Source organism: Mixophyes fleayi, chromosome 1 (genome assembly GCF_038048845.1).
Source record: "Mixophyes fleayi isolate aMixFle1 chromosome 1, aMixFle1.hap1, whole genome shotgun sequence".
NCBI classification, from domain to species: Eukaryota; Metazoa; Chordata; class Amphibia; order Anura; family Limnodynastidae; genus Mixophyes; species Mixophyes fleayi.
In genome coordinates, this window is record NC_134402.1 from 49,625,119 (window position 1) to 49,697,207 (window position 72,089).

A 72,089-nucleotide genomic window follows, 5' to 3' on the forward strand; every position below is an offset into this window, starting at 1 on the left:
AATAATAACACAGTAGTCAGTCCAAGCAAATCAATAATAAGGTTACTTATCCCCACTGGTCTCCAGTATCTGTATCCAAGATTGCTCCTTGCTGTTTAGGTGTACAGTAAGCTGTATCACTGGGAAGCCTTTTCCACTCTCCCCTTGCATCTCTCCCTCTCAGGAGTCTCACTTTCACTCAGACCTCTTTTCAGCTCTCCAGATGTCTTGCTGCAGAGGTCTCCCTCAGGATGTCTGTCCCTCTGAGTCCCTTTCAGAATTCCAACTGCCATTTTTAACTGTTCCTTTACAAGCTCCTCCTCCCAACTGCACACTGGGAGATGCACCCCTCCGCCCCCAGGAGAGGCATCCAAAGCACATGTGCGGCCCTCTCGAGTAGCCGGCGCCACATTCCTTTTCACTCTTTTCAACTCCTGCTCCAATTCTAATGCATCCAACCAACAGGAATCAGTATCCACCTCATATCTATTGGAAGTGACTGCTGCTCCTACACTTGCTCCTTTTTTTCCCCTTCGGGCTTAGGAGAGGATTTATACCCTTACTCTTTCCTGAAACAGACACTGGTGTAGAAGAGGACGGTTCAGCTGGCCATTGCTCAACCTGAAGAACATTTTCTATTGGCTGATGGACACTTTCTGACTGTTTTCTGACAGAAAAATATATCCCCGCAGTGATCCTACACACTGGCACTTTAACTGCCACTCACTAGCCAGGATGGTTCAGCATCTTTGTCCTTCTATAAGTCATTCTTTGCTATGACTATTCCCTCAACTTAAGCCTTTTAGTATAATCTGTGATCGGGACTGGATTAACCCAAGGTCTAACTGGGCTAGAGCCCAGGGGCCTCGGGCATCTGGGGGGCCCTCGGCATTCATCCGGCTCTGACTGTCAGCTGGTCAAGGAGAATGGCAGGCAGCTCACAGTAAATGTTATGCTGTTAGCTGCCTGCTGTCACTGTAGTGCTTCCGCGACTATGAGTCATAGTCTCACTATCTTAGCCTGGGTGCCTCCATTCCCTTAATCCAGCCCTGTCTGTGATATGATTGTTCATATGGGCTAGACACATATATGATACATACAGTGACCATGCACTGCTTACTTTACTACTTTCAGCACTGTAGGAAGCCCAGCAAGGGGTCACCAACACATGTCTATTTGTTGGGAGAGTGGAGATTTGAGATATAAAATACATTTTAGATTTTTTTATTCTTTAACTGTAAGGATTTCAGTTATCTCAGTAATATAATTTACTGTAGTTGTGCTGTATTTATTAAAGGTTTGAGTGGTTTTTCCAATTTCCATACAATTTTTCCTATGATAAAGCCCTTAATCCATTGTTCTAATGTTTAAAAAAAAAAACAAATCACAATTTACGTTGCAGACATTGACTATGTTTATTGTGGCTTTTAGTATTTGCTGAAAAAACACTGCATGTCCTTTATAGTGATATAGCCTAATTTCCCCAATTTTATTGATTTATAAAGCAGTGATAAGTCTATTACACAACTTTTTCTACCAGTCTTTTCATGGGAAAATTTTGCTTGCTCAGACCAGGTGGTGTCCATTATTTTCTAAGGGGAAGTGGCTAATATTGAAGGATTAGGGGAAACCAGTAATATATGTCAACATGGTAACTTTTAAGATAGGAGGGGAAACATTATTTTTAATTTATTAATTTACTATTTTGTTGTTTTTACTCTTGTAAAGGCAATATTTGCTTTTAACACATTGCCGTTTGAAATTTAGCTGTCAAAGTCGCCGAATATCAGCGATTTGCAAAAATTGTTCCTTAATACATTTACCCCCAAATGTGCCAGGTGATAAATATTTAAAAAAAAACAATCCAATTGATTGATACTGATAATTATTTATAACAAGTGAACCAAATTGCTTTTCCCCTGTGCACAGCGATTACTTCTGCTAAACTCACCATACTATGGTGCCTCTATCATTATGTATTTAATACTATTTGACACATACAGATGGAGTAGACTTTAAATGGGCATTTAACACATCACAAGCCATTGAAATGAATTGCAAGTTTGCTTCATCTGTCAAAAGTACCCTTGTGTGTTATGTACTCATCATCATCATTTATTTATTTATATAGCGCCACTAATTTCGCAGCGCTGTATAGAGAACTCACTCACATCAGTCGCTGCCCCATTGGAGCTTACAGTCTAAATTCCCTAACATAAACTAGAGTCAATTTGATAGCAGCCAATTAACCTACCAGTATGTTTTTGGAGTGTGTGAGGTAACCGGAGCACCCGAAGGAAACCCACACAAACATGGGGAGAACATACAAACTCCACACAGATAAGGCCATGGTTGAGAATTGAATTTATAATCCAAGTGCTGTGAAGCAGAAGTGCTAACCACTAAGCCACTGTCCTGCCTCATTGGAATATTGCCTTGAAGCCAATGTTGGTTTAGCAACAATATGTGAGGGGCAGGGTTTATATTGTCAGGTACTAAATTCTTCACTATCTGTCACGATACAATGTAATACAAAGCCAAAATCTCCTGGTCAGAACTTCCTATGCACAGCAGAGTAATATTAAAATAGAACGTTTTCTCTTTGTGCTTGCCAATTCTGTTTACCACAGTTTATGCATTTTTAATGCTATACTATGTCATAAACTCAAGGGAGGTGAACTATGAAAACATCATTTGACTATTATTCCTCATCATTCAATAGTTTTCCAACCCCTTCAAAATTACATTGAAAAATCTATATAATGTACGCTCAGATTAATGAACTGTTTGAATCTGGATCAATAAGCACTCAAAGACTTGAACTGTTGACACTTGCTGGAATCAGTTACACGGCTTCTTTATTCACTTTAGAAATGATGAGTAGTTTGTAACTACAGGGGGACCACTTAATAAACACGCAATCTAATATATGGCTCCAGCAGATTGTTCCTGCTATCCCGCGGAATGAGCAGATAATCCGGACCTGAATTCCCCATCATTGCACATGTAATTACATTATCACTTCCCAATTAACACATTGATTTAAACATCCAGGGATCTGTCTGCTTGACAATATAAAAGTCTAACTGACCATGTTTTACTAGGCAGTAGGGTTAGTGCATGAGGGGGACGACGACAAACAATGCAAAAATAATTAAGGTAAAAGTAAAAATGGGGTTAATGTTGAAGAGTGGCAGCTCACGAAACAAGCATTCAAATTATTATTTTCGCTGCAGAGGATAAGTGGAAAAAAGGTTGATTTAAACTCCATCCCATCTGTATTCGACTGTGTTGTACTGAGTGGCATTTTAAGTTGAGTACTTATTCACTTGTGTGTGTATGTGTTTATGAAGCATTATACCCTGAAGAAATACATTCAAATGTCTCTCGTTTTCAAATCTGTCGATACATTAGCGTGGTATCACCATGTTATACATTCAGGAGACGCACTCTGTATTTTTAATAAAACCACTAGCAGGCAGACGTATGTTACGAGCTTAATCGCAATGAAGCTTACTAGGTCTCTTGTTTTCTCTTCTACATTTTGGCCCAGTCCACTCAAACTATAGCAGAGTTCAATATTTTACAGCAAACTGAAGTATTGGCAGGTAGTACAATAATCTGGTAATGCACATATGTCAGTGGTTGTGCTAAGCTGTGCCTCTAGACCCGCCGTTTGGCGCAGGAGTGCCATTCTGAGCACCTGATTGGTCATGATGAATTTTTCTCAGGTTGCCATATAATAAGCTTTATATAATGCTGAAAGCATAATAGTGACCCATATACAATACAAGGAGCCATGTAATAAGCTTTATATAATGCTGAGAGCATAATAGTGACACACACACACGGACATACACTGAAATCTAAGATGCATACATTCATACACAGATATGAAAGGCACATATAACACATTGATAAAACAGTTACAGTAGACAATGCACTGTTTATATGACCAATATCCTTAACATATAAATTAATTTGCATGAAAGATCTAAAAAATATTCACTAATATGTAATATGTAAAAGTTTTCTGAACTTATCAGAACTAAAGATAAAGTTATGATCACGGGGCAGATTTATTTCCTATGCATAGCAGACTGTCTGTTTTCAAATCTATTGAAGGGAACAGAAAATTTATATCTATGTTTACAGGGGATTATAACAGAGAAAAATAGCTTGTTGACAGCTGAACAGCAAAGTACAAGTAATGCCATCTTAAAACACTGGCCAAATTTAGTTCTATCGCAAGTGTGGCATTATAAAGAGGATGACTTAGTGAAATGAATTCATTTTTTTTAACATTCATTTTTTTTATTTAAAAATGTATTTCAAATGCAATTGTACATTAAATAGATAGGCGTAGAATACAATTACAAGAACAACAAAGAAAATGACAACAATAAACATACAAACATAAGAATTTGTAAGTTTAGTGGACAAGCACAAGTTTAGTGGGGGGGGTTTGAGGGATTTTATCCATCAGTTGTGGGTAATCTAATGTGAGAGATATATCAGGTCAAGTCAAAGTGCCAGCAGGACAAAAAGGGACAGCCAGAGTATTATGTTAAGGGAAGTTATGTTTGTAGGTAGGAATCTATAATATTTGTCATTCAAGTAGTAAGTCATTTTTTCCATGCAGCTATAAACCAAATATTGGATTTCAAGGAAGAAACACAGAGACAATCACTCTGCTTCCAAGTCTTAGCAATTAAGCATCTAGCTGCCACTAGAATATGGGAGGAAGGGGTTAGCAAATGCGGGAGGATCATAGGACCTTGTGAACAAGAGCAAGGAGAGGAAAACACCAACCCTATCCCAAAAAGAGGAAATCTTTAGGCCAGACCACCAAATGTGTAAGAACTTTGTAAACCTCTGTAACCTTGTAAACTGGTTGTTTACAATAACGCCAACAGTCAAATGTAGTAGAGGGATACATTTTAGGGAGTTTGTTGGGGGTGAGATACCATCTGTAATAGACCTTATATGCATTCCCGTTCATTAGTGTAGACATTGAACTGGTGGGGCAACTTTCCTCTAAAAGTATCCTAGTAATCCTCATTGGGGGGCCCTCTACCACTCCCTCTCGTGTCTGCCTCCAGGTACTAGGATAGAATCAGAACAATGCCATAAAAGGAAGAAATCATGCCTATTTGTAAAGGCATGGACAATTTCTCAAATGGGGTCTAGGTTAGGGAGGCTTTGTCCTACATGAGTTGCAGCTAGTTAAAACATTTTGGATTCAGATCGAGATAGTTGCGTAGATTTCCAAAAGATAGGAATGTGCCCCTGTCCAAGAGGTCTCCGAAATACCGCACTCCCGAGTTAATTCCGAAATAATTCAAGTTTTGGAGAAAGTATGGGAAAGACCTGGAGGGAAATCATGGTTGTCCGAGAGTGATGGGGGAGGTAGGGATTATGGTGGTATAGATAAGTGGGATTTGCAAGTTTTCTTAGCTGAGAAGTTCAGAGTGGGGGAGAGTTTTATAAGGGCCGTTCTGTCTTGTTTGGGTAGTCCCCAAATGAAAGAGAGAGATGTCACGTTAAAATATTTATATTCTATGTCTAGCCAAGAGAAGCAGGATGGGCAAAGAAGGCAGCAATTTGGCTGAAGATAGTGGCACAATATTATATTTTTAAATCCGGGATACCTCTCCCCCTGAAATGAATACATTTTCATGCACTTCTGTTCAGAGAATATCATAGCTGCCAATATTTGAAAAGTGTTTGCAGGGACACATCGAAAATACATCTATGCAAGTTCTGAGCAATACTGACAGATCTTAAAGTACTGCAATACCCATCATGCAAAACTTACAGGATTTCATGACAACATTTTTTCTTACTTTGAAATGCTTCTGTTCAAAATGTTAACTAATAAAGCCCATGGTATAAGAATATCTGTTAAGATTTTCAAATAGAACTGATGAAACTCATTCAGATTACTATACAAACCCAGATGCTCTCGAACATATGCTATGGAGCACAAGGTGGATGATATTTGTAGTTATCAAGAGACTGTGGAGCAAGTTCTTGCTGACATTCGTTAGGAATTGGAAGTCATGAAAGATCATTTGGAGAACGTGGAAAATTGTTTCCGCCGCAACAACGTCCGCTTCAAAAATATTCCAATACCTGGAAGGTCTTCCTAACTCACCAATCACAGATCTTCAGCTAGACCATGTACATCATGAGCTGTGCTCTAACACACCGGCAGAACTACCCCCAAATGACGTAGTGGTCACATTTCCACTACTATAAAACTAAAGATCTGTTCATATCTTCAAAAGGAAATTCCCCATGCTATCCCTTATTCAGGTCATAACATGCAGAAATTCCAAGATGTGCCACCTTCCACAATGGGGAAAAAAGGAGAAACTTTATCAAAATCACTAAGGCCCTTCGGAACCACAAGGTTTGTTAAAGATGGGGTTATCCATTTCATCTCCTAGTAGTCCAAAAACCGGTGTATCTCATTAACCGCTCCTGCAACAACAAGCCCTCATCCTCCCCCTTCTCAAGGGGCCCCATCCCCTGCCTGGACCAAAACCGGATTCTTTGAGAACACCTAATGCCTGTTTGATTTGGTGGCTCTGTTGTATTATTGCTACTTAGTTTAAGTTTTACTCCTAGACTTATCTAGCAGGTTCCGCAGAGTTTCCATATGATGCACACGGTCTTCAAGTCTTAATCCCTCATGTCTTCAGATGTCTCCTCATCAAACTGTAAGGCTTATCCTGTTAATTTTACCCAATGCAGTTTGCCGTCACATGACTGAAAGCCAACAATAGCTTTCCCATAACCTGTTAAACTAGTATCACTTTTGCTCTACTTTCTCCACGTTTATTAGACTTATTTTCCCATGCGCCTTGGCATAGGCCCTACTCTCCTGACACCTCTGTTCTTATATTAGTCTCACGTTTTGTATGTGTTCCAAATTTATCTGGTTTTATTTCTTTATCTTCAAGTTGTTTGACATTGTATGCGTTGCTGTTGTTTTAAGAGGCGCACGGTCCTCTGAGGGGCTCCTTATGGCTCTTGTCTAGACTAAGTGTCACATTTGTTTATTCTCACCCTCCCAGCTGTGGTCAGGCCTTTATGCACTGGACTGGAGATCTGTCAGACTCTCGTCTCCCCTCCATACTGACATCCCTGTACTAACATGTCCCCCCACTCTTCTTTTCATCTACATTTACACGAGTTCCCTTAGCGTTTGATACCAGCTCCTACCTCCTCCACCAGCCATGACTCTAATGATCTATCCCTGAATGTGAACAGGCTTAATATTCTGCATAACCACATTTTAAATGCCAGAAAGCACATAACATTTTACTCCAAGAAACACACTTTACCTGTTTACATATGGGACTAACAAATGGGTTCCTCACATGTGCATACTATTTGACTTCTGATCGTAAGACCAGAGGCACTGCCATTTTAATCCATTGCTCTATCCCCTTCACCTTAGATTTCACATTACTGGATGATCAGAATAGACATACTATCATCACTGGGACGCTTTCATTTACACCCCCAACATGGAACGAAATGCATTTTTTGACAAATTTTTCACGCTTCTACAGACTTCTAAAAGATATATCATAATAGAGAGGGATTTAAACATTATACTCAAGGTGAGGTTAGATCACCCTCTTCCCCTGCACTCCTGAGACCCGCTAAGGAGTCCCGCAAGCTACTCATTCTACTCAAACTGTGATTTATGATTCCTGAAGAGTCTTAAACTCATCTTCAAAGATTTTCACAAACTTTTCTGCCCCCGATAATACCCACTCGCATATAGATATGGTACAAATTGATAGGTCCACTACCCCCCTACTGCGCCCCTCTGACATTACCCCCATGTCCTGGACTGACCATTCTGCAGTTATCTTGACCTCTGTGCAATGGCCCCCCTCGTCTTCACTGGTGCCTCAATGATAGACAATTATGGAGTTCATGGAATTTAACTCCATCCCAGATATCCCCCATACAATCATATGGGAAGCCCACAAAGCAACTATCCATGTATGACCTCCAACGCGAAAAGTACCCAACTGTAATGTATCCTTGAGCTAGAAACATCTCTATCTGCGCTCACAGTAAAACACCAGTGTTTCCATAAACGAAAGTCTTATCTTAAATTACTTGTGCTTAAGGCTCAAGTACAACAGATCCTCTTTAATTAGACATCTATTACCTTGCTTGGAGGTATTATTAGAGGAGTGACAAGGCAGACACTATCTTGGCACCTTCGATCTAAAACAACCCATTATTGAATACTATCCATTAAGGACTTCGACAATAACAGGATCTATGAAATTATATGATCTGCAAACTGACAGCCTTCCTATAATGACCTCACTAATAGAAGTTCAGCTGAAGAGCTTAGGCAAACTGTTAAGACACTCAAAAACGCTTCCGCTCCAGGCACTGATGGCTTTACAGCAATCTACTATAAAAAAATGTTACCAGCTTTTACTCCCCTAATATTAGATCTATTTAATTCCATTCTCTTTGGTAGGAAATTTGACTTAGCTACCACCAGAGCGAACATTGTAATAATCCATAAAGAGGACAAGGATCCAAATTTATGTGCAAGTTACAGACCCATTTCTCTTGTAAACATCTTAATTTATTTGCCAGACTTTTAGCTAATAGGATTGTTCTGGTCATACCTTCACTAGTCCACCTGGATCAACTGGGTTTTACCCCTGGTCGCCAGGCAGCAGATAATAGAAGGGAAGTTATCAGCTTAATCCATGCTGCTAACCAGAAAGTAATTCGCACTCAGGCAGTGGCCCTCGATGCATAAAAATCTTTTGATCGAGTTTCTTGGTCCTTTATGCAGCAAATATTTTCCACAGCCAGTATCAGAGGCTATGTTTGTCCCTTTGGACAGGGTTGTACCTTGTTACCCCTCCTCTTTGGCTTGATGAGGGAGCCACTTACAGACAGAATTTGTAATAACACAAATATTTTGGGTTGGTCCTTGAGAGCATAAACTTGATCTTTATACAGACCACGTTCTCCTAACAATTGTGAACCCACGTGTATCTATCCCAGTACTATTGAATGAGATCAGGGAATATAGCTACCTATGGAACGTTAACATCAACTCAGATAAGACTGAGGCTCTGACCCTCAACATCCCTCTTGATGCTCAGCAACAATTGAAATACACCTCAAATTCAACTGGCAATCTCAGAAAATTAAGTATTTGGGAATTTATCCCATCAAACATTACAACAAATTATTTGCTACTAATTGACCCTTCCTCCCCCCCTTCCCAATTATAACTTAACAAAAGACCTTGATACATGAAATTCTCACTTCATTTCCTGGATAGACAGTGTAGCAGCCAAGAAAAGAACCTGCTACCCGTGACAGTCTACTTGTGCCAGACGCTCCCAGTCTGAGTTGTTTCAGGCACTCTCAGGTACTCTCAGATATATTCAAATTCATATTTCCCATTTTATATGTTCGGGTAGGTACCCGAGAGTCCAAAAGAAGACTTTCTTTAGATACAACAAGAACGGAGGCCTTGGTATCCTTTGCCTCCGCTAATACTATTTGGCTGCCCACCTCACAAAGGCTGTTCTCTCACATGCCAGTGTCACAAAATCAGAATCAGGATACCGCACACCTAAGATAAGGCTTGTTGGGAAACTTGGAATGGAATTTTCTAACCAAAGAAGGAGCATGAACATCAGTGGAATCCATCCAGAAGCACTCTACAGGGCCAAAACACTTCCAATCAACCAAGTATTTGATTTTACCCCGTAGGGTCTTTAAGTCCAGGATTTAGGAGATTTCAAATTCATCCAACTGCTGGGCAACAGGAGGAGGAGGAGTAGTTTTGCTGGAAGAGTATTGATTGACCACTAAAGGTTTTAGGAGAGAAACATGAAAAGCGTTGGAAATGCGGAGAGAGGTCGGGAGCTTGATCTTGAAGGAGACTGGGTTATTGACTCAAAGAATTTTATAAAGGCCAATAAATCAAGGTGCAAACTACTTGGATGGAACTCGAAGGTGAATATTCTTAGTAGACAGCCACACCTTGTCCCCCACTTTTAAAGGAGGAACTGCCTGACGTTTCCTATTGGCAAAGCGTTTGTAATGAGGAAGCCTTCCTGAGGCATCTGTGTCTCAGTCCAAATGGAAATAAAATCCAGATGAAGGTCATCAACAGCCGGAACCTGGAGTAAGCCTGGGTAGATTGGGATGAAGGCAATAGACAATGGAAAATGAAGTAGCACCAGTTGACTCGTGGTAGAGATTATTATGGGTCAATTCAGACCAAGGCAGTAGATGCCCAATTATCTTGGGAAGTGGAAGAATATAGACGAATGAAAGTCTCCAGATCCTGGTTCACTCTTTCGGTTTGACCGTTGGATTGTGGATGGTAAGAGGAGGAAAAGATAAGCTGGATGTCAAGAACTTTACACATGGATCTCCAGAATTTAGAAGTAAACTGCACTCCACAGTCAGAGACGATCTCGACTGAACTTCAGTGGAGGTGGAACATTTATTTAATAAATAAACATGCTGTCACGACTGAGTATAGCGTACCTGCTATCGTTGGCACTACTCAGAGGAAGGTGCGGAGTCTAACATGCCCCTGATGTTCACCAGGGACCCCCACAAGGAGGTATGGAAATCAGCTGCAGGGAACACGCAGGTCGCGGTCCTTCCACGAGTCAGATAGCGAAGCACAAGAGAAATGTCAGACAGACCGGTTCGGCAACGGTGCGGGCAATGCAGGTACACTAGGAGAATCCGAAGGGGTGATGAGTCAAGCCGGGTCGGTAACGTTCTGACAGCGAGGTACAAAAGGGAGATCCAAAAGAGTAGTCAAGGCAATCCGGGTCACAAGGGTCACAGGCAAACAGCAATAATCAGGAGGCAGGCAAAGGTCAGGAGATGGGTAATCACAGGAATACACTAGAAACGCTGGAGGACAGGAGGACCTGAAACTCTGGCACAGGAGGTGGGATCCAAAGAGACTTAAATAGTGCTGCTAGCCAATAGCCTCAGCACCTGTAGTGCTGTCATAGTCCCAGCGCCGTAGCGCTTGTCATACTTTAGCACCGTAGCGCTACCTTCATGCAGCGTCCCATTGCCTGGCAACGGGAACGCTTCCAGATCTGTAGCCGGGCGGCCGAGCGGAAGTGGAAGTGACGCATCTGGTTGCTAGGCAGAAGGAAAGGCCGAGCGGCGCCTGACACATGCCAAGAGAGAGGCAAAATAAAGACCAGTAAGGGGAATAAAATGTGCCATTTTTGAGAACTGGTCTACCACAACCCAAATGGAGTTGAATTTTTTGCTAGTAGGGAGATCAGTAACGAAATCCATGGAGATACGCGACAATGGCCTGGTTGGCAGAGGGAGTGGTAACAGAGGTATAAAAGAAGCTTGACGGGAGGTCTTGTGTTGTGCACAAGTTTTGCAAGCTGCTTCAAATTGTTTGAAATCAGAGTTTAGGGTAGGCCACCAATAATTCCGAAAAATAAGTTTGATGACCTTGAGGGATCCTGCATGCCCAGAAAATCGGGTGGTACCAGCGCAAAAAACTCTTACATAGGTTAGGAGGAACAAAGCTTTACCCCGGTGGTGGTGAAGGAATATGAGACACAGAAGTAGCATGCAAAAATTTTGGATCCAGGATAGGACGGTTAGTGGAATCTGCCTACTCTGAGTCACTGGAGAATGCCTGTGTTAGGGCATCGGCCCTCTAGTTCTTCGACCCGGGTCGAAAGGTGACATGCAAATTAATGCGGGAGAAAAAGATTGACCAAAGAGATTGTCGTGGATTCAAACACTGGGCCGACTGAGGATATAACAAATTTTTGTGATCAGTAAAAATAGTGACCGGGAAACGTGCCCCCTCCAGGAGGTATCGCCATTCTGCAAGCGCCAATTTCATAGCCAGGAGTTCCTTATCACCGATGGAATAGTTTTTCTCTGCCAGCAGAAACTTGCGTGAAAAGAAGTCGCACGGATGGAATTGTTTCTCTGGGGATGTCTTCTGGAATAGAACAGGGCCAACTCCTACTGATGAGGCGTCAACCTCAACAAAAAATGAGAGGTGTTGGGTTTTCTTAGCACAGGAGTCGTAGAAAATGCATGTTTAAGAGTGCTAAAAGCGGATATAGCATCTGGAGACCAAGTCTTGGTGTCTGCTCCTTCCCGGGTCAGATCAACAATGGGAGCCATAATAGAAGAGTAGTCTCAAATAAATTGTCTATAATAGTTGGCGAACTGTCAACTATTGAATGGCCTTTAGTCCTTAAGGAATAGGCCAATCAATGATGGCCCTAATTTTTTCGGGATCCATTTGTTTCCGGAGACAATATAACCCAGGAAAGATATCTGAGCAATCTCGAGTACACACTTTTCAAACTTACAGAACAGTTGGAAACTACTTCCGCCACATGATGACGGTGGGAAGACAAGTCTTGAGAGAAGATTAAAATATTGTCCAGGTAAACCACTATTGAGTGGTAGAGAAGATATCTGAAAATTTCATTGACAAAACTCTGAAATTCTCTGAAATACAGCTGGAGCATTACTCCAAAGGGCATAACCAGGTATTCATAGTGATCATCTCTGGTGTTAAAGGCGATCTTCCAATCATCCCCTTCTAAGGTCAAGTTTAGTGAAAATTTGGGCTCCCTTAATGCGATCGAAGAGTTCCGTCACCAACAGGACAGGATACCGATTTTTGAGGGTGATGGCATTAAGATCCCTATAGTCGATACAAGGATGTAAGGTACAGTCTTTTTTTTTTTTTTACAAAGGTAAACTCAGCACGGCTGGTGAGGTGGAAGGCCGGATAACACCCACTGGAGATTTTCACTGACATACTCTGTCATTAGACTGGAACAGACAGAGGGTGAACTCAACCCCGTGGTGGTGTCTTGCCGGGAAGGAGGTCAATAGGACAGTGCCGAGGGCGATGTGGAGGCAAATCTTCAGACCTGCTCTTGTCGAAAACGTCCATGAATGGAGAATACTGAGGTGGGAGCAAAGCTTTGAAGGCCTTAGAACAGGTAGAGGAGGCAAGTAGTGGTTTCACCTGTACTAGACAACAAGAGTGGCTGGCGGGCCCCAAGGCTAGTATTTGAGAATAGTTCCAATCGATCTGAGGAGAATGCTATTGGAGCCAAGGTAGGTCCAGAATAACTGAACTGGTAGTTTGAGCCAGGATAAAATATGAAATCCTTTCAGAATGCAAAGCTCCTAATTGGAGGGACAAAGGTTCAGTCTGCCATAGAATAGTACTACTGGTGATCCGACTCCATCAATTGGCATGAGAACCACAGGGTTGGGTAAAGAGGTGGTGGGTAGAGACAGAGATTCCACTACAGATGAATGAAATTTCCAGCTGTTCCGGAATCTATGAGGGCTGAAAGTTTTCGCGTTCCAAAGGGTCCATGAATGATAACGGGAATGGCACAGATGGAAGAGTTACTGAGTTTAGGAGAGGATTTAATTGTCCCTAACCTGACCTCCCAAGAATAGGTTAGGGCTTGAAGTTTCCCTGGTGTTTAGGACAGGAGGCCAGCAGGTGTCCCGGTTCGGCACAATAAATACAAAGATTATTAGAGATCCTTCTCTGTCTTTCTACCAGAGAAAGTCGGGAGCGCCCAAGATGCATAGGCTAATCAAGAGTAGTGGGAGCCTGGAAACGGGCTGCTAGCTTCAAGGAGGAGCACCCAGGTGATACTTTCTCAGAGGCCCTTTCCTGATAATGAATGTCTACCAGATGACAGAGGAAGATTAGTGCATCAAGAGTCGTAGGTTAGCAAGACCTTGCCAGAAGGCAGCGACAAGGGCTTCATTAATCCACTGTAATTCTGAGGAAAGAGTATGGAACTGATTCACGTACTGGATGACGGTACGTGAACATTGGCAGAGTCTGCGTATACTGGAAGCGGCTGAGGAAACTCGGCTCATCGAAAAGTTTCCAGAAGGCTGAGATAAAGGCCGCACAATTTCGAAGGATAGGGTCATCTCTATCCCATAGTCGGGTGGCTCACACTAAAGCCTGTTCGGGAAGGAGTAAAACAATATAGGCAACTTTGGAGTGATCCGTGGGGAAATTTTGTCGGAGGAGCTCGAATTGAATCAAACATTGATTCAAAAATCCCTGACAGGAGCGAGGATCACCATCAAACTTTTAGGGCGATGATAATCGTATAGAAGTAGATGTAGCTGCCGGAGTGGGAGCAGGTGGTTATGGGGCAGGGGAAGGCTGGGAAGCCAGCAGGGCAGCTTGTAGAGAATGCAAGCGAGCAGCTAGGGCTTGCAGCCACTGGAGAAACTGAAGTTGAGTGGCACCCTGCTGTACCACTAACATATCCTTAGCGGAGGGTTCACATTCGGGGTAAGATCTGGCCATTTTGGCCAGATCTTACTGTCATGAAATCAGAGTCGGGATGGGCCTCAAAGTCTGCTCAGGTGTATACTACCCCCTGAGAGGTGCGGAGTCTAATGGAAAGAGAGGTTTTCATCAGGGATCTCCACAAGGGAATATGGGCTTAGCAGCTCTCTAACTGCAGTTTGTGGTCCTCTAGGGGGCAATGAGCAAGACTAGATGGAGGATCAAGAGATATTGGTTGCAGTAAGGATATGTCAGATTGATGGAGGCGGGTCCAACAGGTAAGTGGAAGTTCAGGATTTTAGAAGAGAACAATAGTCTGCAGGATGCTGATGCACCAGGGTCCTGATGACCTAGATGCCCTGGAACAGGATCAGAGGAGATGAGCAATGATCTGCAGAGTAGCAGCAGAAAAGTGACTGTGGAGGTGATGCAGGTATACATAGGAGAGCAATAGTCTGCAGGGTAATGATGTCCTGACAGGTAGGGAGACCTGAAGATGTGGCAACCATAGTAAGGAGGCAGGTGCTTTAAATGAAAAGGCTGACAGGTACTTAGCCAATCAAGTGAATGTAGGGAGTTTTGAAAAGAACAGGTATGCGCATGCTCAGTTCAGAGCAGCCAGAATGAGAGGTTAGCTGGTGCGATGTGTGACAGCCAACCCACATAGTAGGATGTTGGTAAATGTTGAAGCGTACCTTATGCACCTGACATCTCCATATGCCTTGTTCTGGCTGGACCCCAAAGACCTGCCCCTTATGTACCATGTCTACAATCAGTTCTCACTCTCTTTCTGGAAATATTGAATAAGTACCTTCAAACATATTGACAACTCAGAGAGAATGACACCCGTATGGCATAATCCATCCTTTCCCCCAGGTCTAGACCATAGGGCTTTCGCAGACTGGACTAAACACAATTTCAAATTTCTCCCTGATATAGTGCCTTAAGGCTTTTTCTCAGAGTGCTATGAGCTCTGTGATTGCCTTTAATTCTCAAATGACTCTTTTTACCAATATTTTCAGATCGGCCATTTCTATAATAGTAAGGTAAACGTATTCCCTACCAGTATTCCCTACGAAGGCAAAACATCTAGAGTAGTTTTACCTTGTAGAGCCTCATCCAGAGGCCTTGTCTACCTCTTTTACTCTGTGTTGCTCCACATGACTTGCCATCTAAGAAGCCCCACAAGATATGTTGGAAAGAAGAGACGGGTGAGACTATCAAACCAGAGAAATGGTCTTGCATCAGTGAGGCTGTTACCAAATTCTCAGTATGCACCCGGATCAAGGAAAATCCTTATATCCTCTGACTTATGTTGACGGAATGGCAGCTCCTGTGGCACTCTGTCTCACGTTTGGTGGAGTTGTCCATAAATTAAGTCTGGTATTCATCACTATGTACAGATACAAATAAGTATTACATCAACAGTTGGGAAATATGTTGACTACATTTCAGCAATTTTGTGTTTTACGACACAATGTGAAACCTCTTAATTTTTATTTATTGTGATTACAAAGAGAAAGTCAAGTTATGCTTTTATTTTCATTTAAAGACTTGCATCTCTGCAGTCTGCAGAATAAAAAGTGTCATAGAACAAGCTTACTATACAAAGAAACATGAATCACAAATCTCTAAAACACAAAATAGACAGCTCTCATGTTATTATTAATTCAGAACCCAAGCAGACAATTTTTGATATCCTGAGAAGAAGGACAGTTTTGAAGGTAAAGACAATGGAAGGTATTCCATTTTTCATGTTAGGAAGGAGTGATGACAAAAGAGTCCCTATAGACGAAAGCACTTAAATAGCGTAAGTGTGTGCCTCTGTAATCTCACACTTAGCTGCATGGGTTAACATCCAGCTCCAGACCGTCCAATGACTGTCTCATGGGAGTGTTCTGGATTTCTATATAGGTCCTCTCACTTCCTGGTTGCCTCATTCTTCTTCACAAGATCCCGATCCACCTTTGTGGCGGTTTTGCAGATTAAGCGCCTGTTTTAACTCATGGTTTTCTCACATCGTCACAGAGCAGGCGCAGTTGGTAGGAAGGAACTGCGATCAGTGGCTGATACATATGGCGCCAATGCTTATTGGCTGCAGATCACTGCCCCCTTGGAGGCAACGGTAACTCTTGGTCATTCAGTGAGGAGGATCCCTTGTCTGGCTCAGTGAAGGTACAGCATTGTGAGTTTAGAGGGGGCGCAGTCACTCTGAAGCGAAGGTTTAGCACTAGCCAAGCAGTTAGGGATTAGTTCCTTGTGGTAAATGGATGCACGGCGGTCTTGCCATTTCCACGCTTGGTTTGGGTAATCAGTCTGGTTAGCAGTACTCTTTCTCCGCCACCATATTTATTTAATAAACTGTGGCTTATTTAGCCACTTTGCAATGTCTCAGAGTCTTTATTTTAGATAAACTACTTTAAAGGATAAAGGTATTTTGTGAAGGAGAAGATTGGCATTCACGGCACGCAATTTATTTAGAATCAAGGGCATTTTACAAATAAAGCACTCTAGAGGTCACTTTAGTGACTGTTACAAAGTTAATTTAGCCAACAAAATAAACTGCTGCTTTTAACAATCGTAAAATGTGTAATTTAATTTACCACATGAATCTACATGCCTGGTTCATGCTGAAGTAAAAATATATAATTGTTTTGTTATGGATATTGTATGTTACAACATGGTGACTCATGCTCTAACACTAAAGGTGCTATAGGACGACTGCTCTGGGTCTCAGGATCCTAGAGAGAGGGTTTGGTACAAAATACCCAGGCACAGGCCCTTCCCTTGGGAGCCTGGTTGTGGTGATTATGTGAGGGCAGTTTGGGCTTTAGCCTCATGAGAGCCACATTGTGGGTGAGCGAACTTCCTACTGGTCTACATTGTCACACCCGCCAGAACCTATTATCGCCAGGCTGTATGTGCAGCCTGGGAGAGGTCATGGTCATCACAACCCCTAGGCTGCGCGCACAGCCCCAGCTTTTGAAGAGGCTGCGAGCGTAGCCCAGGGTTGACCATAAGAAGCAGCTGCACCGATGCCCAGAAATCTTCATAGCTGCCCTGCTAAGTCTTATAAGGCAAGATTCTCCTCTTCTTATATCACCATCATAACTAGTGTTTTAGCCAGCACTCATGAGCAATCGCATAGAGACGATTATTTTCATGAAGACACTTGCTCACCTTTCTGTATGTGAACTGGCTTCATCCTGACTCACCAGAGCTCTTTAATCACAGTCACTGGCTGTGATTATGAGTGTGCTCTGAATGACCCACAGGGGTGCAAAATTTAAGCTTGCAGCTCTCTGGAAGTGCAGACGTAAATTGTACATGTGTAGCGCTCAAAGTACAGCTGTGTGGGGTTTTTTTTTCAAATTATTATTATTATTTCATTTTTTTAAAGATCCAAGACCAGTAAGAAAAGTTAATAGTCCGATTTCTGTGTGTATAACCAATAACAGTTGTTTCAAACTGACATTTTACTTTTATTTTTACATTATACTAGAAATACCTTTAGTAAAGTTATGTACTAAGGTATGAAAGTTTATCCAAGTAATAAGATATTGGTATTATCTGCATAGTGTTTTTAGGGAGTATAGGTACAGTAAGGATTAAAAAGAGTAAGTTTTTGTACGTGAAGAATAATCCTTTATTCCAGATAGACACATCCTAGGGCAAAATAATTTTTCCCCTGTTAATATTGCTTCAAAGAAAAAAGATAGGACACTTTGCACTTGGCAATGCAAGTTGTGATATGTACCTTATGTTCAGACTACAGGGCAGCTTCATCTGTGTGTGCACACATCGATGCTGATGAAAAACCACACACTGTCCTGGCCCATCAGATAACTAAATTTGTAGAAATGGGAAAGTGCCTGGGGGATTTTTTGACAGGCTGGTGGGATTTAGGTGCACGAACAGCAGGAAAATCTATGAAGTTTTAAATCAACAGACACATATGCCAGACAGGTGAAGTAGAAAAAAAATGTATCTGGAAGATTTTTTTTTTTGAACAGGAAGGTGAGAATATAAAGCAATCTCGTAAGCAGCAGACATTCTATAATTCAACATCTCATCCAGAGTAGATTTATCTTCTGCCTTTAAATAAATGCTTACTAAAGCTTCCCCTTAAAGTGCAGATTTCACCTATATAATGCCTCTTTGGTTGCATAATTGTGGGTGACTCCTAGGACAACTGGAGGCACAGCACCTGGGCAATGATGAATAGATTGTGGGAGGATCGGGGATTTAAAAAAAGAAGCGCTCTGATCCCTGTGGTTTTTATGCTGTTTGGAGCATGTGGAATTGCTGAGTTAGCGCACTTTTGGGTTTAAGTTCATGGCTATTTGAGTCAGTCCTGACTCTAGATGAAAGTAGAGTTTTAATCTAGTCCACACAACTTAGAGGGAATGTTGTGAACAGCTGGGGTTTGTTAGAGCTCAACGTAGGAGATCGGTGTAAAGTATAGTAAGCCTAATCTGTCAGGGAATCACTGGTCTGCCCAATTTTTAAAGCTAGCGGAGAGTGATCTGATTCTGAGTGTGAGTGAGGATAGCTACAGAGACTGGCAGTGCAGAGATGGGAGGTTGAGAGATAGAGTGACAGTTTTGAGGAAGAGAGATTGTCAATTCTTGTGACCAGCTGTGTGGGTCATTGTCTTCATATGTTGTTAGGCTGTCTGGTCAGATAACAAACCTGCAGAACTAATATAGCAGATGCCTATAGCAGCCGCCTTTCCCGTAGAGCTTAACATGCTCACATGTACTCGGATGCCCCAGGACTTCACTTCAATGTATTGTAGGTTAGTTATACAGTACCGCAGTGGCAGGCCAGGAGGCAGCAGAGATGGTATGGATGGTCAGATGTAAGCCGAGGTCAGGGGTCACTAGCAGGATAGAATGGTCAGTTAACACGCCAAAGCTCAGGGTCACAGGCAAAACAGCGGAGACCAAGATACAGGCCAAAGGGTCAGGGTCACAGGCAAGGTCCATGAAACAGGCAGGAGATCAACAATACAGGAATCCAGAGCAGGTCAGTAACAGTGCAGGACTGGAACGCTATAAACGGCAGGGAGGCTAAGTCCTCCCTGTCTTAAATACTGAATGCAGCCAATCAGAGCTTAGCTTTGAAATCACTCACAGCCCCTGCCTAGATAATGAATGGAACATTAATTAGCCCGCAGGCTGGTGGAAGAGCTGCGCACACGCCTGGCTGCCCAGTATTGCCGGGATGCAGCGCTGTAAGGATTGGCGTCCGACCCTTGGCCTAGCAACGGTCGGGCCGGACCCGGAAGTAACGTCCCAGTCGTCAAGAAGGCGAATGGGACGCCGGGCAGCACAGAGAGCGAGCCACGGCAGCTATGGACACCGTCGCGGCTCGTCACAGATGTACTTTACCAAAGAATTGTGCAGGGAGAGAAAAGTAGCTGTAATAAAGTTATGCATTTATTTCATAAACAGAGATCAACTGGTGCCCTCTCCTTTTAATAACTTGTCATTGTACTGCAAGAACCAAGATAGCCAGGTAGGTTCCTGCATGAAATTGCCAGTAAAAGCAGAGCTACATCTACATATGGTGGTAGACATTTTATGGTCTGAACCAATATTTATAAGAATGCAGAGTATCAGTACACAAGGTATCGGTTACATAACTGTCCGTTCTCATTAATATAAGTGATGCCACTTGTTTGCAGTACACTATATGGCTGCCTCCAATGTGTTTACTGATTCAATCTACTTCAGCAAAGAAAGCATCATGGTAGCTCCTTATTTGGCAAGAGCATGACAGCATAGCCAAATAGAGATACATGAAAAATAAGGCTTAAATTGCAGAATGACATTGTCCATTGACAGACAGCTGGCAGAAACTCCCCAGGATTATGACTTTCACTTTTTGCCAGGTGCAGGTGGCACTCGTTCACCACTGCTCTGATATGCAAAGCAAGCAGTGTATGGGACATACCAGCCAACTTTCCATGCTGCGTGACAAGATGTCCACGGGCAAGACAGTTGGACAGAGCCCTCAAATTGGTTCTGATCCACCTTGATCAGAACCGTTCAAAGGTATGTTCAAAGTAGTGGGGCCCAAGCAGCAGAATGGTAAGATGGGTCGGGTCTGCAATAGATCAGTAGAGTAGTACAAAACTGTGATGCAGAATAGTCAGGGCAGACAATGAGTCAGGTCACATGACAGGCAGCCATGATAGTTAGGTTTATGCAGAGTCAAGGTAGACAGCAGGCAATCAGAAACGACGAGAGAGGGGAGTATTGAGTACCAGGAACGGGCATGCCTGAAGCACTGTTTGTTCTATGTCACTTATTTTTATTGTAGTTGTTATGTCTTTTAATCTGGCCAGCCTGTGTGCTGCATGCCTGCATTCATCGCAGATGTCTGTCCCGTTGTGTGAAGACTGCCGTGACGGAAAGCAAGGGCCACAGAAACTAAAAGCTTTTCTGCACACGCATGACCTGCATCAACACATTCTGCACTACACACATAGATCAATGGATGTGACAAACAAACAGCCTGACATGTGGACACATGTATAGTACACAATGTGACGGCCAGCTTACATAGAATGTGTATAATAAATTAATATTATATTATAATGTATGTATTTTATATATTTTTAATATTATTTTATATTATAATGTATGTAACTATACTGCATGATTCCAGAATCCAGACAAGAAACCAGCCACAGGTTGTGAAAGCTGCAATAACAGGTAGGAGAGAACACAGTCCGCTAATAGTCTAGTCCTTTAGCGCTCTTAACTTTGTTTCTTGATCTCTCTTGCACTTTCTTTTCCTTCTCATCTCCCTTGCTGTGCTCTATCTCTTACCTTCCTCAATGTCCTGTCCATCCACCTGCTGTGTTTCTACCTTCCGTCTTACTCAACTTCTTCCTGCCATCTTCATTCCTCCTCATCCTCGCCAATCTTAGCCTCTTTCCAGACTTTTAATTTTTGACTTACCGTGCCCAAATCTGATTGGAATACTCCTAATGAGCTATATTTCAGAGGGTGCTCTTATATTGGCTACAATTCTATAGAATTGTAAAGCCCTAATTAAATATACAGTCATGGCCAAAAGTTTTGAGAATGACACAAATATTGTTTTTATCAAAGTCTGCTGCCTCAGTTTTTATGATGGCAATTTGCATATACTCCAGAATGTCATGAAGAGTGATCAGATGAATTGCAATTAATTTCAAAGTCCCTCTTTGCCATGACAATGAACTTTATCCCAAAAACAACATTTCCACTGCATTTCAGATCTGACACAAAAGGACCAGCTAACATCAGGTCAGTGATTCTCTCGTTAACACAGGTGAGAATGTTGATGAGGACAAGGCTGTAAATCACTCTGTCATGCTGATTGAGTTAGACTAACATACTGGACATTTTAAAAGGAGGGTGGTGCTTGAAATCATTTTTCCTCCTCTGTTAACCATGGTTATATGCAAGGAAACAGATGCAGTCATCATTGCTTTGCACAAAAAGGGCTTCACAGTCAAAGATATTGCTGCTAGTAAGATTGCACCTAAATCAACCATTTATAGAATCATCAAGAACTTCAAGGAGAGTGGTTCAATAGTTGTGAAGAAGGCTTCAGGGCCCACGAGAACATCCAGCAAGCGCCAGGACCATCTTCTACAGTTGATTCAGCTGTGGGATTGGGCACCACCAGTGCAGAGCTTGCTCATGAATGGCAGCAGGCAGGTGTGAATGTATCTGCACGCACAGTGAGGCAAAGATTTTTGGAGGATGGCCTGGTGTCAAGAAGGCCAGCAAAGAAGCCACTTATCTCCAGGAAAAACATCAGAGACAGACTGATATTCTGCAAAAGGTACAGGGATTGGACTGCTGAGGACTGGAGTAAAGTCATTTTCTCTGAAGAATCCCCTTTTAAATTGTTTGGGGCATCTGGAAAAATGCTTGTCCAGAGAAGGAAAGGTGTGCGCTACCATCAGTCCTGTGTCATGCCAACAGTAAAGCATCCTGAGACCATTCATGTGTGGGGTTGCTTCTCAGCCAAGAGAGTGGGCTCACTCACAATTTTGCCTAAGAACAGAGCCATGAATAGTGCTTATAAATGACTAAGCTTCACTAGCACATGAATGTGTCAACAAGACAGAGACAAAACGCTATTAAATGTAATTTCATATGGCTGAATAGCCACGATGCTTAAAGTAACAAAAAATAATAATAATAATAATAATAAAAATAATAATAATATGGCAACCAATACTAAAATGAAAACAAGTTTCTTTAAAAGGTTATTTAAAAATTAAAACAAAACATGCAGAGATAAATATATTCCACAATTCCTTGATTTCTGTGCTGAGGAAAGCATAAGGTTGGACAGAACTTCAGTAACCAAGTGATCCCCTTAGTCTGACTAGGTGGAACAGGTGCTCGCGGTAATGCAGGCTTTTATTTGGAGATAGGTAGGGTCAGTCTAACCCTTCTCACGTGCTAGGTATGCCCCCAAAGATGCACAGCCACTCCTCCAACATGGTGTGTCCCTGCCACTTTGCAGGTGACGTACAAACTTCTATAGAGGGGACTCCAAAAAGTTGCTGTAGTAGGACCCGAAATTCCTCTTTGACCGCCCTGATTATAATAGCCAGGTTTATGCAAAGATTCTGGTCAGATCTCTGGCCATCAGGATAATCAGTTTCATGCAAATATTTAGGCTAGGAAGGTAATTGGGATAGCCAGGCTCTAGCAGAATTTGCAAAGACATTAATGTTTACAGCTCTTTGAAAGCAGCACATACAGAGGCTATAAGAAGTTGCCTGCTTTATAGGAAGCAAGATAGTGACTAACAAGAATTGTTTCATCTTACCCTTATGTGTTTTCACCAAGAAAGACACCTTGCATATACTTGTTTACTTTTGGGCTCCAGGAGATTGCATTGAATCGTATCATCAAGACCCCACCACGTATTCTTCAGAAGAAAGTGAAGAGGGATCTGTGAGGTAGTCTGCTCTGCCTGATGCCTCCTGGACATTCTGAGATAATAGGCAAGTGAGACCTTGCATAATTGAATACAGTTTGTTCTTGACCACATGACTGACACTTCCTGATTAACTGCATAGAGCCTGTATGTAGACCAACCCTCTACCTCCCATGAGTATCAGCATAACTAAGTCAGACCTTTACCCAGTGCCCTTAAGAGAAGTGTGTCCATTAGACTAAACGCAGTTAAAATCATGCGGTTGAGTGACTTGCCAAAGAACCTATTATCTGTGGATTCCTGGAATTTCAGCCAATGGGAGCAGGAAGGGGTTGGGACTTATACACAGTTATAAGTCAGTGCAGACAGGATATAGTTCTTCCTGCTTCCGGATTCCTCCCGCCCTCCCTGCAAGTTTATGGGCAACATTTGGAGTTGTTAGTTGGTTAGAGTAGGAGAGCAGTGCAGTCGGTAACTGTGCATATGGTGCTCGGGTGATCTTGTCATAGGTCACTACCCCTCTGTGGTTATGGTGTCATACGGTTGGTCCGTATGTGAGGAGAACCATTGGGCCAGTATTGTATGGTTTATACTGGCAGAGTTAATAAGGGCGTAGTCTTGCCGTTGGACTTGATTTTAGCACCGGTCAATAGATAAGGTATGATCCTGGGTTGGTGGTACTATGGTCTGACCTTTCCACCTTTATTGGTTTTGCGTTCCTGACTGCCCTGCTCTCGTCCGCCTTACAGTCCTATTAGTTTAAAGATTAATAAATACCGTCATTCATTCCAACTTTAATTTGGTGTCTGTGTCTTTATTTGGTTTGGTAAAAGGTTATGTCACAGTGTGTGTTATTTGGGGAAAACTTCTCCGCTATGCATTTTATACATTAACTACTCTGATGGATGCACTTAACGAAACAAAAAAAATAGTTACTCTGTTATGTGCATCACTGAGATATGAGACATGAAGCTAAATATTGTCTCAGACCACTAATTGCTGACTTAATTACATATAGGTAAAAGGTATATGTTAAAGGGGCATTAGCACATTAGGGTAAGTTATAAGGGACAAGGCACACCTATTCCTAACTATCATTTTATTCAGATCTCAGTAAACCATCTTTTTAAAACTCTGTTCAGGACAAGTGGAAAGGAAAATAAAACAACATTTGAGATTGCCTGTATATGTATATTCCTGCTTAAAGGAAGACCCAGGGATGACAAGACTTATGAATCAGGAAAATAATGTTTTTTTTAAAATGTAAACTATTTACGGTCACATAAATCTCAGGCGTTATCAAGAATATCCTTCAAAGTTCTATAATCTAAGGCTAAAACTCAAAAGTGATCTGCAATAGGCACAGAATAGAATACCGGAATCCTTAGCAAACTCAAGGCCTCAGATAGAGTTGGATGCAAAGGAAGGGAAGAAATATTATGTAATTATAGGACATTCAGAGGTAAAATCACCCACAGAAACACCTATCAGGAGGGTGCTCGAGCCCCAGTGCAAGATATGTGCTGCTGCTGATGATCATCAGCATGGCTCTTGCTAGAATTTAAAAAAAAATCAACTGCCCTCCACCCCAAAAAAAGCTACTAGCACTAGTGCTCAAAGCCTAGGCTGGTAGTAGCAATTTTGGGAGGGTAAACAGCATGGGGTCCCCCTGAAAAAGCCACTGCCAGACCTAGGCTGTGATAGGCTGGGCTGTTGACACTATAACAGGGAAACCCGTAGCATGTGGTCCCCCTAGCGCACAACAGGTTCCAGCAGCCCTGGCATGCCTAGAATGTTTGGCAAAACCCAACACAGTACTCTTCGGCAGACCTCCTACCCTGTCTCAAAGAGCATAGGGTAGTCTCTGCAGAGTCAGATCTGTCTGGGTCATCTTTCAGAAGTCCTAAATCCTTAAACAACGACTCAACGAAAGACAAATCTGGACTCTGGGGGTTTAAACTAAAGACTCAAACCTTAGAATATCCTTGAAGGGAAATAATGCTGCAGGATTACAGGCCAGTTCACATAAACGCAACAAAGAATTAGTAAGAATTAAGTGCATTAATTTATAGGGTAGTGGAAGCAGGGGACATAAGGGCTAGGGACGGTCCTGTCTATACCCCTGGTGACTTCAGAAGTGAAATACCTATTTTCGCTCTTGTGAAATAGCTTCACTTCATTTTCTCCGACAGTCTGTCTGAAGGAAATTATTGTCTAGTTTAAAAATAATGATCAAAACCAAATGCCAATTTGTAAACCTTTAATCCTGACTGGGGTCACTAGCTGTCTGTCATCTCAGCGGCAAGATTTCACTGCTGTAATTTTGCAATGAGCTTGAAGGATGAGGCTGCCAAAATTTTAACTTGTCACCAGTGGGAGGAAAACATTCTTGTAAAGTTAATTAGGCTCAGATGTCTGTGCTCATTGCTGAAAGCCATAAGCAACTCTCAAAAATGCAGTGAATGGTTACATTATATTTTTTTTATTTTCTTAATAATTTCCTACTGTATTGTGTATTGCATGCTGGTATGGGACATACTACACTTCAAAAATGAACCACAGAGCAAGATTTTTACCTTTCCTGAACAGGTTCATGAAGCCAATGTTTAGGTGTTAGTAAGAAGGAATGCTCCTAAAAATGCATCTTCTCCTCCTCTTAATGTCATTGCAATATTCTTATTCTGCAAAAATACATTTAATTTTTGCATTACTCCTCAAAGCTTGGTGCATCTATGTGCCTACTCTGTACCTAGCACTGAACATGCTCATTATGAGTCAAGGGGGCCCCCTTGACTAAAGGGCCCAACTTGAGATGGCCCTACCTATCAGGCAGGGCCATCTTCCTGGCATTGGTGTCCTCTCAGAGTCCTGCTGCCCCTTGTCCCGACTGGTTCCCTGTCTGTCAGCCTTGGGGAAGATACCTAGGCTGACAGTCAGGGTGCATAGCCAGACAGGGTCTCATGGCCCTGGCCTATAGAGGTTCTTCCTGGTTCCTGACCCTCCCCAGGGAGTTGTCCCCCTATTAAATGTCCTGTTGTTTATAGCAGGGATAAACACCCTGCCCTTACTGATTCATATCCCTGTTTGTCAGCGTTGAACAAAATGCCTAGGCTGATATACAAGGTGCACAGCCAGTCAGGGCAGGGAGCTGATCCATTCCTCCACCCTCATGCTAGCTCATTCATTTCTTCCCCTTCTATTTTTCCCCTTCCCTCCCCTCCTGTGGGGGCAGGTGATGACTTGACACATGTGCAGACACTGCAGGAGGCAGACAAAGATATCTGAAGTATAGAACTGCAATACTAACCGTGCCTCGGTTGTTGCCTGTGGTATAACACTTTTGCAGTTAAAGGTGGTTTTAGATGTGTACATGAGGGTGAGAGTGAAGCAGCATAACTAAACAGCTGGGAATATATGGCATAGTGCAAATATTTGGTGTCTCTCATTCACCATTTGAATTGCTAGGAGTGGGGATGATTACTTGTAACCTACGGTACAGCGCCATCTTTAGGTGAGACCTTCTAAGTGCCACACACAGAATTCTTAATTGTTCTCACTTGCGATCAGTTTACTATCAGCCACCACATTTAGATGTAGAGAAGATTTGTTTGTTTAACACTCTCTCCCACCTCCAGAAATCTAAATCAACTTGCTTCATTTGCATTTATCAGCAGTTTTATTAATATACTGTACCATAAATATATTATTGCAATATTTATCAAAAGGGAATGGTACATAATCATTAACTGTCCATGTAAATTAACTGCTGATTGGACGAACATTCTGGAAGTTAATAGCACTACAGTTACCCAAAGTAAAATACAACTACTGATTCTGCATACTAGTAAAAGGCTCAGAGTCAGATAAAGAGACACTAATTTACATGTATAAGAATACCTTCCTAATAGCATGTGTATTGAGAGGATTTTTTTCCTGTTTAAAAACGTTATTCTTCTAACCTTTACCTTGCATTTTGACATAGTGAAGTGCAAGTGTCCCAATCTAGTATGTACATTATGTCATTCCCATTAGCAGCAAAATCTGATTACTGCCAAAACAAATATGAAGCCAGACTGATGGCGCTCTTAGAGTTCTATGTTTTATCTGGGACCTAGACACCGACTCTCAATCCCCACTTTTATGGGCTAGCAATGCTAGTGTTACATTCTCAATCAGGTCTGTCTATCTTACTGCGGATCTTTTTATCTATCTGTTTAATCTATCTGTATTTATATACAGAAAAAGCATTACATTTAAATGCGGCACATCACAATTTTATTGCATCAAGCATTTTATGCGTTACAAATTCACATTGCGTTACTAATCCTTAATACTGTCTGCTTGTAGTACCAGTATTGGCTGCTTGGGGGACGCTTGGCACACATCGCACATGAAGTCATTTATAATATTCAATATCACACTGCTCTGTTACGTTGCTAATTTATTCACTAACAGTTGTAACGCAAGAATAAAGTACTGTACATGCACTCATCACAGAATGGTTATCTATATATGAATGGTCATAAGTTGATATATTTCTTGTTACCTTTGTATCAGTTAAGTGAGCATTTATTTTTTTAATTGATTTGCTTGCTGAATGAGGATGTTAGCTGTATTGAGAGCAGGAGTGAGATTAAGGAGGGTGAGTAAGGAGAAGTGACTTACTTGTGAACAGATTGTTGGTCACTTTAGTGAGGGCAGTCTCGGAGTATAAAGGCAGGTTATTGCCTGACACAACTGTTAACAAAGTCTCCCAGCCGCACTGCCCGGGAGCACTCACCAAACTGGTAGAGTGGCTGTATTGTAATCTAGAACTCTTGTTCACTCTGAGATACAAGCCTGTTGGATTTTGCTGTAAGACAACTCACCACTATTTATTTTGTTGCAGGCCAACCTCACTTTTATACATGATACAAGCAAGTGGCCTGATTCATTAGCGATCTTATATGCCGTTTTTTGCAGATCTTACAAAAATCGTCTCAGCGCATGCCCAGAAAAGGGAGATAAGAAGGAAAATCCGTTGCGTAAGTTAAGAATTTCCTAAGTTAAGATGAAAATCCTTCTTAACTGCACTTAAGTTCTCCGACTACTTAAGAAAAAAGGTTTGGGAAAGGGAGGACAATGGGCGGAGATTGTGCGGAGATCGTACTGTCTTAAGAAGAGTAGGCATTTACCTCCGGATCCGTCGGATAGATAAGAAGAAATGCTTAGATTTTTTATTAACTTCTTGCCTAAACTTAAGGAACCTCGGGGTCATGTTTAAGTCCAAAAAAGCTATAGCAGCAGCGCTGAATAACAACACTGTCACGAACACGCTCCCAGCTTCCGTGACTTTGGGGGTGTTTGCTGTATGAGGTCACACGATTCCAGCCCGCAGTCTCTCTTTACCTATCACACAGGTTACAGACCTACTGAATCGCCCCCAAACAGCGCTCACACCTCACACACTTCAGGTTTGCCACCACCTATTGAATATGACTAATAGGACCCCAATATACTGTCGCACACTGGCACAAAAGGGTTCTAGCTATCCACAGACTAGCAAGACCCACACTAGCAAGTAAACGGTTAACTCTTCACACCTCCAGACTGTTACACAAATGTAAATGCAAGCACACACAGCTTGTTAATGAAATGTATCAACAAATTACACACTGGCATTCAAAGGGTTAACTTGGCCAAGCTATATTCTTCTTAACAGGCTAATGGATTCATTACAGTATCAAGGACGCAATATATTAAATTATAGATTTAATATTCAAAAGTACAGGGCATACAGATATAAAAAATAATGAATAAACAATAGATTGACATAACAAGCAAAACAGTTTAAAATAAAAGGGGTTACATTCAGAGTAGCACTTACGTGAATTGCCTTTTCTGGCCAAGGGAAATTGGCTTGGAAGATGGACAGCTTATCAATGTGAATTGATTTCTCAAAAGTCTGACATTTGCTGTAACTGGTTTCAGCTTTTTAAAGACACTTCCACACCTCTTCCTACCTCCAGGGGAGTTGTGGCATGTGACCTAACTTTTCTGTGGAGTATCAAACAGACCCAATTTTATTATTAATAAATCCCTTATGACTTGTCCATCTTTTGATACCAAACATGATGAAATTTTGACAATGTGAAATACCTTTTCCAAAGATATGTAATTTTAGCTGTTCCCGGATACACATAGAACATTTCCATCTTCCTTTAAACATGCGTTCATCTCACCTATTCTAAAGAAACCATCTTTCAATCCAGTCTCTCTCTCCAACTACTCCCCTATTTCTCTCCTCCCCTTTGCCTCCAAACTACTTGAGCGATTAGTGTACAAAGGCCTGTCTCACTTTCTCTCCTCTCATTCCATTCTTAACTCTCTGCAATCAGGCTTCTGCCCTCAACATTCCACTGAAACTGCTCTCACAGATGTGACCAATGAATTTACTTACTGCAAAATCTAAGGGTAATATCTCTATAATCTTTCTCCTGGACCTCTCTGCTGCTTTTTATACTGTTGATCACCCTTTTCTCCTACACACCCTTCACTCCATTGGACTATGTGACACAGTTCTATCCTGGTTTACTTCCTACCTATCGAACCGCTCCTTTAGTGTTTCTACCTCTGGCATATCTTCCCCTCCACTCCACTATCAGTTGGGGTCTCACAAAGCTCTGTTCTTGGCCCTTTACATTTTTCATTGTACACCTCTTCTCTTGGGGCACTAATTCGCTTATTCAGCCTCCAATACCACCTCTATGCTGATGACACCCAAATCTATATCTCTTCCCCTGATCTCTCTTCTTCTGTACTATCTCATGTAACCAACTGTGTTTCTGCTATCTTCACATGGATGTCCCCATGCTACCTAAAGCTCAACATGTCCAAAACAGAGCTTATTATCTTCCCTCTTGCCAGAGTCACAACCTGCCCTCAAATCTCCCTCACTGGCAATTACACCACAATTTCCTCAGTTTCCCAAGCCCGCTGCCTTGGTGTGACACTTGACTCTACTCTCTGGTTTATTCCTCACATCCAGACTCTCTCCCAGTCCTATCAACCCTACCTTAAAAACATTGCCAGAATACATCCTTTTCTTACTTAACATGCTAACAAAACTCTTATCCACTCTCTCATCATCTCCTGTCTTGACTATTGCAACCTCCTGCTATCTGGCATTCCTGACACCCATATATCCACATTTCAATCCATTTTAAATGCTTCTGCAAGACTGATCTTCCTCTCTTACCGCTCCACATCTGCTGCACCCCTTTGCAAATCTCTATACTGGCTCTCTGTGTCCTCCAGAATCAAATTCAAATTACTCACCCTTACCTACAAAGCCCTCAACAACACTACCCCTGCATACATCTCAAATCTCATATCAAAATACTCTCCTTACCACTCTCTTAGATCTACCTCTGACCTGCACCTTGTCTTGTCTCTGATAACTACCTCTCACTCTCACCTACAAGATTTCTCCCGTGCTGCTCCCCACTTATGGAATTCCCTACCACACTCAATCAGACTTCAAATCTTTAGAAGCTCTATGAACACCCATCTCTTTTTTTAGAGGTGACCTTATCCTCGATAACACTATTCACACTAATGCACCCTCACAACTATCCCAATCTCCACTCTAAGCCACACTCACTCTTCTTGTTTCAGCTGTGCCCTCTTCCACTTAGAATGTAAGCTCTCTAATGAGTAGGGTCCTTCATACCCTTTGTTTTCACGTCTGCATTTATTTTGTCTAATTTGTATTTCCCTGTTTATGTATGTACATTTTTCCCTACTGTACGGCGCTGCAGAGCACTGTGGCGCCTTACAAATCTACTGTGATAATTTGGGCTTTCAAAAGCAATGCTCCTGACATGGCAATAACAGAAGTGGTATTGTATCATTACAAGCACCAACTGTGATACTTGTTAAATAAACTTCCTGAAGCAAAGGATTCTCACCACCTGTGGGAGTGTACCCTACAACAATGGAAGCAGTAATTTTGTGGGCTGTACCAATATTAATCAGAACAGTATCAATAAGCCTGCAGTTTATCAATTCTCTTTCCGCCTCATGCCACAATAATGTCACTAGTTGCTAAGGAATTGATAACCTGTATGTTCATGTTCAACCCTCCATTGCTTAGATGACAGGTAAACTTCAAAACCTAGTGCCTGATTCATTAAGGATCTTAAATGAAGAGGATTCTTATTTCAGTCTCCTGGACAAAGCCATGTTACAATGCAAGGGGGGCAAACTAGTTTTCTGTTTTGCACATAAGTTAAATACTGACTGTTTTTTCATATAGCACACAAATACTTAATAGCTTATTTGTACACTGAAATTTAAAGTTGATATTTGTGTGCTACATGAAAAAACTAGTTTGCACCCCTTGCATTGTAACATGGTTTTGTCCAGGAGACTGAAATAAGATACCTCTTTATTTAAGATCCTCAATGAATCAGGCCCCTAATGTTTTTGGCACATAAACCATAAACATTTGCAAATGACATATGCATATCACAATAAATCTATTTTTTCCAAACAACAGAAACTTTTACTCCAGCCATACACAAATACAAAATAGTACACTTGATTTTTGAAAAGCTGTTTCTGCTCTTCATTAAAATCCACAGACGATTTGCAAATAGAGTTAGCCCTTCATTCCATTTGCTTTCCGCAGACATTATATTTGATTAACATTTGAACGTAAGACAGCTGAAAATTCAGACTATGCTAAAGAAGGCAGCTGTCTTGTTGCATTGCTCCATATAGTCTGGTTCAGTCTGCCATTCATTATTTAATCTTCTTTTTAAAGACTCAACAGACTTTTCCCCCAGCTCTATAATTTTGGGCCAATCATCTCACACAGCATGTTTTAGCTTTGTACTGTTCCAGTTTTACTAAGGAAACAATTGATCAACAACAGTTAAATTGAAGTTTATCTAATTTGAGAACTAAAGATGGATGGTATAAAATAAAGGCCCTTGAAACGGACAAATCACCACTTACTACCTGCAGTTTATTACAGAATAGACTGGAGAGCATAAACAAATTGGGAATGCACAAAATAATATAAAGTTAAAGCACACAATTGAAATTTTAAGTTTACCAACATCAAATACAAAGTTTGTTTGTAGTACTGGAGCCACTTAGATAAGATAGGATTTTCCTCACAAAGTAATTTTACATGTATTGCTTTGCATTATTAAAGAGGACATGCTACTTCTAAAATAGATCCTCTTTTCTTAACTAGACAGTAGGTAGTCTAACTCTGTTAACCTGGGAGAGGCTCCATCAAGTTGTAAAATTGGCTCAGTTTTAGGTTCTCTTGAGCAAGTTTACTACACTCTACTTTTGGGGTACAGTTAATTGCAAGTTATCCCTCGTGTCCCTTTAATGTCTCGAAGCAACCCAGATTACGTATAGTTTTATCACGTAAAAATATTAAGTTTCTATATCAGGTTATTTAAGACACCTTAGCACACATCATAAAAACTATGAAGATGTCACAACATTTAATGGAAGGGATTAAAACTAACAATTTGGGGCACATTCAATTCAGCGTGCAGTGATGAAACATCTGCACCCCAACTTCAATGAATCTGCATCCTAATCCTAACCTAGTCTAATCTAAGTGTGACTTGTGGTTCTAAGGTCTGTGGAAGAGAATATATTCATAAAGCTCACTTGTTTTTCTGGATAACATGTCAAGTGCAATATATACAGACATACATTATATATATATATATATATATATATATATATATATATATATATATATATATATATATATATATCCGTGTGCTTCTCCATAGATCTGGAATAAAACAGCATCTGCTGCACTGTGGGTCTCCTCCTTACTATGTCAGAGTCGGTCTCCTGTCTTCCCTGAGTTTGTAAGTCGCTTTTCCCCTCACTTTTCTCTCCTTCTGGTGGCTGTCACTTCTCCAAATGGCTGTCACACCAGTCTAATTACTCTTTACCATCAGTGTTCCAAAAATGTCTGAGCTGTTTAACCTGCCCCTAACATAATCTATCCAATATGACCAAGCTTCTATGCTTGTGCTATTTTATACATGCGATTTCACTATATATAAACTGACCATAAAATATCTGCAAACATTTTAAAAGTAATAACCATTATTCTCTTCTAATTCTCCTGGATCTCTCTGCTGCATTTGACACTGTTGACCACTCTCTCCTCATACAAATGCTACAATCCCTAGGTCTTGAAGGTACTGTCCTATCCTGGTTCTCATCCTACCTAATCGCTCTTTCATTGTTAATTTCTTTGGATCCACCTAGGGAACATCAACATACTCTCACTGTCACTGTCACACACTTTTTTTATTAGTTACTAACTACTTACCTGTGGTGGCACCGCTCAGCTCCGTGATGCAGGAGACATCCGTCTGGGCTGAAGTGAAATGAGTCACGCGAGAGCCTCTGCAGCTCCCTCTGTGACAAACAGCCTCCTTACTCGCTTATTCGCCAGGACAGCGTGCACTGCCAGGTCCGCCCCTTCAGGACCAACCTAGTACGAAAGATTCCCCTACCACCCACCACCACAAATTTAAAAAAAAATATACTGAAAGTAAAAAACGCATGAATCAGTGTACGGATGGCCAATCCGCCCCTAGCCCCGACCCAATGAAGAAAAAGTCGGCGGTTTTTATTAATTTTTTTTCAAAAAAAAAGAAGAGAGACCCATTTTAAAATCTTTAGGGCCCCCCAGGTGCTCGAGGCCCCTGGGCTGTAGCCCAGAAAGCCCCCGGGTTAATCCGGCCCTGAGTGCAGGCGATCATACTACTTAAACCCGAACCTCTAACATCTCTAGCACCTTCAAAGACCTGCCTGGGCCAATCATACTCCAAGCAGAACCTTTTAGCTCAGTTCATTAAATGGTGCTTAGCATAAGAAGCGTTACACCTTCGATATTTGAAGAACTAATACACAAAGCTGGGTCACTAGAATGCACATTTGCACATAAACCTGGATATAACATGCGGTAGCCAGTAGCCAGTCAAGTGTATAATTGAAATAGAAGTGATATCATATTCTAAAACCACTTGGTCAAAACACTAAACATTCCCAGTAAGGTTACCATATATAAGTATTTACATTTTGCAATATCTCTTAAACAGAAGTGGAGGGAACCAAGGAAACCAGTATATACCTAGGACATCACTTAGACATCAAAAGGAAGTAGGCAAACAGGGCCATAACGAAAGCTGTGCAATGGGGGCTTCTGCCCAATGTGCATCACAGAAGGCGGACACAGTATTTTAGGCTCAATTGGTTAAAATTGAAGGCTTGGGGGTAAGCATTTTTGTTTCTCGTCCCAGACGTTAAAATTTTAAGTGGTGGCTCTGAGGGAAAATGACAGGTAGTAGCAAAAGAGTCATTCTTTGGTAGTTCTATGGCACAGAACTCTTAACTGAGACAGAGGGCTATTTTGTGGCAGAGAAAGGAACTCAATGACAGATGAATTACAACAATGGGAACCAGATCCTGAGATGTGTCAGAACATGTTTAAGATAATTAAGCCCCAGTGAATCCGTCTGTGAAGGTAGCCAGGGGCATCTTAATAAAGTGCCCTCTGTCCTCGTCCCTTGTATCAAAGAGGGGAGTCTGCTCTGCAAAATTGTTGTTGCTTGATGAAGATGATTTCTCCTGGTTCAAACGAAAAATAATAATAATAATAATAATAATAATAATAATATGTGCAAACAGGCAGTTATATTTTGCATATAAGGGTTCTATGCGACCTTATCTGTTTTCTATAATTATTGTCTCCCTTCCATAGACAGAAGACTAACTATGGCCGCCCCCCCCCCCCCAACTTACCCTCGACCACGGACTGCTCTTTACGCAGTCCTATAATGGTGCTTCAGTAAGCTCTCTGGAAACTCTTCATCAGAGCACTGTTGAAGCACTGTGGATAACTTGCAGTTCATCCGTTTTCAAACCCAAACCTGAAAATTAGTGAGCTGACTCACCAATACTAGGTAATGGAAATCCTCATTTGCTATAAGTACAACTGGTTTAAGAAGGGGTTGGCCTAAAGTAGGCAATCCCTTTAACTGTGATCCCTATGGCCTCTTTGGTGGAAAAAGCTGCCGACATAACATTCAATTACATGTTTCTATCTTCCAATCATACCACAACACCGGAAACTGCACAAAAATGCCAGTCACCACTTTACTACTGGTGGTTGATAACGCTGCTGGCTTACAATAGCCACACACACTGTCCCCACCAACACAATTGTTATTCGGCTATATTATGTACAAAGTGCTCCCTCCACCTCTTTACTTTCTGTTTTATGCCATTGTACTTTATTTGTTTTTTATCTTGATCCTCCCAATTTAGAGCACTGCAGAACAGGTTGGTGCTCTACAAATAAAATATAATAATACTATTAATAATAATAAGGGTTAATCAATCTGAAAGGGCTAAACTAAAAGTTCTATTTACCCATCAAGCTAACACTTGGTCATACAGGGCAGCCTAGCACTTATATATTCTATCCTATTAGCACTTTCTTGTTATGAAATTGCTATGATTCTTGTGCCTTTCAACTGGTCAACATCAATTCTCTTTTCTATGTCAAGTGATCATGCTGAAATGACTGTTAGCAGTCGTAATAAAAAATACAGCCCATGTTCATATTTAATGTATACTGAATAGATTTAAGCTAATAAAGCACTTTATATGCATCCTTAAGACAAATTTATTAGATTAATTCTGAACTATCATTCACAACTGTTTTACACATCCTACAGACCCATTTGGTATCAAGATTGAATTTCAGACAAATTAGAATTTAGTGACAGCAGAATACTAATTTATCTAACAGCATTATTTCTAAAAAGCCTTGTACTGATTTGTCATGTTAAACTTCAAGAACTGACTTTGCAGAGAACTGGGAAAACTTTGATGGTGCATTTAAAACTCATTTGCTGGCTGCTTTTCATTTTCATACAGAGGTTGTAAGCTGATACATTTTACTAATTTCTTTAATTTCTTAAGAAGGATAAGTTTTTACTACACATCCCATTGTCATAATATTTTAGTTTATCTTAATATCTATACATGGCTGATGACTATAGTTTATGGGGTTAGCCCACTTTTTAAGGCAGTATTAAATGTAGAAAATGAGTATAGTTAATGGTTTGAAAACAAAATAAAGTAGATCTGCTTCGAACAGAGCCGAATTGGGACTAAAGCTTGTCACTGTCATTTAAAGTACACAGGTCAACATGCTTCATGCCAAATATCATTGCACACTGACTGGGTGCTTCCAGGGGCGCCGAGACGAGGGTGGGGCGGGTACAAATTACACATGCAAATTACCCCGCACAATGTTGTAAACAATTTTGAAAAAAAATTATTTGGGGGGGGGGGGGGTGTTATGGGCACAGGGAGCGAGCTGACAGCTGAGCAGCTCCCAGTCCACGGGCAGTGTGTGACATTACACTGTGACATCACTCTCTGGCATCATACACTCCAGCAGCCTGGAGAACAAGGAGGAGGAGCTTCAGCTCTGCCTGCACACTGAGTTCCAGCTCCGCTACGGTAAGTATGCTGGTCTGGGGGGGTTATGATGTGGCTAGGGGGTATGGTGTATCTAGGGAAGGGGTATAATGTGCCTGGGGGAGGGATATGATGTGTCTGGGGGGGTATGATGTGTCTGGGGGAGGGATATGATGTGTGTTGGGGGGCATGATGTGTCTGGGGAGGGATATGATGTGTCTTGGGGGGGTATGATGTGTCTGGGAAGGGATATGATGTGTCTTGGGGTGGTATGATGTGTCTGGGGAGGGATATGATGTGTGTTGGGGGTATGATGTGTCTGGGGGAGGGATATGATGTGTGTTGGGGGTATGATGTGTCTGGGGGAGGGATATGATGTGTGTTGGGGGTATGATGTGTCTGGGGAGGGATATGGTGTGTCTTGGGGGGGTTTGATGTGTCTGGGGAGGGATATGATGTGTCTTGGGGGGGTATGATGTGTCTGGGGAGGGATATGATGTGTCTTGGGGGGGTATGATGTGCCTGGGGGAGGTATATGATGTGTCTTGGGGGGGTATGATGTGTCTGGGGAGGGATATGATGTGTCTTGGGCGGTTTGATGTGTCTGGGGGAGGGATATGATGTGTCTTGGGGGGGTATGATGTGCCTTGGGGAGGGATATGATGTGTCTTGGGGGGGGGTATGATGTGTCTGGGAGGGATATGATGTGTCTTGGGGGGGTTTGATGTGTCTAGGGAGGGATATGATGTGTCTTGGGGGGGTATGATGTGTCTGGGGAGGGATATGATGTGTCTTGGGGGGGTATGATGTGTCTGGGAAGGGATATGATGTGTCTTGGGGGGTATGATGTGTCTGGGGAGGGATATGATGTGTCTTTGGGGGGGTATGATGTGTTTGGGGAGGGATATGATGTGTCCTGGGGGGGTATGATGTGTCTGGGGAGGGATATGATGTGTCTTGGGGGTTTGATGTGCCTGGGGGAGGGATATGATGTGTCTTGGGGGGGTATGATGTGTCTGGGGGAGGGATATGATGTGTCTTGGGGGGGGGGTATGATGTGTCTGGGAGGGATATGATGTGTCTTGGGGGGGTTTGATGTGTCTAGGGAGGGATATGATGTGTCTTGGGGGGGTATGATGTGTCTGGGGAGGGATATGATGTGTCTTGGGGGGGTATGATGTGTCTGGGAAGGGATATGATGTGTCTTGGGGGGTATGATGTGTCTGGGGAGGGATATGATGTGTCTTTGGGGGGGTATGATGTGTTTGGGGAGGGATATGATGTGTCCTGGGGGGGTATGATGTGTCTGGGGAGGGATATGATGTGTCTTGGGGGTTTGATGTGCCTGGGGGAGGGATATGATGTGTCTTGGGGGGGTATGATGTGTCTGGGGGAGGGATATGATGTGTCTTGGGGGGGTATGATGTGTCTGGGGAGGGATATGATGTGTCTTGGGGGGGTATGATGTGTCTGGGAGAGGGATATGATGTGTCTTGGGGGGGTATGATGTGCCTAGGGGAGGGATATGATGTGTCTTGGGGGGGTATGATGTGTCTGGGGAGGGATATGATGTATCTTGGGGGGGGGTTTGATGTGTCTGGGGAGGGATATGATGTGTCTTGGGGGGGTATGATGTGTCTGGGGGAGGGATATGATGTGTCTTGGGGGGGTATGATGTGTCTGGGGGAGGGATATGATGTGTCTTGGGGGGGTTTGATGTGTCTGGGGAGGGATATGATGTGTCTTGGGGGGGGTATGATGTGTCTGGGGAGGGATATGATGTGTCTTGGGGGGGTATGATGTGTCTGGAAAGGGATATGATGTGTCTTGGGGGGGTATGATGTGTCTGGGGAGGGATATGATGTGTCTTGGGGGGGTATGATGTGTCTGGGGAGGGATATGATGTGTCCTGGGGGGGGTATGATGTGTCTGGGGAGGGATATGATGTGTCTTGGGGGGTTTGATGTGCCTGGGGGAGGGATATGATGTGTCTTGGGGGGTATGATGTGTCTTGGGGGGTTTGATGTGCCTGGGGGAGTGATATGATGTGTCTTGGGGGGGTATGATGTGCCTGGGGGAGGGATATGATGTGTCTTGGGGAGGTATGATGTGTCTGGGGAGGGATATGATGTGTCTTGGGGGGGTATGATGTGTCTGGGGGAGGGATATGATGTGTCTTGGGGGGGTATGATGTGTCTGTGGAGGGATATGATGTGTCCTGGGGGGGTTTGATGTGTCTGGGGAGGGATATGATGTGTTTTGGGGGGTATGATGTGTCTGGGGAGGGATATGATGTGTCTTGGGGGGGTATGATGTGTCTGGGAAGGGATATGATGTGTCTTGGGGGGGTATGATGTGTCTGGGGAGGGATATGATGTGTCTTGTGGGGGGTATGATGTGTCTGTGGAGGGATATGATGTGTCCTGGGGGGTATGATGTGTCTGGGGAGGGATATGATGTGTCTTGGGGGGTTTGATGTGCCTGGGGGAGGGATATGATGTGTCTTGGGGGGGTATGATGTGTCTGGGGGAGGGATATGATGTGTCTTGGGGGGGTATGATGTGTCTGGGGTATGGATATGATGTGTTTTGGGGGGGGTATGATGTGCCTGGGGGAGGGATATGATGTGTCTTGGGGGGGTATGATGTGTCTGGGGAGGGATATGATGTGTCTTGGGGGGGTATGACGTGTCTGGGGGAGGGATATGATGTGTCTTGGGGGGGTATGATGTGCCTGGGGGGGGGGGGTATGATGTGTCTGGGAAGGGATATGATGTGTCTTGGGGGGGTTGATGTGTCTGGGGAGGGATATGATGTGTCTTGGGGGGTATGATGTGTCTGGGGGAGGGATATGATGTGTCTTGGGGGGTATGATGTGTCTGGGGGAGGGATATGATGTGTCTTGGGGGGTATGATGTGTCTGGGGGAGGGATATGATGTGTCTTGGGGGGGTATGATGTGCCTGGGGGAGGGATATGATGTGTCTTGGGGGGGTATGATGTGTCTGGGGAGGGATATGATGTGTCTTGGGGGGGTTGATGTGTCTGGGGAGGGATATGATGTGTCTTGGGGGGGTATGATGTGTCTTGGGGAGGGATATGATGTGTCTTGGGGGGGTATGATGTGTCTGGGGGAGGGATATGATGTGTCTTGGGGGGTATGATGTGTCTGGGGGAGGGATATGATGTGTCTTGGGGGGGTATGATGTGTCTGGGGGAGGAATATGATGTGTCTTGGGGGGATATGATGTGTCTTGGGGGGTATGATGTGTCTGGGGAGGGATATGATGTGTCTTTGGGGGGGTATGATGTGTTTGGGGAGGGATATGATGTGTCCTGGGGGGGTATGATGTGTCTGGGGAGGGATATGATGTGTCTTGGGGGTTTGATGTGCCTGGGGGAGGGATATGATGTGTCTTGGGGGGGGGTATGATGTGTCTGGGGGAGGGATATGATGTGTCTTGGGGGGGTATGATGTGTCTGGGGAGGGATATGATGTGTCTTGGGGGGGTATGATGTGTCTGGGAGAGGGATATGATGTGTCTTGGGGGGGTATGATGTGCCTAGGGGAGGGATATGATGTGTCTTGGGGGGGTATGATGTGTCTGGGGAGGGATATGATGTATCTTGGGGGGGTTTGATGTGTCTGGGGAGGGATATGATGTGTCTTGGGGGGGTATGATGTGTCTGGGGGAGGGATATGATGTGTCTTGGGGGGGTATGATGTGTCTGGGGAGGGATATGATGTGTCTTGGGGGGGTTTGATGTGTCTGGGGAGGGATATGATGTGTCTTGGGGGGGTATGATGTGTCTGGGGAGGGATATGATGTGTCTTGGGGGGGTATGATGTGTCTGGAAAGGGATATGATGTGTCTTGGGGGGGTATGATGTGTCTGGGGAGGGATATGATGTGTCTTGGGGGGGTATGATGTGTCTGGGGAGGGATATGATGTGTCCTGGGGGGGTATGATGTGTCTGGGGAGGGATATGATGTGTCTTGGGGGGTTTGATGTGCCTGGGGGAGGGATATGATGTGTCTTGGGGGGGTATGATGTGTCTTGGGGGGTTTGATGTGCCTGGGGGAGTGATATGATGTGTCTTGGGGGGGTATGATGTGTCTGGGGGAGGGATATAATGTGTCTTGGGGGGGTATGATGTGTCTAGGGGAGGGATATGATGTGTCTTTGTCTTGGGGGGTATGATGTGCCTGGGGGAGGGATATGATGTGTCTTGGGGAGGTATGATGTGTCTGGGGAGGGATATGATGTGTCTTGGGGGGGTATGATGTGTCTGGGGGAGGGATATGATGTGTCTTGGGGGGGTATGATGTGTCTGTGGAGGGATATGATGTGTCCTGGGGGGGTTTGATGTGTCTGGGAAGGGATATGATGTGTTTTGGGGGGTATGATGTTTCTGGGGAGGGATATGGTGTGTCTTGGGGGGGGGTATGATGTGTCTTGGAAGGGATATGATGTGTCTTGGGGGGGTATGATGTGTCTGGGGAGGGATATGATGTGTTTTGGGGGGTATGATGTTTCTGGGGAGGGATATGGTGTGTCTTGGGGGGGGTATGATGTGTCTGGGAAGGGATATGATGTGTCTTGGGGGGGTATGATGTGTCTGGGGAGGGATATGATGTGTCTTGTGGGGGGTATGATGTGTCTGTGGAGGGATATGATGTGTCCTGGGGGGGTATGATGTGTGTCTGGAGGGATATGATGTGTCTTGGGGGGTTTGATGTGCCTGGGGGAGGGATATGATGTGTCTTGGGGGGTATGATGTGTCTGGGGGAGGGATATGATGTGTCTTGGGGGGGTATGATGTGCCTGGGGGAGGGATATGATGTGTCTTGGGGGGGTATGATGTGTCTGGGGAGGGATATGATGTGTCTTGGGGGGGTATGATGTGTCTGGGGGAGGGATATGATGTGTCTTGGGGGGTATGATGTGTCTGGGGGAGGGATATGATGTGTCTTGGGGGGGTATGATGTGTCTGGGGAGGGATATGATGTGTCTTGGGGGGGTATGATGTGTCTGGAAAGGGATATGATGTGTCTTGGAGGGGTATGATGTGTCTGGGGAGGGATATGATGTGTCTTGGGGGGGTATGATGTGTCTCAGGAGGGATATGATGTGTCCTGGGGGGGTATGATGTGTCTGGGGAGGGATATGATGTGTCTTGGGGGGTTTGATGTGCCTGGGGGAGGGATATGATGTGTCTTGGGGGGTATGATGTGTCTTGGGGGGTTTGATGTGCCTGGGGGAGTGATATGATGTGTCTTGGGGGGGTATGATGTGTCTGGGGGAGGGATATAATGTTTCTTGGGGGGGTATGATGTGTCTAGGGGAGGGATATGATGTGTCTTTGTCTTGGGGGGTATGATGTGCCTGGGGGAGGGATATGATGTGTCTTGGGGAGGTATGATGTGTCTGGGGAGGGATATGATGTGTCTTGGGGGGGTATGATGTGTCTGGGGGAGGGATATGATGTGTCTTGGGGGGGTATGATGTGTCTGTGGAGGGATATGATGTGTCCTGGGGGGGTTTGATGTGTCTGGGGAGGGATATGATGTGTTTTGGGGGGTATGATGTTTCTGGGGAGGGATATGATGTGTCTTGGGGGGGGTATGATGTGTCTGGGAAGGGATATGATGTGTCTTGGGGGGGTATGATGTGTCTGGGGAGGGATATGATGTGTCTTGTGGGGGGTATGATGTGTCTGTGGAGGGATATGATGTGTCCTGGGGGGGTATGATGTGTCTGGGGAGGGATATGATGTGTCTTGGGGGGTTTGATGTGCCTGGGGGAGGGATATGATGTGTCTTGGGGGGGTATGATGTGTCTGGGGGAGGGATATGATGTGTCTTGGGGGTGTATGATGTGTCTGGGGTATGGATATGATGTGTCTTGGGGGGGTATGATGTGCCTGGGGGAGGGATATGATGTGTCTTGGGGGGGTATGATGTGTCTGGGGAGGGATATGATGTGTCTTGGGGGGGTATGACGTGTCTGGGGGAGGGATATGATGTGTCTTGGGGGGGTATGATGTGCCTGGGGGAGGGATATGATGTGTCTTGGGGGGGTATGATGTGTCTGGGGAGGGATATGATGTGTCTTGGGGGGGTTGATGTGTCTGGGGAGGGATATGATGTGTCTTGGGGGGGTATGATGTGTCTGGGGGAGGGATATGATGTGTCTTGGGGGGGTATGATGTGTCTGGGGGAGGGATATGATGTGTCTTGGGGGGTATGATGTGTCTGGGGGAGGGATATGATGTGTCTTGGGGGGGTATGATGTGCCTGGGGGAGGGATATGATGTGTCTTGGGGGGGTATGATGTGCCTGGGGAGGGATATGATGTGTCTTGGGGGGGGGGGTTGATGTGTCTGGGGAGGGATATGATGTGTCTTGGGGGGGTATGATGTGTCTGGGGGAGGGATATGATGTGTCTTGGGGGGGTATGATGTGTCTGGGGGAGGGATATGATGTGTCTTGGGGGGTATGATGTGTCTAGGGGAAGGATATGATGTGTCTTGGGGGGGTTTGATGTGTCTGGGGGAGGGATATGATGTGTCTTGGAGGGGTATGATGTGTCTGGGAAGGGATATGATGTGTCTTTGGGGGTTTGATGTGCCTGGGGGAGGGATATGATGTGTCTTGGGGGGTATGATGTGTCTGGGGAGGGATATGATGTGTCTTGGGGGGGTATGATGTGTCTGGGGAGGGATATGATGTGTCTTGGGGGGGTTGATGTGTCTGGGGAGGGATATGATGTGTCTTGGGGGGGTATGATGTGTCTGGGGGAGGGATATGATGTGTCTTGGGGGGGTATGATGTGTCTGGGAAGGGATATGATGTGTCTTTGGGGGTTTGATGTGCCTGGGGGAGGGATATGATGTGTCTTGGGGGGTATGATGTGTCTGGGGAGGGATATGATGTGTCTTGGGGGGTTTGATGTGTCTGGAGGGTACGATGTACCTGAGGGGGTTTTCTTCAGCTATCGCCATTCTGAGATGATGATAACAGAAGAAGGATTGCAGGGGCGCAAGTACTGCCGCAACCCTTGTTAAATATCGCTGACACTGATACTGCCGGCAATGACCCCATTATGAATAGGGCGACATACAGTTATGTTTTTTCTTAGGATGCTTAGAACCATTACATGTATACATAGTTAAATTTTTACCAACTCAAAGGTTCTCACTGAGGCAAAACCCCCACACCATCTGTTTATAATGACAAAGTGAGGTACCGGGGTGTAGCTGGTATGTGGGCCCCAGCTGTCAAAGCCCCATGTATATGGTACATGGTGATCCTTACAAAATTCTGCTATGACGCCCCTGTCTGTCTCGTTTAATGCATATCTCCCAAAATAGCTCCCATTATGTTTAAATCAAAAAGATATATAGTTAACATGCATTGTATACTTTATCTTTATTACTAAAATAGCAATGTCATTGTTCAGCAAACTATTTGACAGCAGATTTTTTCCACTATTCTCAACACCTATTACTTCAATTTTTCAGTGTCCCAACCACAACATTATTATCACCTGTGCCCATAAAAGCTCTGATGTAGTTATGGGTCAATGGACCACATATGTGCCTCAAACACTGAAACAATATTGCACAACAATCAATATCACTAAAGTTGACTCATAGACTATATTTCTTGGGTAAATATATACAGTGTATACATATATATATATATATATATATATATATATATATTAATATATATTATGACTAGTTAAGTTACTTCAGTGATCTCTTTCTGCACATCTGGGTCTGAGAGTTTTCTAATCTGCAATTGTACAGATGTTTGATGACAGTGGGTTAATATACGTAGAATCCTGTAGGTAGCTCAGAACTTGGTGACATTACAAAACAGCACTCAGTATGGAACATCCGCAGAAAACGAGGTTGGGGAGATTTTTAATTTTGTGTGTATCAACACTTCTTATACCGTTTACTCTTATATAATTATCATTCATACCATACACTACTGCCCAGCATGCCAAAACACTGTTCAGCATAGATTTGAGGGATAAAGATCGGAGGAGCTATTACCATCACTAAACCCAAAAAAAACTATGAACAGCCCTGGGACACATACACAATGCATTTTAGGCTCCTAAAATTGAGCGTAATCAGGATAGTGTCAGCACGCAAGTTTACAAAAGAGCACAGATTATGGTGAAGTTTATCACATTAGTTTAAGGACTAGAGATGCTCAGGCTTGGTTCCCCCGAGAACCGAACATACCTGAACATAGCAGATCCGCGTACCAAGCCGGCTCAGCCCTGTACTTTCACGTGCCCTCGGAATTGAAAACGAGGCAAAGCATCATTGTTACGTTGTTGGATCTCGCGAGTTTTGGATTCTATAAGTACCGCCCTCCACGGCGATCCAGCACCATTTCACAGAGGGGCACAGAAGGGGTAGCACAGTTCTTGGCAGTCTCTAATGCAGTTGGGCAGCGTCATAGGTAGAAAAGAAAGAGGAGGGGTAGCAGTGTTCTTCAATGCCTCCAGTGACATTCAGGAGAGCTCAATTGCTCCATTGCTAATTGTCATTGCTGAAATAGAATTAATATGTCTGGCAGACTTGGTCTTCTAAATCTGCAGTCACATAATGTACAGTGTTATATAGGTAATATTTTTACGTGTAAAAGCCGAGCTAAAAGAAAACAGTAAGGCATTAGAGGAAAATGTATGTTCAGATTCAGAAATGACACAAATCCCTGAGGAGAGTCCATCCATGAGTGCTATGTGTAATCCTGACCTGTCTGATAGTGTACCCATAAAGAAGGCCCCTTTCAGCATTTCTGCAGATGTGTGCATGAACAGCCCAAGTATAGCCAGTGATACAGAAATTGAGGATGCCACTTTGGAATTGCAACAGGATGAAGGGGATATTTGTGTAGCTGACAAGGGCACTAATGAGGATGTCGATGAGGATGATGTTGTTTGTGTAAGTCCTGCCCCAGTGAAAGCAGCTCTTGCACATGATAAGAAGAAGGCCACTGTCATGCCTGGGAATAAGACCACAAAATCCACCTTATGTGTGGAATTATTTTTTCCCAAATCCTGACAACAGTTGTCTAGTCATTTGTAGCGTTTGTAAAGCCATAATACTGTTAGCATGGATGTCTAAATAGACGTGTATATGTACTACCTTCTACTTTGCTGCTGTTTCATTAGTATTGCACAAAGTGTTTGTAATCTGCACTTTATGTCAAAGGTACCTAACTATGTTATATTTTTTGGAAATTGGGGCTGATTCGAAGTTCAGTGATGAACTTGCGTTTTGTTGTGAATTACAATGGTTCTTTTTAGTGCATTGTCTGACACCCTGAACTGGTCTGGCTCTGATAAAAGCACACATCCTGGGGGGTCAGTGCTTGTCACCATGTATTTAGCTGTAGAATTACCACAGTTATCCAAGGAACGGGTGGAGCGATCAAATGAACCATAACTGATTTCATGATCCAAGGACAATTCCATCTTGCACCACTTTTCTTTTCTGCCACTGCTGTGTACCAATGTTTCCTAGATGTGCTATGAACTGCTGTGTGTTTGAGTCATTGCTCTGTCGCTTACATCCAGCCAGGACGCTGCAGTCTTTGTTTAAAAGTGTATGAAAATAATATTGTGACCTGTGAGATGGTCAAAATTGACTGCAAATGACTTGAAATTAGTGTTATTGAGGTTAATAATAATCTAGGGGGGGGGAGTAAAATTACATGATTTTAGCAAAAAAAAATAGGGATTTTAGAAAAAAATCCGGAAACCAAAACCAAAACACAAAGTTAATCCAGATCCAAAACCAAAACCAGAACACAGGGGTCAGTGAACATCTCTATTAAGGACTAGTTTTCTCATTAACTCCATACTATATAAGATGCAATTTTTTCCCCTGTTATGTTGTCTTCAGAAAGGTCCTGAGCGGAGCATAACATCATTGTCACACATTAAACCTTTGTATTTTTTCACGGTTACGGAAGTCTATGTTCACCCAACACTCATACAGTACATGGATATGAAAGTGGAACCCATTGGTTCAATGTCCGCTCGAGATGTTATTCGTGTTCACCAGCATTGTGGTTTTCTGAACTCTACCTGCCCCATTCAAACCATTTAACAGAAGCTTTATGCATTGAGGAACACCCATGTGTGAATATAATCACTAATTAATGGCCCCATTTGTGTCGAACATGTAGCTTCACTGGTGCTTGAATTTGCAATTTAAGTGCAAATCAAACGCCTGTGGGTATAAGACGCAAATAATTAAATTTATATTAATATTCCTCAGCTTCCAGGCTCCCAGTCCCTACATTTGTGCCAAGTATCTAAAGTTGTATAAATATTAATGCTAAACTTTATTAATATTATTTTTTTGGATAGGCATTATTTTTTTAATTATTAATTTATAATACAATACTACTTTAACCCTTACACTACAGGAGCATTTATTACTGGTATAGATCTTTTCAGAATCTTTTTCAGACCTTTTATGACATCATCGTTGCTGAACATTGCGAAGTCAGTCTCACATAGGTAATATTTGTGTAAAATTTGTCCCATTCCGGAATTGCTAATCCTATTGTTACTCACAGCAAACACAAAGCCAATATTCTAAAACATATTTTATATGGTAATTAATATTTATACACTTTTATATTCTTTCTGTTTGAATTAATTTCATAATTAAATTTAATAACGTAGCATATTTTGAAACATGATAAAGAATTATTGAAAGCATTTCCAACCAATCTATTTGCAATGTATATTCTCTTCTATTACAAACACTAAAGAACATTATCTCGAATTTAGTTTGATAACCTCATCAATTATGAGATGCCTATTGTAATGATAAAGCAAAGCGTACTTGAGTAATGGCCTATGGGCCTCGATTATGGACAATTAGATCATGGAATTGGCATGAGCTTAGTACAGCAAAATCAATACGCTCTATTCAACTTGAGAAAAATTGACACTGTTGTAGTCTGAAGTTTGTATCAATTTGTGGAAGTGACCCTATTATACTGCATTTCATTTGTTAACAGATTGTCACAGTGGTATTTGTAATATTGATGTGAGCTATAAGTGACCATAGAGGTTCATGGGAATTCATCTAACTGCAGAAGTAGCTCAGGTTATTGAAACTAATAGCTTAGTATGGTAGTGAACGCTGACCATCACAATATTACACATGCTCATGAATTTAAATAAAGAGTACAGTTTTTTAGGACTCAAAAGCTCATCCAGAGAGTAAAATTCAAATCGACCACTTTAACAGATGGTGAAGAGTCAATACCAGTGTAAATGCCGGCAAAAGGCTCTTTCACCATTTATTCTTATTTAGCAAAGGATTAACGCTGATGAAATCATTATAATTAACCTAAATGCTGGTACTTACCACTGTCTCCATAGACCTCTCCCTTTGCTGGATCCCTCCCAGGAGAAAGAACTATGCACATAGCACCTTCTCCATTACCTCGCTGAAGAGGGGGGTCTATGCTCTGGCATCCCCCGCATAGCCCATGGGAGGGGTGGGGTCTATGCTCCGGGAGATCCCGCATAGCCCATGGGAGGGGTGGGGTCTATGCTCTGGCATCCCCCGCATAGCCCATGGGAGGGGTGGGGTCTATGCTCTGGGAGACCCCGCATAGCCCATGGGAGGGGTGGGGTCTATGCTCTGGGAGCCCCCGCATAGCCCACAGGAGGGGTGGGGTCTATGCTCTGGGAGATCCCGCATAGCCCATGGGAGGGGTGGGGTCTATGCTGTGGGAGCCCCCGCATAGCCCATGGGAGGGGTGGGGTCTATGCTCTGGGAGACCCCGCATAGCCCATGGGAGGGGTGGGATCTATGCTCTGGGAGCCCCCGCATAGCCCATGGGAGGGGTGGGGTCTATGCTCTAGGAGCCCCGCATAGCTCCTGGGAGCCCCCTGGCATAGTAAAGTGCAGCGGTACTTCATTATGTAGCGCTATGATTTGCAGAGGTAATTATTAAGGGCTACCGCATTGGTGGGTATAAATAGATCCCCTAAATGCTGCCCATCACAACCCACCTGCTTATTATTGTTATTATATTATTATTATTATTATTATTATTATCCTTTAGTTATACAGCGCCACATGCGGTTCGCCATGCCAGACAGAAGAAAAACAACAAGAAAGTATATTATATAACAGTACAATACAGTAAACAAATAACACTACAACTCTCAACACAGTTACTGAGGGGCAAGGAGATATTGAGCGCAGACTGAAACCTGTGCCCATTAGCGTCAGCACAACTAACAGATATAGAGTCAATGAAAGAGGTGCAGAGAAAATGGAATGTTTACCATCGTTCTGTAACAGCAGCACTCTCACTGTAAGTTAATATGGTATGAAATGCTGTTAATTTATTACTGCTATTGTAAGCTGTACGTTTTACTTTTTAAACAAATACTATATGCTAATAGATCCAATTTAAAGTGGATACATCAGCTACACACAATGGAGACATGTATTTTGTGCGCTGAACCAATATTTAGGTTATCAATTCACTAGGAGCTTGTGACATCACTGAGGCTCAAATTCAATTTCCTCTGCATTAAAGACTTCACTTAGTGGATTTAAAGGCTGAATATCAGTCCACACAATGCCTATCTCCAAAGAATGAGCAGATGAAGGGGAGAAAGTTACTTGCTCGATAAGTTTTGATTTGTTTTGCCAATAAGTATTCTATATTTACAGTAGAACGGCTTTGTTGGATAAATCTAAAGGACGTTTATTGGCCTCAACATTTTCTGGTTGTAAAAACAGTACACAAAGAGCTACAGATTTATGAAAGGTAGAAAAAGGTAAAGAAAAAGACTCCCTTTCATTGGCAATAGATGCTCTCCCTCTCCTGCATCTCAACGGGCTTCTAACCAGTAAAAGTCCAAAAGGGCAGCATGAAAAAACTTCACAATGATATCCCAGGATTGGATGTTATCACAGTAAAATGAATATACACACATCTCAATAACGCAATTGTTATTCAGCGCAGACTAAAAACCTGGGCCCATTAGCGTCAGCGCAACTAACGGGTATAGAGTCAAGTACATGAGGGAACAGGAGAAATTTTACACTAGCTAAATGCATGCTTGCCAATTTTTAGGAACTCGCCTTCAGGAGATCCCAAAAGGAAGATCCTGGTGCCGAGTGCAGGGGGCGTGGCCATGTGGATTGCGGAATTTGTGCTCCACCCCCCGCTGCTCAAGTGCAGCGGGGGGTGGAGCCTAATGGAATGACAGAATTTCCTGTGCTTTACGTCATTAGGCCACTGCCCTCACCCACTTCACAAGGGCAGTGAGCTAGATGCGGGAGCTAACACTGCTATCCCGGGAGTCTGGGAGAACTCCTAGAAATTCAGGAGTCTCCCGGACATTCCGGGAGAGTTGGCAGCTATGGCTAAATGTAGACACAACTCAGAAAACAAAGAATAAGAAAAATTATATCAAGTATTTTTTTCTGCTGTTTTGGACTAAAGATTTATACAGTAATGACTATATCTTCCTCAATGTTCTTCATGATGCTCAGAAGTCCAGGGGGTAAATGTATCAAGCTGCGATTTTGAATTTCCAGCGATTTTCTTGGGTGATTTTAAAGTCGTCGATTAACCGGCGATTTGATGTAAAATCGCCGGAGATGTGTTTCTTTCAAAATGACCATTTTCAAAATCGCGGTCCTGATTTTTCAGCACTCCAGCTATACAAATCGTCAAATGTATGAAACTGCGATTTTGTAAACTCTGAGTTTGAGTTTGAATTCAAAATCGCCAGATACAACACGCTGCTTTCTGTAGGCGAGATTGCCAAACACATCACTGTTACTCTGCAGGGCAATGTTAATATAACAGGAGGGACAATGGGAGTTTAAAAAAAACTGATTCAAAATCAAAATGATGCAAAATGATTTGGAATTTTCTTACAGTGGACAATTTATTTTATGAATAAATTAGTGGCCCAAATTTAACTAATGAATATATGTAATGGGTTTTTCGTATATCTTTTTTTTACTATTTAATCAAGTGGGTCAATAAATATATTTGTATGATGTGGCAACACTTATACAACTTGTAACATTATTTCCAGATGGATTAAATTACATTTTTCTTGCTCTAAAACACACTGCATTTTATAGGCATTGATTATAGCCATTACTCTGAGGATGCTCCAAAATGTTTGGAAAAGTCTTGTTGGTTTTTTTGGACTAACATCTTGTTTTGGAGTCAGCACCGACAGGAAGAGAGGAACATCCAAAGCACCTTTCTCCTCTTAGGCTGCGCAGGCCACGTGATTTTGGTTTTTTTGGTGTTTGGTGTTTTTATGTGGTGCTCCAATCATCTATATGTATTTTTGTTTAATTGTAAGTGATTCTGGATATGGGTGTCAATCATGGTTTATGACACCTCTGTCATAGAGAGGTGATAGGACTTACCTTTAGCCTTTAGAAGCCTTTAGATGTGCCTTGATACATCTGGTGGTGTGCTTCTCTATGCCCCAGGTAAGGTGGCTGATATGGTGGTGTGGTGCTGTGTGCTGCATAATATGGCCCTAAACCAAAGAATACCCCTTATACCACCAGCAATATACAGTAACAAACAGGTGAGCTAATTCGAGCAGCTGATGTTCATAATACAGAGGGAGGAGGGGTCATAGAGGTTCATGAATAATTATTTTTCAGGTGAGAATGGTTTTAAATTAAGCAACACACAATTGTGACCACAACTGTTTTTTTTGGGCAAAAGAGGTCTTGGTAGCTAGACTTCCCAAAATGCTCTCACGCACTGGGACTAGATTGTGTATGAGGACATAATTCTCAGCAAAACTAAAGCACCCATTGTGCCTAGATTTTACCTTGCCCACAGAAGGGCCTGCCTCTTCCTCCTGCTCCTCCTCACGTCCTAGCTCCTCTCTCTCCTCCTCACCACTCTCCCTATCCTCCTCGCCTCTCCTGCCTCTCACCTTCCTTACAAAGACACAGAGGAAAGACAAACAAAAAAACATATAGACTGACAAATAAAACACTGGTCGTATACAAAACAACAAACACACTCACAAACCAAGCACAGGGGAAATACAGTAAACAGCAAAAAACAGCAGTCAACAAAAAATAAATATTAATCAACACACAGACAATGAGACAAACAAGGGCAGCTAAACAAAATAATAATAAAAAAATACACAAACCTCACTTGCAACACTTTTGAACAAAAAGTAATCTCTTTTCTACACTGTCACCTGTTCTCTCTATGGGGCACATTTATCATTATTTGGCAAAAGTGAGAAATAGTTATCAATCCTTATCGCAAGGATAAGGATTGAACTATTTCTCACATTTATTAAAAAGGGAACACAGAAACAGCAGTTCCGAAAAACTGCTGTTTCTGTGATAGAAAAAATCACACTTACCTCCCTCTTCGGACGCGCTGTCTCGGGATCTCCTCTTCTTCCTTCAATTGCGCATGTGCAGTGCACATGCGCACAAAGTCCCCACTCTGTCTCTGCAACTATCGTTGCAGAGAGAGCGCGCTGAGTGACAGGGAGGGATCATGTGATCCCTCCACACATGCGCTGTCCAGCTCTGCTCTTTGGAGCAGAGCTGACAGCAGTTGATTTGTACAATTAGGATGATGTACGCCAGCTTCAGCTACATTAACAAGACAAGTTCCCGAAAAAAAACATTTTTCGGGACTTGTTAGATTGCGGCCAGGAGCAGTCACCATTCTGTTGAATGGTGACTGCTCGCAAAAATGATCAGGAGTGCAAAGCAGCAGATATCCATGATATCTGCTGCGATGCACCTTTAATAAATTTGCGGAGGGCACATCGGGACTTTAATTCCACGGTAAGTGCACAATAGTGCACTACCGTGATTTGTTAAATATGCCCCTATGCTCCTTAAACCCTTTTCAACTCAAATAAGGAAGTAGCTTGCTTTTTATAATGTTAGTGAGGTCAAAATCCCACGAGTTTTGCATGTAAAACTTTCAAGGCAAAACGTGCCTTGAAAGCCATTGCCGTTTTAAATTTCCTCTGCAAAGTTGCCGAATAGCGCCAATTACCCCCATATCTCTATGCTATTGTGGAGCATAAGTATACACACTTATACGCCTCTCTGGCACAAATACTACTGTTTTCGAGGTGCAATATGCGGTGCATACCACTCAACATATATACACACAAAAAAAGTGTATTTTTTCCTGTTAACATTTGGTGGGCAAATGCGTCCCAATATGTTTAAACAAAAGAGTTTTGTTCACTGAAGTACAGCTGCATTTAAACCACTTAAATATTTATTCTGCTATAAAGACACCAAAAATGTTTGTGAAAGTTTATATTCATGATTACATACTGTGTATTTAGAGCAAATTAAAATACTCCTAATTGCGGCCAGAAACTACCTGAAGCTTGCATTTCCTTCAAGAGATAATGAGGGCACTAACTAAATTCTCGCTAAAACATATATCAAGTCAGTATAAACACTTCAACACAAATAAATTCTTGCCGAGGTGCTGAAAAGAAATATACATATTCAGTTTGTACACCGGCAAACTGCATCTCATGGAAATGTGCAGGAAAAGCAGAAAATCTTTATAAATATATAGAAAGCATTTACAAGTAACAACAACAAAATCGTACACTTTCAATTCCATGCACAAAGTGCAAATTTTCCTTCCCGAAATATGGTCAGTGAGCGCTGAGTCAGGACAAAGTATATTAAAAGTTCCAAGAAGACATTCTAAAAATTTACATATTTGGTTTTCCTTCCTTATTGATAGGAAACAGCCAGAACAGAATCAGATTTACCTGTGAGAAAGGATGATATATATGATGTACATTATTTTGTTCACAGTTTTCAGCTTTGGAAATGAAGTCTAGTGCTCAGCAGTTTGATACAGGATGTTTATAAGCACATACGATTATTTAGGAAAAGAAGAGGCATTTTAAGGCTCTTCATCTTAGCAAAACTGGGTGACATTACTTCAGCATAATAGACAAGAAAATAAGGCTCAACATTTAGAGCACAACTTTTCTTATAGATACGACAAACTGCTGACTGGTACGTGTTTTCCCTGATATATATTCTTGAAAGCATTTTTTAATGCAGTAATGTTTAAATTATTTTACTGATTTATAAAAAAGAAAGGTACTTGTTAACTATACAGGCACCACTATAGCTAACTAGTGTCTTCCACTTGAATCGCTGTTTCAAATCTAGCTCTGCTTGGCCCAAGTCCGTGAACACACTACAGAATTTTCCATCAACTTTTTATGCCGATCGATTTTACATCCGATCGATGGTCCGATCGCTGGGTCCATGGACTGCATACACACTAGCTTCATTTTAGACGAAAAAGGGAAGAGCGGCCGTCCCGTTAGCGACTTTTTACAGCCATATTGTTGTGAACAATGATTTTAATTTCATGCACACTGAAGCAACATCAGTTGGATTGGTCGGAAATTTATACACACTACACAACAGAAGGAGATTGGAATGAGAATATTGAACGGTACGACCAACCAAATGAGGTGACAATCGTCCATTTGGGCAGACTTTCGACCATCGTGTCACTACACACACTGACACGACTTTCGAACGAGCGGTCATATGTCGGCTGGTTGAGCCGATTATTGGACGAAAACCCTGTAGTGTGTACCCAGCTTATGGCATCACATCAGCCTGGCAGAGGAAGATTGGAAAACAACAGTTTAAGTGAAGTAAGAAGCTTAGTCCTGGTGAGATACAATTGTGGCTATATAATTAACAAGTACCAAAAGAAAGAAAATACATTCTATTAATTGAAATCGGTTTTATTTAACTTAAAAAGACAACATTTTCTATAAAGTAAGTTATAGATTAAATATGCTGCTGTTGCTTTCAGGGCTCAAGTTGGGGAAGGGGCTAAGTGAAATGTAACGTGTAGGTGATAGTGCAGACCGCTCAGATTTTTAATTTATTTTTGAAATACTAGAAAAAAAGATTTCTCCTCGAGCAGGGGTCAGCAACCCCCGGTGAGTGTGCCAGAACTGGCACGCGGACCAGATTTATCTGACACACCAGAGCTGCTTCGCTAAAACAGCAAAAGATTGCCGAAAAGGAGCTGCTGTGTCTGAGCTGCTGCTCTGTTTGGGCCACCTTTAGCTGCTTCAGAAAGGAATACTGACTCCAGAGGTATGCGGCACATAACAAAGCAGCTAGCACATATGTGTGAATTCACAACTACATAATATGAACAGGGGGCACAACTAAGTACCATAATATGAACTGAGGGCACAACTATGTGCCATAATATGAACTGCGGCACAACTATGTGCCGTAATATGAACTGAGGGCACAACTATGTGCCATAATATGAACTGGGGGCACTACTGTGGTATAATATCGACTAGGGACTACTATAGTTAGAATGACAGAACTTTAATATCTTTGCTTTCAACTGAAATATTTGCATGTCATGTGGTACATTATGATTGGCCAATATGACCATGTCTCCATCTTCTGATTGGTTGTTTGAAGGAGGAGAAACTTGTTGGAGTCCATAGTATGAATCGCAGCCTCTGCTCCTTGTGACCCTGGAAATATCATCCAGAAATTGCATTCCCCATCTCATACCCTGGATAATGTAGTTCCTTTTGTCTATTTGCTTTGGTTCAGTGACACTCATTGTCAAAACCCCTATCAAGTGTCACAATATTTAACCAACTGCCTTTTCGTACCATCCCTCTGTGACTTTATCTTTAGTATTACAATATCCTTCAACACCCCCTCCCCCACATCACACCTCTTTATCCATACCCCCCCCTACAACTCCACTCATATCTAATTAACACTTTATAGTTTATATTTCCAGTCTTCATTCCTTAACTGCATTATACTCAAACTCTTGCCACAAAATAAGACCTTTTAAATATTACAATATTATATTCTAATAGCTGATGATATATCACCAAATGCAAAGAGGGTTTGAAGTCTTGAAGGCCGGGAGGGAGTCTGATCAGGCATAGAAGGGGATACCATAAATGGTTAGTGGCATGGGAGATGTCATTAGAGACAAGCTAGATAATATTTGCTAACAAAAAAAAAATACAAATTGTATGTAATATTTGCATTTTTACTTTTGTTGACGCTATGAGGCATACACAATTCAAATGTCATGGCAAAATGAAAAATTGCTGTGAAAGCCAGCAAAGTTAGACATGCCACAGTAAACATCTTTTTGAGTCACGTCAATCATAATCACGCATTAACACGTCACAAACATAAAGCGTACAACACTTATAGTGACTATAAAATTATTCACTACTTTGGTGTTTCAACATTTTATTTCTTACTTTATGGAATCAAAATGCCCCTATTTGTAAATTCATACCACTGTTCAACACACAATAATCTGTAATGTCAAATAAAAAAATCAACTGTTACTTAATTGCAAAGAAAAAACAGTCAATAATTAGATTACATAAGTATTGTTTTAAGAACACATTTATATGCAATTGGAGCTGCACATCTGTGCACTAGAATTTCCATCCCATCTTTGCAATATTGCTCGAGTTCCAACAGGATGGATGAGGATTGTTGCTGAACAAATTTCAAATCATTCCGCAGATTCTCAATGGGATTGAGGTCCTGCCAGGGCCTGATTATCTAATAGGCTGACTAGGTTGCAGTTTAGAGCGCAAGACTTTTTTTTGGGGGGTGGGGGGCGCAAAATTGTAACAGGGAGAGGTATAAGCTGAAAATAATTGTACAATATAAGAGAATAGTTGTTCTCCAAAGTAAAAACATGAAAGAAAAATATAGTAAGGTTTAATCTTGATGTAATTCCATGGTGAAGGCTGAAAACAATGAGTCTTCGTTGGATGGGCAGTTGAGGACAAGCGAGTAGGAGAGACGAGGATGAGGACAGGTGCGGACTTGACAGCCCCTCCCCTTCACATCTCTTACCATCAGTTGTACTCATTCATGCCTACGTTCTGCTATACAGTTTGGATTTCAATGAAAACTATATGAGTGACAAAGATTGCCATAACCCTTTTAAAAAGCCAAGTGGAGCTGATTTTCAAAAACACGAACATAAATATTGGTGGAGAGTGGAAGGTTAAGGGGCGCTACTAGCCTATTAACCTAGGGCAGCTTGAATCCCTAATCAGGCCCTGGGTCTTGGAATTGCCTGCATGACTCCAGGACTTCCCCTGAGTCATAGGGCTAGATTTACTAAACTGCGGGTTTGAAAAAGTAGAGATGTTGCCTATAGCAACCAATCAGATTCTAGTTATCATTTATTTAGTACATTCTGCAAAATAACAGCTAGAATCTGATTGGTTGCTATAGGCAACATCTCCACTTTTTCAAACCCGCAGTTTAGTAAATCTAGCCCTTAGACTTCTTACAGAGTGCAGCAGGTTTTCCACCAAGAAATATTTATATATCTTACTCCATCTATTTTGCATTCTATTTTTGACAAGTTTTTCTTGAAGCAGGGAAGCATCCCTTTAGCGTTAGGGGGAGGAAAGGGGCATGCACAGGGCCGATGCTAGGGTCCACGGCGCCCTAGGCATTTTTAAAAAAGCGGCGCCCCCCCCCCCGCAAAAATCGGCGCCCCCACCCGGCGCAAAAATCGCAGCCCTCCTCCCTCCTCCCTCCTCACCCCGTCTCTCCTTACCTTGTCTCACCACCGCCGCCTCTCTGCTCTGTCTCCTAACCCTCCACTCACTGACACTAGTAAGTGGAGGGGACGAGACAGAGCAGAGAGGCGGCGGTGGTGACAAAATAGCCTCTTCCCCACTCCCCATGCATCTGAATGCTGTGCGGCGGCTGTGACAGGTATGGTCAGCGGTCGCCGCACAGTTTTAAAGTCATTTAGTATTCTGTGGCGCCCTCCAGGCGCCCTCCAGAGCCCGGCGCCCTAGGCAAGTGCCTAACCTTGCCTAATGGGAGCGCCGGGCCTGGGCATGCATACGCAGACCAAGAAGAAATGTCATTCATGTAGGCCTGCAGAAACACACATATACGCCTATTAGGAGGTGTATGTTTTGTACCTACTATAGGACAGGTACAAATACGCATTGATGACGATGAACCAGGCGCATATGCTGCTGATGCAGAGGTGGCCGCATCTCGAGATGTCTATGGTTCTGCATATGGGCAAAAATACACTCGTTTTCTGTGCTCTTTTCTTTTTCAAGATATTAAAATATAATTTTATTAAGTTAGAAAATGTACTTCATTACAACATCCTTCAGTGTCCACATAAAAATTAGAACAATAAAAATAAATAAAAATTCTTTCAGTGCACATCAAAGGTAAACAGATCGTGAAACATGTTTGTACATAAATAAATTCTTGACATAAAACTGATATTAGCTTATGAGTGATCTGGGGGTGAATAAACTCCCTGGTCTGGTCCTAAAGGATGATATTTGAATTTATAGAGCATTTCATACAGCTTTGTATTTTTTAGAGGATATATAGTCAGATGTGTATCCCACTGCAATTCAAGTATGTGGTGTCTGGATTTACAAGCACAACACTGCTCGGAGATGTGCGGCCAGTGACGCTCCAGATCGTGTTTCACTACAACTCCCAGCATTGCCCATGCATTCATTAGGAACTAATGCTGTGGTGATGTCACTCGTAGTGAATTGATTCAGCTCATAAACTAGCTGCATCCACTATTTATAGGTGACGGCACGTTTCTGAGGCAGTTGTAAGAGAATTGTCAGACTTCTCCCAGCTGAAGAGTGACACACAGCTCACACATGTGAGCCTCTGTTTTTGGGTCTATAACAATAGGATAGTCTTACACACCATGACCCTATGTCTGCATGAGCATTGTACATGTTAGATAGGTCATTCCGCTGCACCACTATTTACACAACAGTAAGAATTAGTTGATATCGACTTAAATAAAACTCTTAACTGTCATGCGTGCTCTGTAGCAGCATCAGAGGAAGAACAAAGACGAAAATCAGTACGGTTTTGAAAACCTTAAAGTTCATTGTCTATTTTTACAGTTTTCCTCTGAAACTCACATTACAAAAATAGCAATCTTAATTTTTATTTTAAATAGATGCCTATTTGTTTCTTTTTTTATTTTTTTTAAAAGTTTTATTTTTGAGAAAGTCAATAATGAGCATCAGTCCAAGACAAAATCTGTTACAATCAGGTTATACACATTCAGGGACTAATACAAACATTGTGTATCATAATGAGAATATTGAGATTGACCAAATTTTAGCTATAGGGATAGAAGAAGAAAGAAACAGAAAGGAGGCCAGTCTGAGAAAAGTGGGCAAGATAGATTAGGGGGCGGTGTGGCAGACCGCCAATAGAAGAGAAGAGAAAGAAAGCAGAGCAAGAAATAGAGAAGTGGGGGGAGGGGGGGAAAGGTAGCGGGTTGAGGAGGGATATCAAGTGGAGTGTTTTAGAGGAGTCATAGGGCAAAAGGAATTTGGATTTGAAAAAATGACATCCAAGGTTCCCAGACTTTATTAAATGATTTAGAGGTGTTGCGCAATATGCATGTCATAAACTCCATTTTGTATGAGTGCCAAACTCTATTAATAATTGTCTGCATAGTAGGCACGGAGGGTTGTTTCCAATTAGTGGCAATTTGACATAGTGCTGCAGAAACTATGTGGCGGAACATTTTTGTGTGGTGTTTAGTTGCGGATGGAATTCCAAGTGGGAGAAGGAAAAATCTGGGAGAGACCGGGATGTCAATCTGCAGAATCTGAGATGCGAAGTTCCGTAGTTCCGACCAGAATGGGGCAATCTTGGGGCACTGCCACCAAATATGGAGGAAGGACCCTTCTGACGAGCATCCTCTCCAACATGAGCTGGATGAGTCCGGAAAGATTTTTTGTAATCTGGTCGGGACCAAATACCATCGATAAAGAAGCTTATAGGCATTTTCTTTCAGCTTCACACAGATTGAACTAGAGGCCGTGTTGGCTTTTATTTCATCCCAATCTTCCCCATCCAAGGGACCCCCCAGATCCTCCTCCCAGGCTCGCTCATGGGAATCCTGGGTGTCTGAGTCAGGGACTCTCAGCCCTCCATATAGCCGAGATATAAGGCCATTGGTAGAAGATCGCCGGAGGAAAAGTTACTCGAATGAGGTCAACGGCCTGATTCTTAAAGATGATTTAGTGGTGGAATGAAAGTTTCTTAGTTGTAGGTATTGAAAAAAAAAAGTGTTGGGAATATTGAATTTGGTTTTTATGTCTTCAAATGAAGGAAAAGAAGCGTCTGTAGTGATATTATTAAGATAGTAAACATCGTTCCTTTTCCAAAATTCAAAGGACGAGACTATTCGACCTGGTAGAAAATCTGGGTTATCAAAAAGAGGAACAATTGGACTAGGAGCCGGGGCAAGATTAAACTTAGTGTTTGCTCGGTCCCAGAGAGAGAGCGAATGCGATACAATTGGGTAATTAAGAGCGGACCGAGGACATTTAGTGCGAGGGAGCCACAGGAGAGAGGAGGCGGAGGAAATACCCAGGCTCTCAGCTTCAATCGAGACCCAAACTCTGGAGGAGCCCGGGGAGTTCCATAAAATACACTGGGCAAGTTGCGCTGCCAAGAAATAGTTTTTAAAATTGGGGACTCCCAGACCGCCCTCCCGCGTCGACCTTTGAAGGACTAGGAGCCAAACTCTTGGACGTTTTCTACCCCATATGAATTGTGAAGTGTAGTGTTGCAAAAATTTGAATACATAAGGGGGGATGCGTATGGGAAGGGCTTGGAAGAGATATAGCAACCTGGGCAAAATGTTCATTTTAACTGAATTGATTCGTCCTATCCAGGAAATTAGGTTTTTACTCCAGGTTTCTAAATCAGATTTAATTTGGGATAGTAGTTTAGGATAGTTAGCTTGGAAAAGCTGACTATATTGTTTAGTTATGTAGATACCTAAATATTTTATCTTTTTATGGTGCCATTTGAAGGGGAATTGTTGAGTGAGAGAAGATTTCATACTTTCTGTAAGATAGAAATCAAGAGTTTCTGTTTTTTGTGGATTGATTTTGTATCCCGAGATGTAACTGTAGGTTTTGATGTCTGCGAGAAGGGGAGGAAGAGAAACAGCGGGATCCGAGAGAGTCAAAAGAACATCGTCAGCATATAATGATATTTTATGTTCGGATTTCCCTGTTTTAACTCCCCGTATCGCCCCGTTAGATCGGATTTTTGCCGCTAATGGTTCTATTAACAGGGCAAAGATTAAAGGGGATAGTGGGCATCCCTGCCGCGTCCCATTGGAAATTGAGAAGGGGGAAGAGGCGACTCCGTTGGCCACCACCGTTGCTCTAGGAGATTGATATAAAGCGAACAGGCCATCTAGAAACTTACCAGAGAAACCCATTGACCCCAAAACTCTAGACATAAAGGTCCAAGAGATGCGATCAAACGCTTTTTCGGCATCAAGTGCCATGATCAATGACGGTAATTTACCAGAGTGAATAGAATGTATGAGGTCAATAGCCCGTCTGGTGTTGTCTATAGCTTGGCGGCCTGGTATAAATCCAACCTGATCTGGGTGGATCAGAGAGGGGAGAAGAGTGTTCAAGCGGTTAGCTAAAATTTTGGCATAGATTTTGAGATCCACGTTTAGTAAGGATATAGGCCTATAACTGGGACAGGAGGTAGGATCTTTATCTGGTTTTGGTATAACAATGATAGTGGCCAAGGTCGTCGCCTCGTTAAAAGGTGAACCCATTAAGATATTGTTAAATAAATCTGTCATATGTGGGGCAAGGTCCCTGGCAATCTGTGCTCTTTTTTAAGAGTAAGTTACCCCAGTTTTGTGTCCAACTCTGAATCAGCCCCTTAGTGCGTATACTTTCTGAAACGTGCCTAGACTGAGCAAATTCATCCCAATGAATTTAATGGAGTAGTGATTACTCAACCATGTAAATTTCAGGTCCATTTGTGCAGATCTCCAAATATGTGCAACCAACACTCCTGTCCACTAATATTAATAACATGTTCAATAAAATTATTTTATGCAGATCTGCACATAAACCGGCCTATCATGTAAAAGGTGCCATCTTGTCACGTACATAGAGTACAGTAAAGAAGACCTGTGGAATCACTGATTAGGATGTATGGTCGGAGCTTTTCCCAACGGAATGTATATATTATCAATAATGATTTCCAAGATTCTGAGATACTGGATATGCCCTTTTCGGAACATAGAGTATAATTGTCTTGTGTTTTTCTGTTTGTTGGCATGTCGCAGCAAATTGTACCATCTAGAACTATTGTTGATGAATTCCTCCTTGATCAGCTTTATGGTCTAAATAGCCTTTTTTAAACTAATTTTTATGCTTTTTTTCCACAGTCTGACCTTTAGAAGCTCTTTTCAGATGAATCCCCGGTGAGTATGGACATTAGAATTTTCATTTACTGGGTTTTTTTTTTTAACCTTATAGGAAATTACAATGAAAATCACTAGTCGGGATTGGTAATGAACATTTCCAATTATTTACATTTAACTTGTTTGTACCTTTTCTCAGCAGAGTACAAATCTAATGTAAAATAAATAATTAAAACGTAAATGATTCGTTTGCATTTAACCTTGTACAAAATAAGTTATATTTTTAAGAGAATAATAAAAAAATATATAGATTTCTTTCATTATGATCAACACTTATTTATACAGGTTTTTATGCTTAATACAATCAGTATATTGCAAACGCTTGCCCTTCAACTAGGTAGTGCATTGAAAGATCCTATATTAACAGCAGACATCTACCAGAAACCAGACAGATTGTTGTGAAGACACATACATAGAAACATAGAATTTGATGGCAGATAAGAACCACTTGGCTCATCTAGTCTGCCCATTTTTTAAACTATGGTAACCTCAAACCCTATTTGGTCCTTAGTTCTTTGTAAGGATATTCTTATGTCCATCTCAAGCATATTTAAATTGCTCTACTGTATTAGCCTCTACCACCTCTGATGTGAGGCTATTCCACTTATCCGCTATCCTTTCTGAGAAGTAATTAATCCTCAAATTTCCTCTGAACCTACTTCCCTCCAGGGTCAAGGGCATGTCCTTGTGTTTTAATACTTCTCTTCTTTTGAAGAATGTTTCCATTTTGTACCTTGTTTTAACCTTTAATATATTTGAAAGCTTCTATCATGTCCCCCCTTTCCCTTATTTGCTCCAAACTATACATATTAAGATCTTTGAGTCTTTCTAGGTAAGTTTTGTGCTGTAGACTATGCATCATTTTGGTTGCCTTTCTTTGTACAGCCTCTAATGTTTATATATCCTTCTAGAGATATGGCCTCCAGAACTGGACTCGGTATTCTAGATCAGGCAGTACCAATGACCTATAGCAGGGGCAAACTCAGGATTTGTAGAGGGGGATTTCCACACCACGCCACTAGTGGGCGTGATCAGCATGCATGGGAGTGTGGCTATAATATTAGACAGTGCTTGGCTGCTCTCCAACTCTTCCTATCCCTATAATATACATAGGCAATGCTGCATGCACTACTGTTAGGTGCACACAGCTCTCCCTTTTCAAGTAGAGCCGTGTCAATCAGGGGCAGGGACCAGCAACCTCAATTATACAGTGCCCCAGGCTTGGAGGGGGGGGTTCCAGGCACTAGGAACCCCCCACCCCTTGGTTTGCCTATGTATACAGTGGCATTATTACTTCTTTCTTTCTGCTGCTGATTCCTTTCCCTATAAAACAGGGCTGTGGAGAGTGATCACCGGCCCTGGGACTAAAGGACAGTAAGTAGTTAATGCCAGTACTAATATCCCATCTAATGCACGCATGTCCTTGATCAGATATGCCTATATTTCTATAGTTGCATTATACGAGAGTACAGCATTAGTGCTGATGTATGTGTGGTTGAGACAGAGTAAGTCACATTGAGAGGGATCGGTGACACCTGAGGGTTGTGTGGAATAGCTCTTCAGGGTTTAAACTTACACAGCAGATGTCTAATAATGACAATAATTATCTGCTGTATGATGGCAAGTGATTACTGCCTGAAGTCCAAATGGCTTGGGCCCACCAGGTTCCCAGAGACATGGGTCCTGGTGGGCTTCAGCCCTGGCTACCCCCATCCCTCTTCTGGCCTGGACACATAAAGGCTAAGTTCAAATGTGCCTATTTATGTGCCAACAATAAATATATTTGCTTTATGGGATGAGGTTATATAAATGGGAAGGAATTTCCTCTTTCTCCATATCGGCATTTTCTCTCTGGAAAAAGATTCCATTTTTCCATGTCCTCTGAAGTGGTCATGGTCGGTCCTCAACCTCTATTTGCACCTTGCACCTTCAATCCAATACATTTATAGATGCATTTTGAGCAATATGAAAAAAAAATCAAACACACAAAATTGACAGATGTAATAAATATTTTCCATTATCTCCTCGCTGTTATCATTGATTAAAAGCATCGATGAAGCTAAACTGAGCAGTATTTAGGATAAATCAGTCAAGGAGTGGTCATAAAGTGGTAGTAGGATTTTGAAACAACATTTTCACCACATGCATTTTCAGGAAGATCTGCAAAGATGCAACAGAAGGCCAATCCCTTTCTAACGAAGCATTTGTCATGACAGGGAAGTGGGCATGAACTTTGAAATGCGCCGGGTGGAAGTGAAGATTGATCTCAGGATAGATTGGACAAGGTTGACTTCAGAAAGCCTTTCTCAGTATAAGACTAGAACAGGTAATTTGATGACATATATGTTAGCACAATACAGGTGGGAATACCCACCTCATAGATCAATCACAACGCCAGTGACTACAAACCACTAAAAAAGGCATTGAATCCAGCAGTGATAGCTTTCTCAAAAGAAAAGTCTACAAGATATACAGTATATAAGTAACGCTATTGATAGCTTGCTCCTAAATGTATCCTGCAATTTCTAACCTTTATATACGTAATAAATATGCGTACTTTATTAGAGGTTTGCTCTTATGATACAGTTTATATAATATATATAACTATTATGTAGTTAGGGATGGCTGAACTGTCATGTCTAGTAGTACTGAAGAACTACTGCATTCAGCATGGTCAGACAATGGTACAGTTAATGTGAAAACATCCAATAGAACCATAAGTGTGTTGATATGAATCAGTTAAAGAATGTGGTGGAGAACTGGAATGTCATAATTTGACATTGCATCCTATGTTAGTCTATGTACACACATTACTAAAACAGCTCAGCACACATTACTCAATGACACAGAGGAAAGGTGTTTATCTTGTCTGTGCACACATTGGGATTTTCCCTTTTAGCATGCATTCAAAACCCATTTTTGTGAGCACTAAAGGTTTCAGTCATAGGTGTAGGGAACTTCTATCCTTTGATCAAATCTGATGGTTGCAGAGACCAGCATAGAACAATTCTGAGGGCTGCAGTCTTCTAGAAATAACAGTAGTTAATCTGCAACTCTGATACTACAATCATTCTGTAATTATTAAAAAAAAAATTTGTGTGAAAAAACAAATAAATATTTAGCACATTACGTGTGAGAACATATCAGTAGACATGACATACACTGTCATATAGTCTACAATAAATATTTGTGCAAAACAACACAAATAAAAGAAAAAATCTTGATGATAGGATTTTAGCCATATGCACACATAGAAATGTCACTTCAATGGTCTACCTGCTACCACTGTATAAACACCACCTTATTTAAATTAACCTTTTTTTAAAAAATAAATAAAATCTTTCTCCTAAAATACTGCTATTTTCAATTTATGTCTTAAATTAATCAAGAGAGTGTCATTATATATTGCCTTTGTATTTTTAAAGTAGTGTCAGGTCTCTTGTCACTGACACGCCCCGTTGCCTGGCAACGGGATGCACCTTCCGCTGTAGAGATCGGAGCGTCCTGTTGCAACACAATGGGATGGTTCCAGGCAGATGGAAGCAGGGAGCTCAGCTCACCCTGCTGGCAATCTCTCTTTGTTCCCTCAGCATCTATTGTCCTGTGCTCAGGCTTCTCTTCATTATTCTCAGAACTCCTACTGCTCCTGGAAAGACTTTTGTTTTTGACCCCTGCATCTGACCTAACTACGCTATCTCTTTACAATTTGATATCTTGTTATCACCTGGTTTTGACCTTGGTTATTCCTGACTACTAGTTGCTTACTCCTTTGGCACCTGCTCTGTCTGCTTTGGTTTTGACCCGGCTCATTGACTCTCCTCCTCGGCTTATCATCAGCTACCTCGCTAGAATTGTCCCCGAAAGCTGCAACCTGCACATCCCACACAGCCAAGCCCATACCTCCTTGTGGGGGATGCTGGTTCAGTTGTGTCAGTCTGCTAGCAGGTACATCCATTTCTAGGTGATCAACGTGACAAGTAGATACTAATAACTGTAGCAAGTATACAATAAAAGATAACTGCTGCTGTGCAAATAAATATAAACTTTCCTAATAGCTAATAGTTGGAACCAACTATGAACCAAGACCTGAATTTTGGGGACATGCTGTTATTGAATCTTTAGGAGCAGGGCTGTCAGAGATCAGCCTTGTGCCATGGCAGGGTGTAATATCATCCATGGGCATGGCAAAAGCTGGCAAAATATCTCTACTGAATTTCTGCAGGGCCCAGTGTGGGACAGTGCTTCATGTTAAAATGAATAAGACATTAAATCAAGTGGGAAAATGTACAGGACCTGGGCACCACCAGTACATTTGTGGCCCGGGCAACTGTCCCAATAGCCCTTTTTAATTGTAATTATCCTACTATGTCCTCCTCTCAGAGCAATGCAACACGGCCATCTTTCTGTTTACAGTAATAACATACTACTAAACCCTTCTTGTCTCTCATTTGCATACTGTAACCACTGACATTAGGCAGAAAATGCCAGAAGTGCCAACAATAGTGAAAACATGTAAAGATAATGTAAAAGAAAAGCTTTCTGTAACAGATATAATATAAATCACAATAATAATACAAGGACAGTTTCTTATATGTTATTGGTTCAGTAAATGCTATTTGATGGTAACTGTAATTCTTCCTTTGCACAATTAATTTATTACCGTAGCTTTGATTCTGTACCTTCCTCCTTACATGATGTACCATCATCTATTACATCTGTGTGAATGACATTAAAATAACATAAAAACAGACATGGTTGGCTATGGCAGCCTCATATTGCTGTTGTGATCATGCGAAGCAGTGCCCTTATTAAACTGACAGTGAACTGCAAAACAATTCTTGTATCATCTGGTGAATTAATAAGCAGGTTGAGAATCGGCAAATTTCATAGAAATGTTTATTCTTTTCAGCTGCTCAGTATTAGTCTGGCCCAGATCTGGACAAGTACCAAGATTGAAGATTGAAGATTGAAGCCCTCTGCTCCGACCTCACCATGCACCTACACATTATACTAACGGTGCCCTTTATGTATTATATCATCAGTGGTAAAACAACACGTTTATTACCCCACCAGTAACCTCCAATGATGACACCAGGAGGACTATCACATGATTACATCAGTACCTCCATACAGAATTATGTAACTCCATACAGAATTATGTAAGCTGTGTCCCCACCTGGTTATACCAGCACTCTGCCCCACATAACAGTAATATAACTGTGCCCTCATTTTATTATCTTAGCAGTTCCATAGAGACTTTATTGTATTAGTAGCTCTACCAGTATTGCACCTCACACAGTTATACAAGCAGTGTGCCTATATATCACTATATCAGCATTCTGCCTATCTAATTGTATAAACACTGTATACTGACTGTACTGAATACACCATGATCAATCTCACCACCTCCCACAATACTATTTGTAACACCCTGTAACTGTGTGTGTGATCCTCTAGTGCATTGTTTCCCAACCCTAGTCCTCAAGTACCCCTAACAGGGCAGGTTTTCCATATATATTTGCTGGAGCACAGGTGTATTCATTACTGACTGACACATATTGCAAGATCCACAGGTGGTATAATTATATCACTTGACTAGGGTTGGGAAGCACTGCTCTAGTGCATTGGTAGGTAATGCACTTCCTCACTTACACTTTCTGCCCTGGCTAGCTCCCTAGCATGGGTATAAATGACCAGAGGGTCCCCGGGCATGCAGGTTTTCATCTATGTCTGTTTCAGTGCAAACATATTTCCTAATGATTTGGGTGTCAGACTATCTCTATAAAAGTAAACTGTTTATACTCATCTTCACTCCAGCACGATATTTGAGTTGCGAATAATAGTAACTTAGATATGTACATCTCCTTTCTCACTGCAGTAGAGTTAATCCCCCCTCATCTGCAGGGGGGGAGGGACTTATCCCTGGGGCTATAAGAAACGCTCTCTCTGCCCCTCCTGAGATTCTCACAGTCACTGGACTCTGTGCAGGCTGTGACATCCTCTCCGCCTGGTGCACTCTCAGCCTGGCTTAGTAGATCCGTCACTCTCACTAATGTTCTCTTGCAGCCTCTTCACTCACCCCTTGGCCTATACCACCCTCTCTGGTGTCCTCATTGCCTCTCTAGGTCACATTAGGGGACAATGGGGACTCTATATGGCAGATCCTCAATGCTGTGCTATTAATTGGTTCCACACTGCTTTGGCAGTCACCACCTTCTTTATTGGGGTCCCCCTTCTTTCCTCTCTCAGAGGATCTTCTTTATTATTATGAAACTCATTTCCTTTGTGCAGCTCTCTGAACTTTGGGACTCCTTCCCCTCTGTATATACAGCCACGCTTTGAGGTCACTTCTTCCCCCTATCTGTCCCCTTTCACTCATATTATCTCATGATGCACTTTGGACCCTAATGGAAGCAGAACATGGACCAACTCCCATATTCACAGGGGGCCCCAGGACCCCCTCCCCACTGTGCCAGGTCCCTGTCACTCTCACCACACACTTTTTCACAACCCATATCAGCCTTATGTTGCTAAGCAACTGTACCTGGTGTGTCTCCTCTGGGTCCTAGTGTTAGGGAGGTGTGAATATTAACGCCAAAGGGGGCATTACATATAAAAAGCTAAGTAACCCAGGTGTCCTATTTTCCAAGAACAGTACTGATGTTTGGTACTGGAAATCTGTAACATTGAACTTGCACTGCAGATGCTGAGGGTTGAAATTAGCGAGCTGTGGGTCCCAGATCCCTCCTCCCCGCTTCCTTGCCCCGGGGCCCGCAGCTCGCTAGTTACGCCTCTGCTCCCACATGAACATAGAAGCCTTGCTTCACCACCTATAACTGTACCAGCATTGTGGCCCATGATTGTACCAGCAGTATGCACACCTGACAAGATTGTACAAACTGTGTGCTCCCACAAGTTATCATACAAATAAATATACCTCAACACCTGACTATACCAGAACTGTGTCACACATGCATGATTATGCTAAAACAGTCCCGTCCCCCCCTCCAACAAATAATTATGATTAAATGGTCAGAAAAATACCTATGGAACAAAAGTGAACAGGAAAGTCTGGGCAGGACAAAATGTGTATGGGGAATTCCACATAAGAAACTTCAGCCGTCCACAATATATATTGTTCTTCTAAAGACTTCGCCTCCATGAAATGGCCAGCTGCTTAGTGGTGCAGCCCCTACGTAGCACTGGTATTACCCACTGCCTCTGTTGGATAATAAATTGATAGTGCATGTGACATTAAATTTGGTTTATGGGGTACGAGGAGCCTAATTAAATATTCTGAGGTAAAGATTTCAGGTATAGTACATGGAAAACCCATGACTATTGGAAACACTAACCAAAGACATTAGCAAGACACATCATTTCTATTTTTTATGATAAAATATATTTTTTTTCGGACAGGTATTTATGATTGAACTTTTCCACAGGTGACTAATTCCTAAATATATGAAATTCGTCCAGCTAAATGTAAATTGTAAATTGGATTTTATATTAATTTGGATGTGAGCTTCTGATGAATGCAACATAATACATGTAGTTTACAGACGGAGTAATTCATTCTTTTTGTAGAATGGTTGGGATATATACAATATAATGTATAAAATAGTATTGCACCAAAATAAGGACAGAAAAATAAGAGCACTAGGTTAAACAATTCACATTTTACAGGAAGGTGACTTTGTGGGATGTAGATTAAGTGGATGTTATAGGCTACGGTGAACATAGAAGTTTCACACAGGCTATTTTTGTTCCTATTGTGTCATTATTTAATGACCTTCCACCCTTGCTATGTACTATAGTTAGGTTTGACTGATTATATCTATCATTTATAGTGATGCTGGTTCAGGATGTTGGGTCAATAGATGTTAAATTTGCTACTAAATGTTAGAAATCTCAGTATCCCTTCAGCTGGGAAAATGAGAAATTCCAGTATTGAATCAAAATAACTACTTGAGACCATCTCATTTGTCACTATCTTACAATATGGAAGGAAATTACCAACATATGTTGTAATAGGAATGATGTTAACCTTTCAAATACTCCACATACAGGCCCTGCCCACTTGTGTCACATGACCCATTTTGAGAAAGATTCATGATGAAACATATAACATACTGTTTATGGCATTATACATACTGTATACTGTGCCACAATGGCTTCAGCTAGATTTTCAGATCAGTATATTACCAAGGAAGTAAACTGATAACCTCAACAATCCGCTCCACTATAGCAAAATTAATCAATTCCTAACCCTAACCCATTGACATTTTTTTTACTAATGTTCTTCTTCCCATAGTGAGAGCACGGAGCTGCTACATGCAATCGTCTTTCCCCGGGCTCCTCCATACCTCTTACCGCCGTGGACAAAAACTGGGAAGGTGCGTGTAGAAGGACAGTCAAGAGATTGTGGTTTGTAATTTGTCCTCCCACTCACAGACCCACTTCTTTGCTAATTTAAAATCGTGAATGACATTAATTTGCTGATTCTGTATGAAATAACCAGCAGAGCCCTGGGAAAGATGCCTGCAGGGAGCAGCTCCTGGAGCTCCAGCTAGGGGACGGAGCACAATGGTAGGTGGTAATGCAGCTTTAGTGTTCTGAGTTGTAGAAAGTGAACCCAGCAAGTGATTTAAGGAGACCTGGGGGTAAATGTATCAAGCTGAGAGTTTTCCGGCGGGTTTGAAAAACCAATCAGATTCTAGTTATCATTTGTTTAGTACATTCTACAAAATGCTAGCTAGAATCTGATTGGTTGCTATAGGCAACATCTCCACTTTTCAAACCCGCCAGAAAACTATCAGCTTGATACATTTACCCCCTAATCTACTACAAAACCATGGACTCTATTTTTGACCATTATGGTTATTGTGGAGCAAAGTTGTTGTTTTTTTCTGCTTACCACTAAACCAAGCAGTATTTTTGGAGAAATCACAAACGTTTTTATCATTTAATGGAGTGGTGCTAAAAAGGGGTAGGAGGTTGGTCTTCATTGTGACATTTACACTTTTTGCTCAGTGTCCCTCCTAAACTATAAAAATTCTGCCTCTCCGCACATCAAGGTCACAGAGCATGCACCTCAATGTCGCTGGGTAGACTTTCGAGGTACTGATGTATTTTGTAATGAGTCTGAAATGGGTACACCTTTATATGAAAGTTTAAAGTTAGCACAGCTAACTTCCATATACTCTATCAAAAATTTTAACTACTTTCAAGCAAAGCAAACATGTTTGGCCTTCTTCAAGCTTAAATGGAAACATTTAAATTCTTTTCTAATGCAAACGGTGAACCTCAGTCTCAGTCGTCAAACTTAACACACAGTAATATTTGCTGTTCAATTTAAAAAATGTTTTTACAAATATTATAAAACAAGTTAACCCGTGCATGATACTCATGCATTCTAGTCAAATCAAGCTACTTAAGGTCTTAAAAAGGTTCTTGTCATGCATTTGAGCCTAGCCCAGGCCTCCTCAGGGGAAGAGCGTTACTTCCCGACGCAAGCGGCCTTTTTAATGTGTGTTCATGAGGTAAAATTACCTCACGAAAATGAGTTTGACCCCTCAACTCGTAAATTTAGCCTTTACTACCCCTCCCACGGGGGGAAGGGGGGATGATGGAAGTTAACTGACTTGACTATTCTAATTTTTTTGTCAAATAATGTCAGTATACCAAATTTCAGGTCAATTGGATGAGCCCTTTCTGAGAAAATAGTTTTTTCCACACACACACACACACACACACACACTAACGCACGTGTCACGGGCACTAGGAGTCTTTGCCCAGGATATCACCAGATGATGTTCTTACCAGAG